Source organism: Arachis ipaensis, chromosome B4, assembly GCF_059453495.1.
Source record: "Arachis ipaensis isolate K30076 ecotype BB chromosome B4, ASM5945349v1, whole genome shotgun sequence".
Classification (NCBI taxonomy): Eukaryota; Viridiplantae; Streptophyta; class Magnoliopsida; order Fabales; family Fabaceae; genus Arachis; species Arachis ipaensis.
In genome coordinates, this window is record NC_142439.1 from 140,365,173 (window position 1) to 140,437,261 (window position 72,089).

The following is a 72,089-nucleotide window of genomic DNA, read 5'->3' on the forward strand; positions in this document are numbered from 1 at the left end:
TTTACTTCACGTTCTGGTATTCCTCCACGCGTTTTATTCATTCAAATCAAAGCAACAAACAAAAGCGAAAGAAGCAACCAAAACTAACTCATAACACAAACAACCAAGAATCGAAGACTTTCTGCTTTCCGTTATTCTTTTTCTGACGCTTTTCGTGGATAAGCACCGCCGCCGCACCATCACCGGAAGCTTAATCTCCGGTCACCACCCTCCGATTCGTGAATTCGCTTTTACCCGGAAATGAATCCCGAATAGTAGGTTCCTCTATTTGTCTCTTTGTTTTGCAATCAGATTCGATTTAAGAGAAGTTCGTGTCTTCTTTGGTTTTTCGATCCTTTCTTCGAAAGGGTGTTTTGGGTTTTAGCTTGATTCGTTCTTATGGGTTGGTGTCGGTGTGTTCGGATGTAACCCTAGATTGAATGGTTTTCACTTTTCATGAATTTTGATCCAATTGATTTTTTAAATAAATTGTTTTTGAAATTGAAAGAAACTGTTTTTCAATTACGGGATTTAGAGAGGAAGCCGTGATTTTGAGCTCCCGTGATTGATTTTGGAGCTTCTTCTGCGCGCACCCTGATCTTGTTCCTTGTTGATTTCAAACAATGATTTTGAGCATGTATTGTCCTATTTTTGTTGCTACGATTGTGATGATGACTCAAATACTCGATCTTCGAAATAATAATGTCCAATTGGATTTAAAAAATATTACCTGATTCATGATCTGAATCTTAGTTCAAAAGCAATTTTTCTATTGTTGTGGGAGTTAAACTCCCACAAAGTATGGGATTTGGATTTGGATTTTGGAGGTCTATGTGGCCTTGAGATCTACCATCTTGATCATCAAACCATAAGAAGATAGAAGGTGCTGGCTTCTACAAAAAGATTCTATGGATCTGTGAGAATTGATGTATGTATGTATATGAGGCTGATCCATTATGGAGCATGAAAGTTAATGATTTTGTGGTTATCTTATGCAGTGATTATCTGTTCAAGCTCCTTCTTATTGGAGACTCGGGTGTTGGAAAATCATGTCTTCTTCTGAGATTTGCCGTAAGCTTTCTGCTGATTTTTATGCTAGTTATTATTATTGACTACTACAAACTTCTATATCTAATAGTGTAGCGATGTTTCCTTTTTTTTTTCCTTCATATTCTTCTTATGTGCATTTTAACATGTTTTTCCACCTTTTTTCGAGAGTTAATTCTTTTATCAATATAAAAATAGTCCACTCGCTTAAGTATTCTGCTCTGGTTGAAATATTTGTGATTTTACTCATGTTAAAGGGTTCCTTAGAGTGTGGGGGAAATATATTGAATAATGGATTGGCGGATTAGTATTTTCTCATAGAATCATATTACTTTTCTCTCCCAATGTGTACCAATATATTCTATGTTTTGGAATGGTATCGGTGGCGGGTTTATCATTTGTGTCTTATTATATATTATACAATATATGAGAATGTACATTTGGTATATTTCAGTGCTTGTTGGTTGTTCTTGGCTCTTGTTGATTGTAAATTATTGCTTAACGTAGTAAGTTAGATCATTAACTTATGATAACTTTTATGTTACGGTACAGGATGATTCATACATTGAGAGCTACATAAGCACCATTGGAGTTGATTTTGTGAGTACCGCTTTGTGATTTTTTTAGGTTCGGACCAATTAAAGAGCTGTCTGTACTGATCATTTCAAGTTATTTTGTGTAGAAAATACGTACTGTTGAGCAGGATGGAAAAACCATTAAACTCCAAATTGTACGTAAAGTTCCTTGTTTTAATTCTTTTATATGCTAATATTATTTCATGTTTCTAGGCCTTACTTTGTTTTGTGATCTGATTTTATATACAGTGGGACACAGCTGGGCAAGAACGATTCAGGACAATTACCAGTAGCTACTATCGCGGGGCACATGGCATCATTGTGGGTGATGACTTTCTTAGCATAAACTTTTAAAACTAGATTTTTCCCATTTCCATCTTCAATGATTAGTTCGGCTTGCAGATTGTTTATGATGTGACAGACGAAGAGAGCTTCAACAATGTGAAGCAGTGGCTCAGCGAAATCGACCGTTACGCCAGTGATAATGTTAACAAACTTTTGGTTGGCAACAAGTGTGATCTGACATCAAACAGAGCTGTGTCATATGAAACAGCCAAAGTATAGATTTTTCATACCCTTCTGAATTTTTTTTCATTTTCATATTTTGTTAACAGTTTCAAGCCTGTTCATCCTCCCTTACCCCAATCCTTTTCTTTCTTTTTTCTTTAAAAGGCATTCGCAGATGAAATAGGCATTCCTTTCATGGAAACAAGTGCAAAAGATGCTACAAATGTTGAACAGGCATTCATGGCCATGTCTGCTTCCATCAAGACCAGGTACCCTTTTCCTTTTTATTTTAACCATAGATATCGAAGAAAATCACAGAACCATAGTTTATTTTGATGTAGCTGCTTCCAAAGAGTCAGTTTTGATATCTGGGAAAAGTCAATTACAGATGCCATTTTGTACTACTATTTCACTTCTTGACCTATTTAATGCCAATGCATTGACAATGTGAAACTATATTGCCATACAATCGACGCTTGCCGAGGTGGCAATATAACATTGGATGTCTATGTATAACCCTTTCTTTTCGAATAATCCATTGATTGATCTATCATCTATGACTACTTCGTACCTCATCGTCTTACGGCAACTTTTTCGTTTGAACGTAGAATGGCAAGCCAACCTGCAAACAATGCAAGGCCTCCAACAGTGCAGATCAGAGGACAGCCAGTTCAGCAGAGCAGTGGTTGCTGCTCATCCTAACTACAAAAAGGGGTTATTTAGATCCATTTCATTTTCTCTGCTTCTCACCCTCCATTGTATTGTTTGTAAGATTTTTTCCCTTTCTTTCTAATTTTTCTTAATAGTGGACCAATTTCAGAATTCGTTTGTGGTTTGGAATTGACCTAGATGATCCAATTCTTTAAATATACTTGAAAATGATATGGTTTGTGCAAAGTATTCTACTATTCATTAATGCTAAATCTATTACTGCTCATGTCTACTTCAATTCAAGTTTAAGGTTACAATCCATTTTATTTTTCTTATGATCCTCCTTGTTCCTTTAATGAGCCGAATGTGACTTAGCCATACAACAAAACAGAAGAAACAAAATGTTGTGCTAATACAAATAGTTGAACATGTGTTTACTGGATGACTTAAATGTGCCAGGTTAAACATGAATTACGAAATGGTATCTGTTTCAATCTTCAAATTATTTCATCATTATTATCACAACAATATTTTATATTGACAATGCTTCAAAATAGATTTCGAATTGTATCACTTTCTTAAATATTTTATTTTATTTCTAGTAAAATGTCAAAAGGCAGGGGTATTCGCCAAGAAAAATCTAGTTTGGTTGGCAACCAAGATTTCTATCATCGAGCATCGTGACTAATCTTATGCTGGTTTTATAAATTATAAGCACAATGCACCTCGATAGGTAGAACAACTGATCTGGGGTTTTAAAAATTTTCAATGTCCAAGATAAAGTTCGAACTCTTAACAATTAAGGGACGACGAGCATTTGAAAAATCTAGATGGCATAATTAAAATAGAACGAATTTTTTTCATCTGATTAAAATTTAAAAGTGAAGTAACTTTCAAGTTAAATTGGTTCAAATAAAACTAGTTTAAGTATGAAGTTGCCAAAAAATATCTTGAAATAATAGAAATTATTATACATGATACATGACAGAACATAAAAATATAAGAGCATTGTTTAATTCATATAGCCAACTTAGTAAGATAAACATTGTTTAATTCATAAGGACATTGTTTAATTTGGTTTTTAATGAACTTCGGATTGGGTTCTTAGAGAAGGATTTTCAATGTGAATTAAAAGAATATTGGGGTGTGATGGAGCAAAACCATGATGTCAAAGGTTTTATAATTTTGAAATATGATCTAGTTTTTTCTACAGAGAAAGAATTCTATGTCTAGGAACTAGGGTTTGACCAATGATGGGGATATAATACTTTGGGAAGTTCGTGATAATGTATTTCAGGACTCCGAATTTTGTTTCATTCCTTATTGTGACGCTCTTCGACCATGTGGGATTGGTGCCAAGAATGTGTTATTTTTAGAAGGGATATCCTCAGTCGAGAAAAAACATGATGTATGAACCACATGCAACTTGAGATTTGAATATAGATAACTTAGGTCATTGGAGGAACATTATTCATCTTTATATTGGTGTTTATAACGATATATTCCTATTTATCATCGTTATTCTTATAGCACTCCCTGGTTTATACATTTCCATTATCTTAATTAATAAAATCGAAACTTTATTTCAATCGCTCGGAATAAAAAACGTACTTAATCCTAATTTTCTTTTAGGTGACTTCTATCGAATTAACATTCAGAATCTGTTGATACGTATGCTTTAAGGGGAAAAAGTTGATATAATCATAAGTATCTTAAGATCAACTTTTTCGATCATAAGAATTTTTCTTGTAAAGACTAGGTGCCACTAAATTAAAGCAATCTTATATATATACTAAAACTATATAGGACCAGTAAAGCAACAAATCGTTACACGCGATATAATGAATGGTGGCGTAAATATTAGTAATACAAATTTTAAAAGAAAACGCTAGTTCAACCTCAAGTTATTATATAGTTAATTAAATCATCTCTAGGCCAAACCACGTGGTTTACATTAACATCGCTCAAATAACTTTTAAGTCGACTTATTGTACAAGTGAAGATCCTTAAAAAAGCATTAATGGTAAACAAAAAATATAATGCAAAACTGAGATGTCAATCTATAAAGAAAACGAAACTCAACATTTTATGTCTTACCCGCCACCATATACCCCCAAATGTCAAACACAGTAAAAAGTAGATGCATAAGGGTATAAAAGGACCGTATGAAGAACAAACCTAAATTTACATCTGAAGGCATAAAATTAAAAATGACCCTTCTAAATTAAGGAAATCCACCTACCATAAGGGGTTTTCTTTTTTTTTTTTTTCCTGATAAAGTTCAAATAAGAGAGAACCCAAAACTGAAAATAGGACAGAGATATGCTTGGAAGGGTTCTGGACAATTCTCAGTTGCCACCCAAAGTTGGGAAATGACCAGGGTCTTCAATGGAGGGAGCTTGTGCATTGTTGGAGTTGCCACGGTAGCTACCCTTTGGACCACGGGGGCGGGGGCCACGCCCACGATAGTAGACTTCCCCATCAGCTGGCTTCAGAAACTCGTTAATGCTTACAGCCTGAAAATATCAACAATGATAACGAAGGTTCATCCACCAAAACAATCCAAAAAATTTCAAACCAAACAAAGGGAAAATAAAATATATCGGAAGTAAAAAGGGAACCTTAAAGTAGACAATTATTTAATTACAAGGTTACAAAGTATAGTATCTATCAAAATAAAAATTCCTTTTAGTTAGTAAGACCTGTTATCAAAATCTCCTTCTCAAAACATTAACTACCCACGCGCTACTAAGAATTGATTCTCCCATCTTTTTTTCCAGTAATTATTTCCTAGACATCCTATCAAACACCAACATTAACAGAACCTTTCAAAAAATAAAAATTATATCAACACAACTTCATATTACCTATGTGAGACAACTATGGAAATATTTCATCATACCTTCTATCTAATCTTGTACAAACTTTACAAATAAAGTACCATATACAAATTCGTAACTAAGATGTACATGTTCAACATCACCGTGACTACAAATTTATCAGAGCTCATGGAGAAACATTAGAAAACTAAAAGAACGCCAAAAATAAAGCATGACAACCATATACTTAAGAAAAACCTGCAGAATTTAGAAATGAACAATAGACAAACAATTTTAACAAAACAACATTTTCGAAAATAAAGTGTGACAACCATATACTTAAGAAAAACCTGCAGAATTTAGAAATGAACAATAGACAAACAATATTAACGTAACAACATTTTCGTATTCAGAACTATAAAACATACTAACATAGAAATATTTAATGTGATTTGCATGATAAACTTCATGAGAACGTAGAATTAACAGAACAGTCAAAGAAACACGAGATCTGCACTAGAAGTATGTTTGGACTTTAGATAGTAAGAGTGTAGGTAAACTTTACCAAAATCAGTTTTATTTGTAAATTACTAAATTCGCACACAACTCATTTGGATGAAATTTACCCATACCTTTTATATCCTGCAACTAAACATACTCTAGGGGTAAAATGTCTAAAAGATACAGAACATGTCATCATCTTTCATGAGCCTAGGCTAGCCAGAAATTTTGAAAACTGAATCTAGACAATATATATGATCTACCATATAAAGCAAGTAATGTTGATATTTGAATATGAGATCTTTCAAGCAGGCACAAATATAAAGAAACATGGACAAACAAGTGCAACGAAGTCGCACCTTCTTGGATCTCTCCTCCCTCTCCAATGCTTCTTTGCGCCTATCCTTATCAGATCCCTATAAAGAAAGATGATTAAAGGACATTAGTAAGCAAAACCAACAGAAAATAATTGAAATAAGGATAGTTCACATGTATTTAATCTCACCAATTTAATGAAGATGTCATTGTTGTCTTTCTTGTTTGATAGGGGCTGCATGGATGCAAATTCTTTGATATCAACCTTTCTCTCCTCGGTCTTTACTGCTTGAAGGGCCTTTCTTTTCTCTTCCAGCACTTTCTGATACTCCTCCAGAGTCATCTCCTAATGGAAAAACGACAGCCTAATGGTTAATAAATTGCAAAAACACTAAAACAATTTAATAACAATATAATGTTATATTATCGACTCTATATACAGATATTAACACTGCAGTTTTTCGTTTCCATCCTATGGAGGTCATAGTAGACAGCAAATTGAAATGTAGCAGTTCATTCAATTTTTTCTGACATATGTATCGGAGGGAAGGACTAGGACAGAATAATTCATCATTAAAGCATGAAACAGATTGTCATCAATAAAGAAAATTCAGTAAGTTAGAAAATCACCTTATCCTCAGGCTCTTTTTGTTCAGCTTCTTCAGCAAGACTCTCCTTGTTTACATCAGCCACATCTTCACCAGCAGGCTTCTCCTCGCCCAAATTCTTTTCAGCTTCATTCACGACTTCATCAGTTACCCTAAATAAATTTCAGACCAGACCGAATGAAATTCATCCTACTGAATCCAATACAAGCATAATTAAGATTGAAGTTACAGAAGCAATGGATTGTAAGAAGAGAGCTTACTGAGCAATTTCATCAGACTGTGTTCCCCAGTTTCCTCGTCCAGCACCTTCACGCTTAAACTCATTTCTGTAAATAGAACAAGGGAAATTAATGCCGATAGAAACTTAGGTTCTGCATCAAAATCACCAGTTAATGACAGCATTACCCGCGTCCAGTCCCACTGCGGCGTTCATATGTTCTTCTTGGCCTTCCTTCTTCTCCAGCTTCCCCATTGCTGAACTCTCCCCGGCGACCACCACGGTAAGGGCCTCGCCCACCATAACCGCCTCGTCTATCTGAGGTCCTCCCACCATCTCCTTCCTCAAAACCACTTTGAGTAGCAGGGGCTCCAGAGGCTGGGAATGAGCCCTCATCATTTGAAAAGTCACGGTTAAAACCACGACCCCGTCCACCTCCACGCCCACCACCTCGTCCACCTCCACGGCCTCCGCGAGAAGCCTCATTTTTTGCCTCCCTCACTATTAAGACAGGAAAATAAATATAAATATCAATAGATGAGAACAAGATAATCATGCAAACAGGCATCAAGAGGAATCAAACATCACCAGACCACACATATATAACATGTTAACAATCCAATTGTAGCAACTTCTATCAAATTACAACTCTACAATGTTTGAAAGCAAAGCTTGAACAAAATCTACAATCACTTACAAATACTACCAATTCAACAAAGGAATTTGACTTCTAAAAAATTGGTACACACAAATTTGAGGCACAAAGAAATATGACTCTGTAGTATCATTATACGAAAACAACACCGGTACCATATATATGTAGCAAAGAGAAAGAACAAAACTAAAAATGTACCCCAAAAATGAAAGAAAGTACTAAAATGAGAATGATAAGAAAAACAAACATAACCCAAAACATTCCATGTTACAAATAAAACCCTAAAAAATCAACTAGATTTAATTAAAAACATAAATAAGCTATTTCAGTCTCACAAAAGAACACCATGCAAACAACTAACATTTCAATATTCACAATAACTACCAAAAGCCTCGATAACAATCACACATCAATAGTTCAATACCAAATGCATTTAAAAGAATATATTAAGAATATCATTCTAAAAATACTCCATCCACATCATCTCAAAAAAAAATCATGTACAACATAAAAGATAACAAAACTGAAACATGAATCAATCAAATTATAAAAAAAAAAAAGGGGTATGGGGAAAAAGGAAAATCAAAACTCACCAGCTTGACCAGGAGGAGTAGGCTTGGTAGGGAGCTGAGCTGGCTTATTTTGCTGCCCTCCTTTCTGCGGAGCCGCCGCCGCCCCTTTCTTGGGCGGAACGGCGGTGGCGGCAGCAGCAGCAGCCTTGAGCTGCTCGTTGGCGATGAGCTGAGAAGGATCCTCAGTATCATCTTTCAACAAATCAAAGGGGTTCATGGTAGTCATCTTTCAATTCCAAAACAAAAACCAAACACCAATAAGATGTTTTCTTTTCCCTCTTCCCTTTTTCCCCCAAACACGATAGAGAGGAACCACTAAACGCGTAACGATTCCATGAATAGAGAAATAGACTGAGATGGGAGTGTAGAGAAGAGAATGGAAAGAAAAAGGGTTCGGTGAATTTGGGAATGAAGAAAGAAAATAGGGTTGAAAAGGAAAAACCCTAGCCGCAAAAGGAGAGAGAAAGTGTTAGCGAGTGTGTGAGTGAGAGTTGTGAGAGTAAAGAGAGAAATGAGAAAGAGCGGAACCTAATCTTTAAACCTCTGATTCGGTCATTTGGCAATTTATTTTATTTTATTTTAATTATTAATTATAATTTATATTTCTGTATTTGTAAAAATAAATCAATTCAAATATATTCGTTGTTATTTGATTTTCATTTTCATTTTTATATTTTTTAAGATGTTGTAATTAAATAAATCAATGCTCTCCTATTTGCTTTCACCAAAAATAACTAAGAAGGTAGTCAAAAGTAAAAGCATTAGTTGTCAATTTCATGTGTTTTTACTTATTCTTTCACAGGATCTAAAAAGCAAAAATAAAATATAAATATCAAATAATTAGTTGGTAATTTGACAAGTTTCTATTATCATTTTCCAATGTTATTAGTTTTTGAAAAAAAAAATCAAAATATAAACACCCAGAGTTGGCCCACGAGGAAAAGGCCCATTAGGCTCAATAAGTTCCACTTGCAAGATGCAATTGAAGTAATACGGTTTCTGTTTTCTGGGTCTGGATCCTTTGTGGCCCACGGTCCTAACCAAAAAACATAGTTGCAATTGAAGTTAATCTTATGGTTTGGTAGCGTTTGGTTACTTAGGATTGTAGGACTAAGATTTAATATTGTGTTTGGTAATTTTTGTTTCTAAAATTTTAGTTCTTTCAGTAACTCTAAAAAATAAAGACACAGAAATTAAAATTTTGGAGATAGAAATTGAAACTTTAATAATATTTTTTTATCAAAAATATATTTATTTAACTTTTTAAATTTTAAATCTACTCTTTCTTAATCTCCATATTTATTTTTAATTTAAACATAATACTGAGACATAACTCAATTCAGTATATTTTACACCAAACATAATACAGAGACTTAATTTAATTTCTTAGTCTCTCAATTTCAATCTCTCTTCCAAACACAATTTTCATGTTCTGCATCCTTGATATTTTTTATTTTGCCTCTTATTTAATTTCTTTGAGTATACCAAATAGGTCTCTAAAAAATTTCGAGTCAGACGTTTTCGTCTCCAAAAAAATTTCATTACGTTGAGAATTTTGAATCTTACAAAAATAAGTCACACTTTTGAGGATCTATTTGTCCATGTGAACGATCTTGCACTTATTGAGAAAGGACACCGATGACCAAAGAAGAGAAAATGATGCAGAGAAAGTAATAACCAAAAATTGATTAAGATCTAAATGAGGAAAATGTGTTATTAGAGAGAGTAGTTATACAAAGGCACTTAGCTCCTATTTTATAGCTTAATAAAAACTGCACTAACACCCTCTAACTACCTATAACAGCCACTCTAACTGAATTCTTCTTCATAACAAAATTTTACTGACTTCACGTAATTTGTTACTTAAGTTGTTACTTAAGTTTTGACTTCTTCTCCCTTTAACACCCCCCTCAAGCTTAGTTGGGGCTTTGTTCCCAACATAAGCTTGGACTTAAACCATTCAAACAATTTACAAGACAGGGGTTTAGTCAATATATCTGCTATCTGATCTTGTGTAGGTATATTAACTACAAAATGTTGCTTTCTATTAACTAGCTCTCTCAAAAAATGTATATTAGTTTCAAGATGCTTGCAACAGCTATGCATAACTGGGTTCACAGCTAGGTGACAAGTACTCTTATTGTCACAGTAGATCGTTGGTGTCACTTGTTGTGGAACTTGCAACTCTTGAAGAAGCTGCTGTATAGATATGACTTCCGTTCGACCAGAGGCAACCGCTTAATATTCTGCCTCAGTACTCGACCTGCTAACTTTTGATTATTTTCCACACTTCTAAGCAATGAGGTTGCTTCCAAAGAACACCAAATAGCCACTGATCGACCTTCTATCATCTAAATCTGTCGCCCAATCTGCATCGGCAAAGGAAATAATTCTATAGTCAGTACATTTTTTAAACACTAATCCTTGATTAGGGGTACCTTGTAAGTATCTCAAGATTCTCTTGACAGCCTTCTATTGTTCAATTGTTGGCTGATGCATGAACTGTGAGCACTTAATTACTGCAAAAGCAATATCCGATCGTGTGATGGTCAAATATTGTAGTGCTCCAACAATTGATCAATACTTCTAAGGTTCGTCAAAACCTTCTAAATCATTCTTGTGCAATCTTAATGAAGACACCATTGGTGTTGGCATTGATTTTGCCTGGTTCATCCCTGCTCTAATTAATAGATCATGTACATATTTAGATTGTGTTAGTAATAGTTTATCCTTTGTCAAAAATTGAGCCTCTAACCCCAAAAAATAATTGAATTTGCCTAAATCTTTTAGAGAGGAAATTGAATTCAAAGAAGTAATTAAATCATCAATTTCATTTGGGTTAGAGCCTGTAATCACTATATCATCAACATAAATGATCATGTATATAACATAATTATGAGATCTTCGAATGAATAAAGCTATATCTAAGGTTGATTTAGAGAATCCAAATTGTTTTAGAGTGTGTGCTAGGGTTAAATACCATGCTCTAGGGGCTTGCTTAAGACCATAGAGGGCCTTGTGTAGCTTGCACACTCTTGTAGAATTCTGAGTTGTGTAGCCCGAAAGTTGCTGCATAAACAATTTATCTTCTAATTTGTCATTGAGAAAGACATTATCAAAGTCGAATTGTCTCATAACCCAGCCTTGTGTTAATGCTATTGTTATGATTATTCAAATTATGATAGGTCGTACAACAAAACTATAGACTTTCTCATAGTCAATTCCTTCAATTTGGTGAAATTCTTTGGCAACTAATCTATCTTTGTACCTAAGGATTTCACCATGTTGATTTTTCTTCACTGAAAAAACCCACTTACAACCCACCATTGTTGCATTTGGTGGTGGATCTATTAGTGTTCAAGTATTACACTTGTAGAGAGCCTTGATTTCATTGTCCATGGCCTCCTTCCAATGAGGGCATTGTAATGCCTGTTGAACTGTAGTTAGGGTTTCTTTTGTTAAATCAATATTGTAACTGTTTTTGCTAGAAAGTTTTTTGGTTTTGATACACCAGATTTCGATCTAGTGATCATTTGGTGGGTATTACACTCTTTTGTGGTTGGTGGTGGTAATTGTGGAATGGGGAGAAGGTTTGTTTCAATTCCAGATATTGGAATTGTCGTGGACTGGTGGTGTGTTTGCTGATTAGCAGCAGAAGCTTGTAGACGTATAGTATTTAAATCAAAAATCATAAGTGGTGTATTTTGACTACTAGAAGTAATATCAGCACTGGTTGTAGGGGTTGTAATATAAATGATATTGTTGGAATTAGTAGAAGTGCTCGATGAAGGCATTGTACTTCTTCTAAGACAGGAAAGTATGAACTTGTAGCATTGTCAATGACATGCTTGGAAGGAGCTGTTGCATTTGAAAGATTAGTACTAATAGTTGAAAACAAAGTGTGATAAGGGGAAAGAAACTCATTAAACACTAAATTTCTTGCAAGATAGATTCTGCCTTCTTTAGATAAACATTTGTAACCACTATGATTAGAATCATATCCTAAGAAAATACACATTTGAGATTTAAAATCAAAATTTCTTTTGTTATAAGGTATCAATAATGGATAGCAAGCACACCCAAAAATTTTAAAAGTAGAGTAATCTAGTTTGTTCTTAAATAGAACCTCAGAAGGACTTTTAGAGTCCAAAACTGGAGTAGGTAAGCGATTGATGACATAGACTGCAATAAGAAAGGCTGAATCCCAATGTTTAAGAGGCATTGAAGCAGTGGCCAAGAGAGATAAGCCACACTCTGTAATGTGCCTATATTTTCTCTCTATAGATCCTTGTTATTGGTGTATATATGGACATAACAATCTATGGAATATACCATTGTTAGAGAGAAATGTAGAAAAGGTTTTAGATAGAAATTCTTGGCCATGATCACTTTGCAAGGCCTTGATTCTACAACCTATTTGATTTTCAATGAAAAATTTATATTTTTGAAAAGCTTCCAGAGCCTAACTTTTGTTGAATAAGAGAAAAATGCAAGTATATTTACTAAATGCATCTAAAAAATTAATATAATATTTGTAGCCATGATGAGAAGGAAAGGGAGTTGGCCCCAAATGTCAACATATACTAATTCTAAGGGTTGTGTATAAACAGATTCTAATGTCTTAAATGGTAATTGATGCATTTTTGCAATGGTATAAAACTCACACACTTTATGATTTTCATCAATTGGTGAGGTCTGTATGCCACACTAGTGCATGACTTGAGCTACTGTCCTAAGAGAGCTATGGGCAAGTCTTTTATGCCAGAGCTCTAAGTCATCAATTTTCTTATTATAAGTATAATAAGCCACAGGATAATTTATAAAAGGTGTTAATGATGTTCCTATAGAAGAAGTAACAAAATTAGCATTAGATCCTAATGAATCATGTATAAAAAAGTGAGAATTAGGTGTAGTATAATTGGATAGAAAGATATAATCAAATGAACTCTTTACTGCATTATTATTCAAGAAAGAACCACTACTAGTGTCAATGTTACTATTGATAGAGGAATTATTACAATCAGTAGCATTAATAGGATCCTCATTACACAAACGTGATTTTTTGCGATCTTTTGTACTAACAAATTTACAATGTGAAACAGAATTAGACAAATTGCTTGTAGTAGGATTCAGATGAGATGTTGTTGGCACCACTAGATTATCAAACGAGTAAATGTCTCCTCTAGCTATTCTTTATAGGAGAATGTCCTTGGACACCTGATCACGAACCATACAAGATTTAGGCCAGAATTCAAAATAGACTTTATTATCCTCAGCGAATTTGGACACACTCAAAAGATTTTGTGTAATAGAAGGGACATGCAGTAAGTTATTTAATTTAAATGAAATATTTTGATATTTATCATAAAGAATTGTAGATCCATCATGTAAAAGAGGTACTCCCTGACCATTACCAACAAAGTTGCTCAGGGCCTTGTGATGAATCGGTGGAATTCAGAAAATTGGCATGTTCAGTAGTAATATGATGTGAAGCATCAGAATTTAGATACCATGCACTGTCATTCAGGGTGGAAGAGGTGGTCATGTATGCTCGAGGTTGATGAAAGGATGCTGGAGGAGGTGGTGGAAGTGAATTTGCATATGGAATTGCAGTCTGAGTAAATGTTGAAGATGATGGATTTCTGAAATTGAGCATCAAACCTGTGATAACAATTTTGCACTACATGACCCATCCTACCACATAATTGGCATTGGGGTCTTGAATTCATAAATCTAACACCCCCTCTCATAGATCTCCCAGCACGGCCCCTTCTTCCATTGCTGCCTCTTCCAAAGTTTGGTGGTGAAAATGGAGAAGCTTGAACTAAATTTGCTAAAACAATTCCTTGTTCAGGCTTCTTAAATCTCTCGAGCATATCTTCATAGGCAAGCAGAAATGATTTAGCTTCATGAATTGTGAAATTTGTCATTCGAGACATCAATGATGTGATGTAGCCTTGATATTCTTCAGTGAGACTATCTAAGATAGCTTGGATGTGATCATCTTCTTGAAATGAGTAACCTATAGCAATGAGAGAGTCTGCAATCTTGCGAATTGTAGAGAGATATTCAGCAATTGCTGTAGTTTTCTTGCAAGCTCTAAGCTGAGTCTTTAAACTTTGAATACGTGTTCTTGAAGAAATGGTAAAGATGTGATTAATCTTTTTCTACATTTCAGCAAAAGTAACGCAGTGTACCATCTTATTCTTGTATGTACTGTTTATGGAGGACACAGCCCAAGTCATGAGTGCAAGGTCATTTTGCCTCCATTCTTTGTATTTGGATGAGTCCTTTTGAATTGTTGATGTAGGTGTGGATTACGTTGTTACAGGGACCTCATCTTTTGTAGCAGAAGGGGTTGGAGTTTATTGTGTAGAATCTGTGCTTTTACTTTCTTCAACATACAATTGTAATTGATTCTTGCTGTGATGAGGTTTTTGACGGATCGAGATGATCCTCAAGCTCAAGCGTCTGAATTGTTAGAAGGATGTTGTGCCTCCATGTTGAGAAGTTATTTTCTTCAAATTTGTCTGCCAGAGAAACCAGTGCGTTCTTGAGATTTGTTGATGAAGTTGTAAGGGGTAGAGCCATAATCGTTTTCAACCGGTTTTTGATACCATGTGAACGATCTTGCATCTATTGAGAAAGGACACTGATGACCAAAGAAGAGAGAATGATGCAGAGAAATTAATGACCAAAAATTGATTAAGATCTAAATGAGGAAAATGTGTTATTAGAGAGTAGTTATCCAAAGGCACTTAGCTCCTATTTTATAGCTTAATAAAAACTGCACTAACACCCTCTAACTACCTCTAACAGCCACGCTAACTGAATTCTTCTCATAACAGAATTTTACTGACTTCACGTAATTTGTTACTTAAGTTTTGACTTCTTCTCCCTTAATAGTCCAAGTGAAAATAACAAGTCTAACTAAAGTATGAAGTTATATGTCTTACTTTTGTAAAATTCAGGAATCTCAACGTAATAAAATTTAATTAGAGACAAAAATGTCTGATGCAAAATTTCTTAGACTGCGTTTGTTTACAGGGATGGGACACTGAAATAGGGACACTGAGACACAAAATCGTATTTGGCAAATGAGACATGGACAGAGACATTGTGTCGAGAGACATTGAATTAGTGTATTTTGTGTCCATCCTGACAGGAATGACACAGAGACACTAATACGAGACACAACTTATTTTTCATTTTTTCTTTCATTATTCTTGTTAATTTTTCATAATTATACTTTTTATTATTATATTTTTTTCTCAAATTTTTTGAATGAAAATAAATTAGATTTTCATAATTTGTTCTACTTTATTACCAAAGAAAATACAAAAACACTAAATTTTGTATCTCTATTCTTTATGTCTTGTTTTTAGTGTCTTGTCTTATCCTGTTCTCGAAAACAAACGCAACCTTAAAGATCTATTTGAGTATTTACTCAATTTCTTTTAGTAAAAATAAAAGATTTATTATTTATACTATAAACAAAATAATTTTGTATCTAAACTAAATTCGTAAAAAGGAGAAAAACACAAATTCATTGTGCTGAGTTAATTTACATATATACTTTAAATCCTAAAGAAAGCCTTTGTTCAGATGTTTCCTATATGATTTGTGAGTTAGGTTTATTTTTCTCATCTACCGCTATTCTTATTTGTTAACTTCTAAATTATTTAGTCAGTTTTTGTAAAGGACACATAAACTAGTTAACAGTTAGTTATAAAGCTGTTAGAACTAGGGGATAAGTACTTTTTTGTTCCTAAGGTTTGGGGCGAAAATCAAATTTGTCCCCAGTTTTTTTTTGTTATTAAAATCATCCCCAACGCTCAGAAACGCTTTAAAATTATCCTCTCCTCCATTAAACAATTTTTTCGGACACTTTTGTCCTTTCAGTTGTTATTGGTAGTTGAAGCCTTTTAATGATTAAAAAAATTATTTTTTTATAACTGGTTGGAGAGGGTGCGATTAAATCAAAATCTCACCCCCAACCAACGTAATCGAGGGGCTGCTACGGTTGGAGAAGCTGGGTGGAGCCATGGCTTCCGAGAGCTCAAGGTCGTCTCGTAGTCGGTCATCTATGCAGAAGATGGAGCTTTTCTGTGGACATGGTGAGAGACCCGTGCTATGAACTTCGAGAACGAAGAATAACCCTGGGCAACGATTTTGGGGTTGCGTCTACTATGAGGTTCATTTTTTTTAATTTTTGTTCTTGATTGATGGTAATGTTTTACTTCTGGGTACTGACTCTGGTGGGATCTTGTAGATTAAAGAAGAGTGTGAGTTCTTTTGATGGACAGACCCAAAAGGTGAGAGTGAAGATCTGCAGGTTGCAAGGTTGAAGAGAAAAAATTTAGCCCTGAAAGCAAAAGTGAGGGACATTGAGTGAAAGTTGAAGGTAGCTGCAGTGTTGGGCACGGTTGGATGGATTGGTTTTTTTTTTTTTTGTTGTTGCAGATTTAGTTGAATCAGAAATAGGGGCTACCTTGTGTCATACCTCTGAAATATGCTTAATGAAATTAAGGGATAAAATAGGGCTCTTTTAAAGCGTGTTTGAATGAATATGAGTTTTGTAAATTGTTTTGTATTGTGTTAATGAGAATCTGCTGCTGTGAGTGGACAGAGTCTGTGTTAATGAGTTCGGTTTAGGGTGTTGGTGATTAGTTATGTAAGTGAGTTGCTGTATCTGTAATTTGAGAAGAAATTGGCAATGAAATTGGATCTGTTAGCCTGGAAGTGATATTGAAGAATTGTGTAAACAAACTTGCCTAAATGAACTGGCATCAGAGAGCACCACAAGCACATTTGACAGAACATAACTATATCAAATTCATTAATAAGCATAGCGGAAAAATAACAACATGTGAAAACTTCAGTCACCATCAAATTCACTTGTGCAAAATATTGTCCAGTTAAAGGGAAACAACAACAAAAGATGAAAACCTTTGAATCCACAAACCTAAAACAACTCCGTTGCTATCTAAGAAACAAGAAGCATAAACCCTATTACATAAGTTTCAGACAAAATAAAGAGTCACAAACATTGAATGTACTCAACTCAGCAATACATTAATAACATAACACATCTGAAATGATCATAATTCTCTAAAGTTTTCCCTAAGCTCTTGGTGGAAGTTTTGCCATGAGCCTCAACTTTCTTGGAGAGACATGAAGTTGAATGCTGTGACTGAATGAGACAGTCCTGGCTGGTTGGCTAGAGCTAGATGCATCCTTCTCCTTTGGTACAGGTGGGTGCTGTGTGGAGCTTCTGATGGGCTTCATCTTGGACCTTCGGTGGAGAGTACCGACTGGTAGTGTGTTCTTCTTAATGCGAGGTAAAATTGTACCATTAAAATTTTGAATTCTTTCTCTATTAACAACCCATCTGCTCATCAAATAAACCCTAATTTCTTCCAACATTGTAACTATAGGCTTTTCCCTAGACTCTACTATTGCACCATTAAAGCTTTCACACATATTGTTTACAAGAGTGTCGCATTTAGAATGAAAGCTAAACCTGGACCTGCTCCAAAATCTAGGTGAAATAGCATTCAGATGTCTATGAGCCTCCACATTGATCTGTCGGATGACTGCCATCTCTCTCTCCCATTCCTTCCAGTGTGTAGCCTTTGCACACCTCCACATCAATTGCTTCAAGTGTAGCCCAGGAAACTTCTTCCTGAAGTTGCTGTACAGATGGCGGACACAAAACCTGTGGTCTACACCTGGGATTACTTCATCGAAAGCAGGCAGCAGCCCCTAACAAAGGAGGTAAAAAGTTGTGTTATAACAATAATTGTTTGAATAGAAGTTAAATGATTCAATAAATAGATGTTAAATGATTCAATGACTGTTTACTTTCTGCTGATTAGACATGAATGTTGATCTACCAATTGTCTCAGCACCAAAATCATCAATCAACAGCAGGAGAAACCACTTCCAAGTGTCTTTAGTCTCTGACTCCACAATGGCATACGCAATTGGAAGCATTTGATAATTAGGGTCCCAACCTATCGTGGTCAATAGCTGCCCCCTTGAGGTGTCTTGAGAAAATAGCCATCTAACCTAATAAACCTCCTACATTGCAGAAGCTCTTCTAGCAAGCAGCTAGACACGCGTATATTCTTTGAAATATGCAGAAATTGTTCAATTCATCGTGCTGTTCTTCAACCTCGAAATTAGGGAACCTCTGTACCTTGAGCATCACTGATGACCCTGGATTAGCCCATAGCAGCTCCGAACAGTAATCAACGATCCTCTTATACAAGTTCCAGTAAGTTCCTTGTATCTCATCCAATGCAGCTTGTCTTGACCTAGCTTCCATTGATGTTGTCACAGTCAGATTCCACTTCCTTTGTGCCTTGTTCACTAGGTCCTTTATCTTGACTTTTAGGTTATGTTCCACCTTCTTCTTAAAGGCTCTACTCAGCCAAGCAGTATGCATTATTCCAACCCTATGTGACTGGCTACAAGTATGTTTAAGGTTCATCGACCTAAGCTGCCAAGTCTCTTCCTCACTCATTTTTGCTGCATATAACCAAAACAGACAACCCTCTTGACAAACAACCCTAATTCTAACCAAGTCAAGCTTGACATACCTGATCCCTCCTTCTTGTTTGCACCGCATACGCTGTTACAGTGTCTTTGAATTCCTCTCTTGAAGCATATACAGTTCCAACCTCCCATTTATAACTCGTCATGTCCTTAACATCTTTATGAGTTGGATACCGAGTAGCTTCATCGTTATCATCATCCTGTTTGTCCTCCTTATCTGAACCACCACCAACTTCATAATCCAAATCCACTTCATCACTATTGAAGCCTTCCTCATCACTGAAATCACCATTCACAACCCCTTTACCTTTATCAACCCGATCACCATCCGTAGCACCTCTCAGATCCTCAAACCCACTCTCATCATCATACTCCTCTTCACTATCTGTAAATTGAACATCATCTGCACTGTCAACCTCAAGATCAGACGAAATAAACTCCTCATCATCGCTGTCATCATCACTGTTTGATTCAACCCGTGCATTTTCAGCAGCCACATCTGGGTACAAGTTATCTTCTTCATTAACTTGCTCCACATTGGCACTTTCCACATGTTGACCCTGTTCACCCTCAAAAATCACCAACTAATTCCTATAATTTTCCTCTGATTGGCCCTATTCACCCTGTCCTCCAACATCAATATACCCTACTGCAGGAAATTCTTCAGCATCCTCAACCTTATGTACAACAAACAGCTCAACATGACTCCTTAGCTCCGCTATTCTACACATTTCATGTACATCTCTGTCACCCGCATATGACTTTAGATCCTTCTCTAACCATTCAGAACTTGGATCCTTATACCACATGGCTGAAACGTTTTTCTTTGTGTACCCAAACTGTCTCAACTTGGCATATGCCTCAAATACAGACCAACAATCACTCTCAACATCTTCGATCAATGTCTTTTGTCCTCCTATATACTGCAACATCTCATTGTCATATCCAAATCAACCCATGGTAGACACTCAGATTAAAGCTTCCCATCCCCTAAAACGAAAAAACAAAACTTTAAATCAAACCCTACCAGTTTCTAGAAACTAATGAAATCCATTACACATTATTAAGGTCATGCTCCACAAAACCAAAACCAATGGTGCATACATACCTGATTCGAGATGACAACAGCAGAACGAACTCCTGTCACACTCTTGCCAGCGCAATCCAAATGCAGTAACGCTACTCCTCAGGTGACGATGAACCTCTGTTAGGACATCATTGAAGGTGAAAGATCAATTTTCAAGTGTGTAATGTATATGAGACACTGAAGCTCTTTCGCGGGAATAAAAACGAAGCGTCAAAGACTTCAGGGACAAAAGTGTCCAAAAAATTTGTTTAATGGAGAGGGGGATGATTTTAAAGCGTTTCTGAGTGTTGGGGATGATTTTAATAATAAAAAAAAAGTCGGGAACAAATTTAATTTTCACCCCAAACCTTAAGAACGAAAAAAATATTTATCCCTAGAATTAATTAGTTAGTCAGTAGTCCAGATTCTTGAGGGTTGAAGTCAAGTTCTATCTTAAAAAATGAGTAGTAATACTAGTGTACAAGTGTGTTCAAATATCTAGTAGTGTAAAAATTGATTATGCTACCACCAATATAATCACTTCTTCTTCAAGTAATTACCCTTCTTCATTCTCTCTTACTTCACTCTCAATTTATCACTAATTTTAGAGCTTTACATAATATTAGAGACATTTTCTTGATTTAACACCATGTCTATCCCACTCACTGATTCACCATAAAAAAATACTCTTTCTCCAATTACTGAAAAAATTGGATGAGAAAATTTTACTGCATGACAACACCTTGCTCTCCTCACCTATTAGGTAAAAATGAATAAATATTTTTCATATTTAACATTATAAAATTTTTATTTGAGAAACAATAAATAGATTTTGACCGTTTCAACATTTCTAAATATTTTTAGATTAAAAGCTTTCATTAATATAGTATTATTGTGAATGAAAATTGATGGAAGTTTATCCAGATTTATTTATATTTTTTTTTTCTTTATTTTGACATGATATAATAACATATATAGACCGTGTAATTCTTTTGCATAATATGTGAAAAAAAGAAACAAAATTCTCTTTTTTTTTTAATTTGAAATCAATAAAAATGACTAAAAATTACAAGTGAGCAAGTTAAAGTTTGTAAAAAATTAAATAACATTATAAAATTAAATTTTATCTAGAATTAAGTATGTTTTAATCAAATTGAAAAACTCATGAAGCTATTTGATAAGTTGTCTAACTTACATAGCTAAAGTTCTAATAAAAAATTACAACTTGAATATAAGCTAGTTTAGTGTGTGTTTGAATTTCAGTTTATAAACGGGAGTTTGCATAAAATTGATTTTGCAAACTTGATTTTGATGAAAAGTAAGTTTGTGTTAAAGTGATTTATGTTTGGTAATCTTTGTATCAAAATGGATTATAGTAAAGTAAATATTGTTTAGATTACACTACTCAAAATTACTTTTAAATAAAAAATTATTAAAATAGACATCAACTTAAATAAATTTTTTATATTATTTTATCATTTTAATTTAGATATTTAAATAGATATTATTAATTAATTTTATAATAAAATTAATATTTACTTACTAAAATAAAAATAATATATAAAAATTAACAAAATATATTTTTATATCAAAAGCAAAAATAATATATAAAAATATACTTTATTATATTATATTACTTATAATTTTTTATTACTCTCGGTACTCTTTTATTTAATATTATTTTAAATTATAAATTTTAATTATTTATGACTTTATTCTTAGTTATAATTAGTTTTTTATTTATTTTGTTCTTTTTAATGGGATTAATAATTTATATTATAATAAAATTATAATAATAAATTAATATACAAGAATTATACTTACAAATTTTAATAGAGTCAAACAAAAAATATTTTTTTATATAAAATTAAAAGTAAAAATTTAATAAAAAATATAATTATATATTTAAAATATTTGAATACTAAAGAGACTACAAGCAAGGAAATAAATAAAGGGTAGAATTGATAAGAAAAAAATAAATTCAATCCTAACGTGATTTTCTAAACGTAAGAGCTACAATTTCTAGCTTCTTTTAAAACGCACGTTAAGAACGTAAAATTACGTCGACGTTTAGAGAAAAAAAAAATACCCAAACATAAAGAGGAAGCGTTCAATGCACTCAAACGTGCTTCTCTTATTTCTAACGCTAAACCAAACATAGTCTTAGGGTGTGTTTGGCAAACGCGTTATAAGTAGGGCTGGCAATTCATACCCTACCCGCGGGTACCCAATCCGGTCCAACCCGTTCGGATAGGGTAGGCTACCCGACCCGCTGCGGGTAGGGTAGGGTACGGTCCGGGTATGCCTGCGGGTAGGGTAGGGTACGGGTTTAGGGTGTACCCTACCCTACCCTACCCGCACCTCATATATAACACATATTTTATTAAAAAATAGGTATATAGTGAAGGAAGTGAGAGTTAAACCTACAACCTCCCTTATGTAATGACTTACGATAAGTGAACAACCACTAAACTAATTAGTTAATTTAGTAATTTAGAGCATTAATTTTTTATTTTTTATGTTATTAATATGTATAAAATTTGAAATAATTGAATTTTATATTTACTTTGAAAAAGTTTGATATTTCTACGGGTAGGGTAGAGTAGGGTAGGATTTAGAACTTTAGGATGCGGGTAGGGTTAGGGTTGAGAGATTCTCAACCCGCGGGTAGGGTAGGATAGAGTTTTAATAAAATTTTCAACTCGCGGGTAGGGTTAGGGTAGAGTCCAAACCCTACCCTACCCTACCCATTGCCATCCCTAGTTATAAGAGAAGAAGCACGTTTAGCCTTCTTGAAAGCTTCAATTTTTGGTTTGGCAAATTTTTGATTCATGAACGCAGAAGTGATTTTGCTTTCAAAACCATGGTTTACAAGAAGCTACAATTTTGAGCTTCTGCGTTTCACCAACGGGCTTCTAGCCATCAATACTCCATCTTTATTTACCTTTTACCAACTTTATCCTTTATACATGTTATTATATTATTTATGGAATTCTTATTATTTTTATTTATATGAACTCTCTTTTTTTATTATTTATTATTTTTATTTTTTATTAATTATTTATTTGATATTATACACTTTTATAATTGTAATTTTTTGTATTATTTTTATTATCTTTTTATAATATAATTTATTGATTCTATTAGATAAAGTAAATTAAATAAAAAATTAATTATAAATAATAATAATAATAATAAATTATAGCATACTAAAAAAGAGTACTAAAAGTACTAAAAATATACTATATAAAAAATATCATAAAAAATTTTTTTATTTATTTTAATTACTACCAAGATAAATATTTAATTTTTTTATTATTCTTAGTATTCTCTAAAATTTATATTTTGTTAGTTTTAATTAAAAATATATTTTGCCAATTTTTATATTATTTTTATTTTAGTGTATAAATATTAATTTTATTATAGAATTAATTAATAAGATCTATTCAATTATCTAAATTAAAATGATAAGATAATATATAAAAATTATTTAAGTTGCTGTCTATTTTAGTAATTTTTTAATCTAAAAGTGATTTTGAGTAGTATAATCCAAACAACATTTATTTTACTATAATTCATTTTGATGCAAAGATTGCCAAACATAAATTACTTTAACACAAACTTACTTTTCATCAAAATCAAGTTTGCAAAATTAATTTTATTCAAACTCCCGTTTGTAAACTATAATCCAAACACACACTTAGTTGTCATCTTTGACTTAGTCAAAAAATGAGTTGTTACATGATGATAAGATTAAATTAATATTTATCAACTTATCATACAACTTGATAAAGTTGTATAAGATGACAACTTGACAAGATCAAATTGATCAATTTGGTATTACGACAACTTGAACAAGTGGTGATTTGTTTGTTTCTCATATCACTGAGTTAAGACATTTGCTAATTAATGCCATATTTTGTATAGAATTAATAAGTGAAACTTAGAAAAAAATAGTAAAATTTTTTATACGTATAATTCTTTTGCATGAATTTTTATAATATATAAGAGAGTATTATAGACTTCAATATGTATTGTGAGAGATTGTAATTTTATCTTTTTGTCATATTATTTATACTATTGTCTAAATTTTTGTTTAATTCTATTATTTTTCATCCATAAATTTTAGTTGTGTTATTTTGTCCTTATTAACTGTGGTATCTAACATAATATAAAAACATCTTGTCATTAGCTTAAGAAATGGCTTTCTTATTATTCAACTATAAATGGCATAGCTCCAAAGATTCTTATATTTTTATTTTGAATTATACTTAGGTGTATGCCAATTAGTCATTAATATAAAATATATATTAAAAATAAATTAAATAGCACATATATTTATATGAAAATACATGTTTCTACCTTTATAAGAAAATGCGTTTTTTTTACACTAAAAATCGACAGTTATTTCTGCCGTTGATAATTTTTTATGGCTTATTGTCGATATTACTAAAAAAAATAAAAAATAAAATATTAAAATTGACAGCCAGGTCGTTGATATTTTTATAAAGCATTAATTTTTTTTATTATCGACGCACCTGAGGTCGAAAATACTTTTAATTTAAAATTGACGCACGTGGCGTCTATTTTTTATTTAAAATATCAATAATGATTGCCGTCGATAAATTTGAACGGTCTATATCACTTTCTAAAATGAAATAAATGGTATAGATTTAATAGATAAAATAGACGCTACAGGTGTTGCTTTTTATAAAATTAAAATCGACAAATATGCCGTCGATTTTTATCACTAAAAACACATATACCCGCGTCCAAAATTTAGAAACGTAATTCCCCTAAATTCCCTCGTTCTACCCCAAATTCACACCATTATTCGCTGCTGTCGTTGCTCCGTCACGGTTGCGCCGCTGTCACTCCTCCTGCTCACGCTGCCGTCGCGCTCTGTTGCTGTCGTGCCGCTGTCGCTCCTCACATTCGCGCCACCCTCGCTCCTCATGTTCGCGCCGCCATTGCTCCGCTGCTGCCGTGCCGCCGTTGTTCCTTCTCTCAGTTGCCACCGTCGCTCCTCCTTCTCCGCTCTCTCTTATGCGTCTTTTCTCTCTCAATCGAGCTCACAAAAATTAGGTATCTTTTTTAGTTATTGTTACTGAACTTCCAAATTCCATTGTCTTGTTTCTATTCCAAATTCTCCAAAATTTGTAATTATTTGTTCTTTCAAACATTTGGCATATATTTCTACATTCATTTCTCTATTATTATGTTCCCTCCATTCTTGCTTTTTTCAGATTAAATATTCTCCAACTTGATGCTTATTTGAACTGCTGTCTAATACTTGTATGTGATTAACTTAAGAGGAGCTGAACAGATGTAAGTTACTATTCGAACTTTGTACTCTATATTGAAGTGTTGCTGATCTTGGTGGTGTTCATGCTATTTGATATTTTTTTAGTTTCATTTAAGCCAAATCTTTTAATTAAAGTTCTATTCATGCTTGCTGGAGCGATGGTTCTCCTTCAACTTGTGCTAAGTCTAGCTCTGTAGAAATGCATTTTAGAAAAACAGCTTTCATGTTATTGTTGGTTGTTTGTAACATTTAGCATTGGATAGATAAGATTATAGATTAAAAATGTTATGTTTGTTGAGTTTAAAAATTTCAGCACATTGACTTGAATAATGTTAAAAATGCTAGATTAGTGATAGGAAAATCTAAAATAATATTAGTGTTTTTTTGTCTTCTAGTTTTTTCTTATAAAGTGACATTCAAAAAAGACAAAAAAAATCTGAAAAATAATTTTAAAATGAATAAATGAAGAAACCTGATGTAAGAGGTAAATTATTTGGAGTTTCAATTGACAAGATCAAATAATTTTCTCTTTATTCAAAAAACCTGAAAATTGTTGTGATTGGTTAAGGCTGAAATTGATGTATTCATTGTATTGTAACTAGCTGGTTTTGTGATCTTTTATTGAAAAAACCTGAAAATTGTTGTGATTGGTTAAGGCTGAAATTGATGTATTCATTGTATTGTAACTAGCTGGTTTTGTGATCTTTCTATCATTGTTTTTAAATATGTTAGAGAATTGTTAGGGAAGCTTGTGATGTCAGATTGATGGCTATTTTGGTAGGAATGATGAGCATGTGTGTAGTCTAAATTAGCTTCCTTTCATTGTGCTTCTCTTTTGGCCTTGTTTTGTCTTAGTTTTGGTGAGTCTTTTCTTTGTATGCCACTTTTGGTCTTGTGTTGTGTTGTGCTTTCTCTTTTAATAAATAGTATTCATAATTCATATAGTATAATATTATGTAAATGTGTCATAAGAATTAAGATACTGACATACAAATATTAAATATTATGATATATAATATATTTTACTTCTTTAATTTTATGTCTCTATTTATATTTGCTTCACAATGTTATGCCAAACATTTTAATATACTTTTTTGTTAGACAGAACCAAACATTTTTTTTTTCACAAAAAGTTAAAAGTTATTCTTAATATTTAATTTGTATCAATTTTATATTTTTAATATTTGAATATGTTTTAATTGGGACATTCTACTATACAGATTGAGATTGTATAGAGAGAGAATTAAATTTTTTTATAGTTATTTTTTATTATTTTATTAATATTCAAAATATAGGTCCTAATATTTTCAATCTCTCTTTTATCACAAAAAAAGAGAGATATATAAACTTACATCTTTACCATGTAATTCACCATTTTAATTTTATCCTATGGGTTAACTCATCAATTTATAATAATTCAATAAAAAGTAATTTTGAAACGCAAACCTAATACATCAGGGACAAAAATGATTATAAGTTCCTGAGACTCATTAATTTTTAACTATATTAACAAAGGTCATTTTTTTGTTTGGTTTATAATAATCTGCTTCTTGAAAAATAATGGATCAATTTAGTTATCAATTGAGCAGCTTGATTGAGTGTGTGAGGGTCATAAATCTTAGTAGTTCTGGATTACGTGTTTTTTCACCTCCTCTTTTTACTTTTTTAAGCTCTCAGAAAAGCACAGTTCCAGTCCCAGGCAGAAAATTTTTACCTATTCTACAGCGACCAGGACAACCACAAAATTCTCAAAAGGAGGATGATTCTGATAATGTTGAAGACTCGAATGATTATTTAGACAAATATGAATAGGTTATTTACTTTAATTTGAATATTTTGTATTATTGGTGGATTGCAATTTAAACAAATATAAGTCTAAGTTTAGTTATTTATTTTGTCTTGAGTCTTTATGTTAGAGGATTATTTATTATTTTGATAAGTTTGTAAACTTATTATCTAATATTTAGTATAAATTTTATTTTTATATTTAAAAGTTTATTTGTTTTGTTATCTAATATTCTGTATAAATTTTATTTCTATATTTAAAAGTTTATTTACACTAATTGTTTACTAATTTTCAAATAAAAAATAATTAAAAAATATGGCTATTAAAATCGACGATAGCATTGTTGCTTTTTAAATTTAAAATAGACAAAATATAGACAAAGAAGTTGTCGATATCTAAATAATTAAATCGACGGCAACCGTGTTGATTTTATTGAATCAAATATCGACAAAAACGACGTCGATTTTATATAATAATATCGACGGCAAGGTTGTTGATTTTATTAAGCAGGAAAACTTCTCAAGCTCATATTATAGACGAAAATATTGTCGATTTTATTGAATCAAATATCGACAGAAATGACGTCGATTTTAAATAATAATATCAACGGCAATATTGTCGATTTTAGTAAGAAGGTAAAATTTCCAAACTCATATTATAGATGAAAACGCTGTCGATTTTATAAAATTAGTATTGACGGCTACGCGAGCTGTCGATTTTATTAGAATTTTGAAAAACCAACAAGTTTAATAGCGATCATCTCTGCCGTCGACTTTTAATATTATCGATGACTTAACTGTCAATTTGGCCATCGATTTTAACGACGTTTCTTGTAGTATACTTTTAATATATATTTAACATTTTTGTTTTTTTTCTAATAGTACATAGCTGTTAAAGCAACAAAAATCAACAAAAAAAAACTAACAAGTTCAACAAATCCAAAATCTAAACCATCAAAGTAATCAAAAATCTATTTTTTTTATATATATATATAAATTAGACAATCTTTAATTCTAGAGATTAGAAATTTTTGCATGCACACAAATTAAAGTATTTTATCCACTATTTGGTCATTACCAAAGTTTAAATTTGGGTGGAGATTATTAAGAAGTACCATATTTTATCACACAACCAAAATTTTAGCTGCAAAAATCTACTTAGGTATTAGAATGTCTGGAAACCAATCTTTTTTAACTTTTTGGTCATTTGGAAACGAATTTTTTTAATGTTTTGGTGATTTCGAAATACATCTTAACGCCTAGTCCATTGTTTTGGGCATGAACTCCTAAACTACCTTTCTTTTTTCAATTTTTGGTGATTTGGAAACAAATCATTACCCCTAACCCATTGTTTTGGACAAGAACCCCTAAGTACCTTTCTTATTTTTGGTTTTCTGGTTCCCCATTTGTTTACCTGGGCCTAGTGGGCTTCAAGATACTGAAGCTCCTATAAGCTAAAAGTTTAGGGAAGTGCTAAGATAAACTACCAGAAACTCCTGACCAAAAATGACCTACCAGAAACAAAAATGAACTAAGTCCGACAAGCATAGTTTCATTTGTTGAAAACAAAAAACCGTGGACTGCATAGCATTATATTGTTGAAGAATGAAGACTCTATGACCAAAAAAAAAAAAAAAAAAAAAAAGAAGAATGAAGACTAGTCGATTTGTCCAACAAAAAAGACTAGACATATAGTGCATTGCGAGTATGTTGTATGATCTCTATGTTAAAAATAATTAGTGGTTTTTCCTATGTTAAAAATAAGTTTAATTAGTCTATTGGTCCTATAATTTTATTAAATTTTTAGTTAAGTCTTTATATTCTTTTTAATTGGATCTCTACACTACTTTTAATTTTATAATTACGTTATTTTCATGTTAAAAATATTAAAATTAACATAATATCGGTCAAAGATTTAATTAAGTTTTTAATTATAATCCTTTCAACTTGCGAAAAAATATTCAATTAACTCTAATATTTTTTACACTAAAAATGACTTAATTACAAAATTAAAGCAATGTAGAGATCTAATTGAAAAAAAAAATATAGAAACCTAATTAAAAATTTGGTGAAACTATAGAGACCAACAAAACAATTAAACCTTAAAAATACAACTCCTATAATGCAGTCCAGTCATATGTAAGATATATTACTATTTAGGTACATCTATTTATTAGCTTAACTTTTTTGTAAAAATAATTTTATGACAAAAATTTATAGTTTGGTTCTTGTTACATAAAAGAAATGATTTTAACATAAGACAAGATGTGTAATTATATTTGTACATTTGATCACCAAATATTGATTTATTCTCAAAATACAAAAAGAAAAGAAAAGACATATTATTGTATGGTATGGTAAAATAACGTGATTTGTTATGAACAGCGAGGACAAGACAACAAAACAAAGTTGTATGATTTGCTAAATCACTATAATGTTGGACCCATCCATCTCATATATTTTCACTAGACAACGCTATTTGGGATGTGGCCGTGTGGGATTGGCATCAGAATATTTGGCAATAAACAAAACGTGAATATATAAACCTAATTTGAAGTGAGTGAAATCAAATTCCATAGGATCGGAGAACACCAATTATAAGTAGAGAAAATGGAAATTACATGCACGCCATGTTTTGATTTTCATACATACTTATTTCGAGTGACCTCTCACTAAATGCAAAAGATTCTTAGTCACTAAAAAAAATCATTAATTAATAATTTAATAATTTTTTTTTACATAAACGTCAGTTCTATTTTAAATTATCATAAATTTATATAATAATATTGCATCTTTTTTTTAACCCATAAGTAGAATCGAGTATCCGTGGATTAAAAAACGGATAGAGTTAGGAACCCACGGCTAAGATAAGGTTGAGTTTATATAAAAATCTCAACCCACTGATAGGGTTAGGGTTGACTCCAAACCTTATCCTATCCTATCCATTACCACCCCTAATCCAGCATCATCATCATCATGGACTTTTTTATGATTGTCATGTTGCAACCGCATGTGCACAGAAGAAAAACTATATATGTATAGTTACATTCTATTACTGTCATTACTTTGTTGTAACGTTGCACATTTGCACATATATTAATAGTTTGGTGGCACATGCCTACTAAAGGTTAAACATTATATTCCCTGACATTTTTGTTCTATATATATAGGGCTGCGCTGTTTTCATTGAAGTTTTAATTTTTGTTTTTATGATGAATTATAAAGCAGAAAAAATAAATAAGAGGATATATATTTTTTTGGTGACTAATAAGAGGATATATATGCTAATTAAGTTTATATGCTCTGGGTTTTATGCTTTCAAGTAACAACATTAACATACATTTGACTAACAATTTAAGAAGTAAAAGAAGTTTTGATGGCAATCCTTGGGACAAGATGACAATACCTGCTAGATTAATTTATTTGGTTTTGAAAAATAAATTTTATGTAATTTAAAAAATAAAATTAATTTAAATTGGTAAATTAAATAAGAATAAATAATAAAGTTAATTCATTTCATATTCATAAAATGTTATCAACGAAAAAAATAATACATAATTAATTAAATGAATTGAGCATATTATAAGGTTTGTTAGAAATAAAATCCAATTCAAATCAAATTATAGTCATTTGATTGATTTTTTTTTATTTTGATGGATTGAACGAGGTTTAGATTAAAAATAGACTGCAATTAACGGTCAACCTACTAATTAATGTGAAAAAGTTGCATAATATAAAAAATGAATAACTATCAATTTACTACTCAAAAGATTTCGTCGATGATATAAAGGTACCTGAAAGATGTAATTAATAAAATAACCCTTTGAACGATTTAAAAATACGATAAAAATAATTAATAAATATTATATTTTTTAATAAGTGACAAAATTTTTTTGTATAATTAACAAACGACTTATGCATTTTATGTGAATATTTGTTGCAACATTTGAATAAATATTTAGAAGGTGTACAAAAAAATTCTAAACAAAAATTGTTAATCTCCAAATTTTTTTTTTTAAAGATATGTTCATTCACAATATTTTTTTTAAATTCACTTGAGAAAGATTAAAGAAAGAGAAACTAAAAGAAAAGAAATATATTACATAACGAAATCCTTGTACTAAAAAACCATACACTAATCAATTTGGATTAGTCAAATAATTAATTCATTTATCTGTTTAAATAAGTATCAGGAGCTTAAATTCCATCTTATATATGCAGTAACTTATTATTTAGTGACAAACTTTTAAATGGAACGAATTAGTCATTGATTTGTTAAACTAAAATATACCATAAAAAATTTAAAAAAAAAAAAATCATAAAACTATATTTCCTTTAGGATAAAAATATTAGCAAATCACTATTTACATAGATAATTTGTACCTCTAAGTTTGTTGAAAAAGCAGTTGTAATGACATATACAGTTGCTTGGGCCATGGCAGTGACAAAAATATGGAAATCCCATTTGAATGGATATTTTGGGATGAATGTGGCAACGGTTTTTCAATACTACATTTAGGTGTGTACTGTGTACGAATACTCTACTTTGAATTTGGCAACACGTACTTAAGATTCTTTGTTCTCTTTGCAACTTGCAAGTACACTACATACATATATCACTTTCAATTAATCATCATCAATTCATCATTGAATCAACTAGAAAATCTGCACTTTAAAATTTATATTTTATTAGATTTTAATTTTGAAAATATAATAGCAATTTATATTTGCAAATTGACAGCGGAATGAATACTTTGTTGTCATTACAAACACAATTTTTAAGGTAATTTTATTTTATTTGTCTTTAATAATGTAAAATCATTATTTCTTAACAATTAAAAAAACTAAAGGTCTTGTTAACAAGTGTCCTAAGAAAATTAGTAAAAAACAAAATTATAAAATTATAATTTTGTTTTTTTTTACTAAAATTGTTGAAAAATAAGTTTTTTTTTTATATTTTTAATATATTTTAACTAGTGTTGTTAGACCACTTTTTAGCTAAAATATAAGATATATAAATCAATTAATCAAAATTAATTGCATTTGATTATTGTTAAGTAACTAATGATAATGTCACACATGCAATCTGCCATCCACTAACACGATATTGTCTGCCTTGACACACAAGACTTCACAATTTTGCCTTTGACAATAGGGATGATAGTCGAAGCCCTCTACACTCACTCATCAAAACACGTCATGTTAAATAGAGATATTTACACCCTTATAAGGCATGCTTCGTTCCCCTCTCCAACCGATGTGAGACCTTACACAATCATAAATTCATGTAAAAATTCATATGAAAAGATATTCATCTCTAAAATCCTATTTATTTTTGTTAAAATCTATGTACATACAAAAATTAATTACTAATATATATATATATACTCGTGTGTTATATTTTATATAATTTGAATACTTTAACATGTATTATAAATGATTGATTTAGTAGTTAAGTTTTTATATACACATAATTATCACCGACGATTCTAGGTATATTATTGTGAGGGCAAGTTTTCTTACTACAATTTGGAAATTTTTTTAGTAATACATGATAATAATATTTATTTATTTCTATTATTAAATTATTAATATAAATTTGATCCAACAATAATTTTTTACTCAATTTTTGGTACTTAATAGTCAATTTAAAAATTTTATATTAGATGTTTATTAGAATGATTAATTCTCAAATTTAAATGAGATTTGTAATTTTTCTTAAAAATCGACTCAAAAGAATATTATTTTTTTTCTTTAAAATTAACTTTAGTTTTTTCATAGCAACTTCATTAATTTGAAAGAACTTTTTCAATTATGAATATCAATAAGAACCGACTTCTAATTATATTGGAAAGTGAATTTTTAAATAATTATTTAGTGATATACATAGAAAGAGAGAAATTTCGATTAAACGGTCAACAAAAAAATTACTTAATTTTTTAAAATATGAAGTCTAAAAAAATATAATTCTTAATTATATGTTATTATTTAAACTATTATTTTAATATTTTAATTTTTAAATTAGATATTTTAAAGTCTAATTGTATTTTATTTACAAATAAAATATAATTATAACAATAATCATGCTTTATGTATATAAAAAATAATTATTCATATAGTATACATATTAAAATACAAAAAAATATATTAAAAATAAGTTAAATAATATATATTTATATATAAATATAATATTTTTATAGTAAAAATTATTGTCATGTAATATAACTTTGCTTTTATGGTCAAAATTTTCTCGCACATAGTATAGTTTTTTTTACGGAAATAATTTTTTGGCAGCTATATTATCTTCCACCAATTAGATTTTTTTTCCTCTTTCTAATATTGAATTTTCTTTTTAAAAAAATAGTAGTATATATATGTGGTACGTATACAATTTGCTTATCATTGCACACCCATCCTTTTATTGGTGGCGACTGAGATCTAATGGTGAGAGTACGTTCTTAATTATTTATAGAATGATATGACCTACCAGTTTCTTCAATAATTCCAAGCTTTTGGATGGTTCCTGATCTCCATCATTAAGAACCTCTTAATGAGAAAAGGGGGTGGACCATAATATGTTGTATATAAAGTCCTCCTTTTTAATGCTATTTTCCCCAAGCTAGATATTTATCTCGCTACAATCCTGATAAACTTTTTTATCATATTCCAGTCAGGCTAATAATTAAGTATTCTCCCCATTTTTAAATTATATATATATATATATATATATATATATATATATATATATTAATCTAAAAAATAAAAGAAACATTTATTTTAAATTAGAGAGAATACCCGCATTATTAAAATGACCAATATAAAATATTTGTATTGGTAAACTAAAACTTTTAGAATTTTGTTAACTTGTTTTTTTAGGCACTTTTAAAAGGCAGTTGTTAAAATTGTGAAATTTGAAAATTATAGAGAAAATAATTTTTATGTATTATTGTATGTGTCGCTTTCTTAGCCTTCTGATGGATATAATTCATTTGTCTCCAATGGAAGTAGAGAAAATTAAAATATATATGAAATTTAGATATCTGTTATATATAAATTGTTTAAAAAAAAATAAATTAATAAATAAAAATATATAAATAATTATATATCTTATAAGTTTGTCTCTTAGGTAAAAGTTTCTTTTTTATTTTTGGATTTATGTAAATTTTGTATAAATATTTTTTTATTTGTTTTATGTTAAAAATGACCAAACTTTAAATTTGTTGGTCATAATAAAAACTTTAGTATCGTACCATTAACAAAAGATATCAAGTTCCATCCTTATTTAAATTCTAAGAAAAGACTCTTCCGTAAAAAAATATGTAAAATATATAACTATCATTTATCTTTACAAATGAACTTAAATTTGTAAAATTTGCAATTTTACAATAATATGGTTATAGAACTTTCAAGTTTAAAAATCATATAAAAATTAAGACCGATAAAATGAGTCAAACTTGTTGACTCAGAAAATTTACACGTTTAAACATAAAGATTTTTTTTTAAAAAAATCATACTTAGCTTCAAATTTTAGACTAAATTGATTGAGTCCGATTAACCTAAAAAAATATAGTGGGTTAAATGAGTTGGTCAGTAAGCTAAACAGCGTGACCTGTTTAATTTTTTTTGTATTTTTCAAAAAATTCAACACTTTTTTTAATATTTATTTAAGGTTTTTGTTCTAAAAATAGTTATTTTTTTGTCCAAATATTTTTAGCCCAAAACTATTTTTTTTATCCAATTATTTTTTCAAAAATAAAAATAAGGATAAAGTATATTTTTTTTTGAAGTTTGGCAAAAATTTTTAAAATACCTCAAGTTTTATTTTATTTTAATTTTATCTTAAAAGTTTTTGATTTGTATCAAATATATTCCCGACAACTAAATTTTTAAAAAATTTAAAACCAATTCAACAACTATGCATGACAATTATGTTTGATTTGCTTGTGTTGAACATTGTTCTTATGAAATTGTTGTTGGATTGTTCCTAATTTTTTTAAAAAATTAGCCGTCAGGAATATATTTGATGCAAATCGAAACCTTATGGGACAGAAAATTAAAACAAAATAAAACTTAGAAATATTTTAAAAATTTTACCAAATTTTAGGAACAAAAAATATACTTTACCCTAATAATAAATAAGTCTATCTATATAATCCGTCGAACTAATCATAAACGATCCAAATCTAAAAACTAATCCTCTTAAACAAATAAAAAATAAACAAAATAACTTGTATAAACTACAAACTTAGATAAATTATTAAACATAACCACTCGAACTGATTTAACAAGTAATTTCAGTAAAAATTTTAAAAACCTAATAAATTAAATCGATAATGTTAAAAAGAAAAAAAAAATCAAAACTTATCTTATTTAATATTTATTAATTAAAATAAATTTTGACTGCTTTTCAAGAATTCTTTTTAGTTACTAAAATTTCCAAATGTATATGTACGACTTTTATGCATAGTCAAACTTTTCTTCTTGTTGGCTTGGTTTATGTAAACTCTTCACTTATTGTTATTTTTATTATTAGATGAAAAAAAATAAAAATCGTAGATAAAAATATTTGCAATCCAAATGACCATATAAACAAACCTACGCATATTGGGAAATAAACCCACAATCATAAAAATATGGGATCCATTAAACTTTTTATTTTTCACCCTTTTTTTTTACTTTTTACAATCTTCCCTCTAATCTATCTACTAGATACTGGTGTCTACCAATCATAGATTCAAATATTCTTTTCCCTGTTAGAATTCGCAGATAATAAAGTTAGTGATTTTATGCTTCTGGATCGTGGACTGAGATTGTGATTGATATCTCAAAAGGTAAGAGACAAATAAAAAGACACTATAATTCTATAACTATATCAACAGTACGTCGTTATATCTGCCACAAAAAACAGTACTGGTAGAGAGAGACAGACAGACACAGAGAAATGATTGAGACAAAATTCATGAGAATTCATTACTATATTCAAAGTCCTAACCAAATTAATAACCTATAACATACAACATAATATTAATGGAAGATTTTCAAATGTACCGTAGTATCGGTGTATCAGTAATTTTTAATCATTGATCTTAATTATATATATATTATATATATTTTTTATAATTAAGATCAACAGTTAAAAATAACTGAAACACCGATACGACGGTATACTTAAAAATTTTCCAATATTAATTAGTATAAATTTTTTAATCATCCTTAAATTAAAAATTTTAATTATTTTTCATATTCATTTGTTTGGGTACTCTTATAATTAAATATAAGAAATATGATAAATCGTACAGCTATTAGGAATAATTTATGAAATGGATAAAATTGGTCTTATTATATATAAAGACATACTAAAAAAGGCAACTAACTACTCCAGGATTTAAATATTAATTATCCTCTTACCTATGTGTTTTTTTTCCTAGAAAAGGAATTGACAAGGCATTTTAATTATTTGAAATATGGATTATTATTTATTTGCTGTCATTTCCTATCATTAATATATAAAGTCAGATAACGTTACTCGTATAATTTATATCTGTGAACAGCTAGCGAAATAAATATAGTATGATGAAAACAAACCTATTAAATTTTCACTTTTGAAAAGAAAATATATCTTTGTTTATAGGAGACTTAAATAACTCTCAACCTTCACCAGTCATCAGTTCAGAACACTAGTCATCAGTGTTCTCCATGAGAGTGTGACAGAATATGTCCTCTCATAAATATTTCTAAAAGTTTTTGTATCAAAATATAACTTAGAAGACCCCAAAAGGTACTTAGTTATTAGGATAAAAAGCTTTAAATAGTTATATATGTTAACATTATTCCATTCTATTTTAAAACTATTTATAAAAATATTCAATTAAATTAATAATATTATTTTATTTTAAATATATTAAAAATGACGTATTCTCGTAATATAGGTTAACTAATTTTTGAACCTAAATTGATAAATGATTAGTTTTTTTAAAAAATACCATGCCAAATAATAACAAAAAAATCTTATGGTAAATCTAAGAGTAAATGTTTAATTCGCTGGTCCCTAACCATTTGAACGACGGACAAAACGTTTCTTGAAGATATGAAATTGATCTACCAAACTCCAACCACACACGAAGTTGTTTATAGCGGCCCTGCAATCAGATGGAAGAAGGTGAAGTGATGACATGTCAGTTTCTCCACCACGTGGACAGTGTATTCTTCTAAATTGAGACCAATCGATCCCTCCCAGTTTTAGAAACGGCGTCGTCAAGGCTGGATTGAATCTTCTCCAAATTAGGATTCGGGTCTTTATTGTAGCCACGTTTGGGATTACTATATGCAAGTTATGACGGGGAAAGATGGTGGTTACTACTCACGAAGCAAAACCGAAACGGGTGCCGATGCACAAAACAAGGGTTCGAGTGCGATGTTGGGCTCAACCGATAGCTTCCGGAAAGGTGTGAATAGTAGAAAGAAAAAATTTACAGCACCTATATGTAACTGTAGAATATATGCCATACTATTTGAGTCAAGCACCATAGACAATCTAAACAGACTCTTCTTCGGGTGCGCCTATTTTAAGGTAAAAACATATTTAAGTGGAACATTCTCCAGTTTTACATTCTCTTTCTTTCTTTTTCTTTCTTGTCTTAGCATGTTCATGTGTTGTTGCAGACCAGAACTCTCCACTGCAAATTCTTTACTTGAGTGGATGAATATGTGACATCTTTCCATATTAAAGATGTTACAAGTTCTAATAAATTGATGGACCAAGTTAAGAGATTGGAAGAGAAGTTGGAATTTATGGAGTTGCTGATGGCAAAGGATAGAGTAAGAATGAAATCTAAGAGCACTAAATGCAAGACTATTTCGACTTTGTTGGTTGGAATTGTAGTGGTACTGTCATTAAGGGTCTTATTTTAGTAGACTGTATGGTTGAAAAATTTGTTCTTAGTTTATAAGAACTAGGTTAGGATATCAAAACATGGGTTGTGTCATGGATATTTTTTGTTGACAAATGTGTGAGTTTATATGTAATATGTATGTTTTGCAACCTTGAGAATGAAAATGAGTGGTTATTTTTTGCTATATTCACTGCATGAATACTAGCAACTTCATTATGATAGGTGATCCAAGTTGACAAAAGCAACAAAAAAGTAATATGGTAACATTACTAGAGTACTTGTAACCAAATTAGTAATAGATAAGTGCATTTAAGGTACTCAAAATACATAAAATGAGTCAACCAAAATACATAACCAGAATAATCACTACAGAGGCGATGTCTAAGCGAATTTAGTACTGTTGCACAACATAAGTAAACTAAATCAAAATATAATTGAGCATTAAGTCTATTAACTTTAAGCCAAAACAAAACATGAAATCCCATGTACTACAAGAAAAACTTTCAAAAAGAGTATTTCATGGTAAAAAGGTTCATTAATCCTTCTTTAATAGAGTTATGCCTGGGGTTGGAATGAACTTAAGCAGTCTTGATGAGGTTCGGTTGCCAGCTACTGCTATATTATCTCCACTGAAATGGCTTCACCACTGATGTTAGGTTGTACACGAGAAGATTTTGGGCCTTGAGTAGGGTTTGCATTAGGTTGGAATTGTGGAATGGTGGTACTTGTTTGTTGTTGTGTTGCTGGTGAGGTTGAGGCCTAAATATCTTCTGCTTTGGCCTAAAACTTATGCCAGTGTTTGCCATTGCAACCTTAGGAGCTTCAAGTTGAACCATAGTGGGCTATTAACATAAAGACAACTAGAAGCTCAGTACAGATAAGTACACAATAGACTTTAAATATACAATAATAAAAATGGTTGTTGTTACCTCTGACTGTGGGACAGATTGTGAGACATTAATTTTCTCTGCCTCACCTATGGACCTCTTTGGCATATTTTTTTTGTTCTTCCTGACCTTTTTCTATATGAATGCAAAAGTGGGATTCAATACTGATCATGATAACGTACACAACACAATAATTAAATTCACACAAACATTATTATGTTATTGCAAACTAAAAGGATCCATTACCACTGAGCTGACCAAGGGTTCATTACTGACATCTGCAGTACCTATGTTAGCCTGACTTGAGCCTCCAACCTGAGTACAATTAAAAGACCATAAATGCCTATCCCTTATCTTTCAAGATAGAAAACACCCTAACCAATTTAAGTTTAGTACAGATAAATACATAACCATTACAAGTATAGTACAATTTGGTTCCTGAAATCACAAATATGTACCTGTTCTGTTTGTTCATTTGCATTTTGCACCCCTGTAACTGTCTGATCTGCCTCATTTTCATTATGCACAGCCAATTATAGGTTAGAAGCCTTTGATTTTTTTCCTCTTTGGTTGCCAATCAGGTCTTGAAGGTTCTCCCTTGCAAGTCTTGTAATAATGTCCCTTTTTTTTTCGCATTTGAAAACTCCTCCTAACTTTGTCACCATTAGATTGTGGTGGTGGGGGAGTTGTCTCTAACTTTCATTTTTTTGGACGTCCAGCCGGTCTTGTTATTCTAGGTGGATTAGGCTTTGGTTAACTTGCTTCTTTCCAAAACTCTTCAAGTTCACTGGTTTCACACACACATTATAGGTGGCCCTAACAACATCCATCGTTAACAGTGATTATTAGCGTCTTGTGCAACTGCACAGAGGAGCTGACTACTATAATAACCTTTCAAAAAATAACCATTTAGCCCTATCAGTGACCTACCACCAGCTTTGAACCTAGTCTTACATGCCTCTAGACATATATAAATCCTCTCAAACAAGGGTAGAGAATGTGGAAGGAGAACAACCTCCATATTGGTAGTGCTCCTAAGATTACTCCGATGTAGCTCTAGCATATAATCCCTCAACCTTTCATACTGGACCTTCTCGTTACTAAGTATAGTCTCCCTGGCAGTTTTAAGAGCTCTTGGTATCATTTTAGAATGTACTTGAACATTTAAATCCCGCTTCAGAGGTTCCATGGCCTCTCTTGGACTCAAACTGGATTGAGTTGCTAAGCGTTTAACCAATTTCTTAGTCACCCACACACTATCGACCAAATTACTCCTATAATCCTTCCCACAAGTATGCTCGTCATGGAATGTCTTAACCTTAAAGGACAATGTAGCAGAATTTTTAGCTACGTATATCAACCAAGGACATGTCTCTTTCGCACACCTAGCTCTGATCCTCTCTTTTTCATTTTTGATGGACATACAATCCCTGCCTTCCCACACAAAAGCATCCTTCAAAGCTATTTTGAATCTCTCCATTGTTGCAAATTGCATTCCTAGCTCAAACCTGACATTACCATATTCATTGTCCTTATTGAAATTAGGACCTATAACAATCTTTTCATCCTCTAATGAGACTGGGGTATGAAACTCTTCAGAGGCATAATCATAAATGATTTCCTCTTCAAACTCACTTCCAACATTTGGGTCTCTAACACCTGCTCGTACTAGGCCATTATTTAAGCCCATATCCTCACCAGCCACCACTGGAGCATGTACCCTAACTCTTGTACCAGGTTCGACTCCACTTGCACTTGACCCACTAAGTCCTGAACCATTATTTCCTGAATTCTTTGCAGTTGACCCACTTGTCCCTGCTCCACTCTCCATACCCTTTCTTAAAACATGTTCATTTCTCCTCTTTCCAACATACTTCTTTGAGGATTCTTGAGATGGCTTCTTTGGTGTAATAACTTTTTTCTTTCCCTTTCTAGTCTCGATGATTCTCAATCACTACTCTCACTCTTACAACTAGTGGAGGTGGCTTGTATACTTCATCATCTGCACTTTTATAACTATCATGTGAAGAAGAAGAAGAGTCTATCTCTATAATCACATGTTCTACAATCACAGGTTCTTCACTAACAGAATGCTCAAAAAACACATAAAATTCCTTTGGTTGATCATTGTTAAGGGTGCAGTCACACATGTCATTAATCTCCTTGTCACCCTTCAGAATGTGCAATCCAATATCCATGTTAGAACAATTATAGTCCAACCAATACATTGTCTTGTATTCCAGATACCCTAAGCTCTTACGTAGTTCTTTCAAGTCTTTTTTATTTACAATATCTACATCCATGGTAGAAAATCTTGTCACCTTTCCATCTATGTAACGTAAAATTTCACTTCCATCTCTAATAAATCTGCCATTATGATAAAACACAGGTACACCAAAAATAGACATATGCATCACATTAAAAAATGACATTATATACACTTCAAAATATCGACCAACATAAATTTTGGAATTTCAACCCAAAAAATTTAAATGCAATAAGGATAAAAAATTGAGTTTCCTGATCAAATATACTTGACTAAAACAAGTTTAAACTTTGCACATGTCCTACTTTGCCCTAATTTGCAGTGAATTAATTACAGAATATTTAACCCTAACAAAACTAATTTCTCAACTAGTACAAATTTTTCATCATAGCTTCCTATTACAGAATACAACCTATTTGATGTTCTTCACTCACGCTAAGTAAAACATGAAGAAAAAGGAAGAAGAACAAAAATGCCACTCACTGTGGCCGACTACTCTTGCAATGCAGTACCGTTGTCGCAAACTCATCATCTCTGGAAGCTTATTATTTCATACGTTAACTCGCAGGTCGTCAACGTCAGGTATAGTTTTTGGAAGGAATAAAGATGAAGGATTTGTCTGGGTTAGGGTAAAGCGTAAATGACAAAGGAGAATGGGAGTTTTATGAAAATTCAATCCAACCTTGACGACGCCGTTTTTAAACCTGGGAAGGGTTGATTGGTCTCAATTTGGAGGAATACAATATCCACGTGGCAGAAAAACTGACATGTCATCACTCCACCTTCTCTCATCCGATCGTAGGGTCCGCTATAAGTAGTTTCGTTTGTGGTTGGGGTCCAGTGAGCCAATTTCATATTTTCAAGGGAAGCTTTGTCCGTCGTTCAAATTGTTAGGGACCAAATTGAGTATTTACTCTAAATCTAACGATACTGAACGAATTTTTTGTAAAGGCAGTGCTTTTTGCCATATATCTCCTGACTTTTGACAAATTTGTATTTGTTTTTTTCAAACAATAATTTTATTTCATTTATAGTTTCCTAGTATAGTTTGAGTTATTATCATAACCTTTACTATATGAATAAGATATTGATGATATAACAATTCTTAGTTAGTTATACTATTATGTTAAGAGTTAGTTATGGTTAGGTGTGAGCTAAGCGTGTACGGTGTATTCTAAGTATTGAAAATATTTGGTAATTAAAATGAATTAGCCAAAAATAGTTAAAATTTGTCTTATTTAGTATTCATTAATTGTTGTGTAACAATTAATAAATGTTAAATAAGACAAATTCTATCTATTTTTTTTCTTCCTAACATTACTACATAAATATATATATTAGTTTACACTCTAACAATGTATCAAATGCAATGCACTAATATAGAGTTACATTTTTTTCTCTCTTAAGAAACCTGATTCTACTTTATTTCTGATTTTCTCTTCTGATTCTTCACGGTTTGTTGTTGTGTACTCTAATATAATTCATCTAAATATCTAACATGGTATCTAGAGCCTCTTTCTTTCCTTACTCTAACTCTTTTTAATAATCTTGCTCTTCTTGCTAATCTTCATAATTATGGAAATTTTTCTTATTGATTTCACCAACAAGAAATCATTTTCACCTATACCTTACAAATTTAATGAAAACAACTATTTTATATCAGTAATGTTAGGAAGACAAAAAAAAGGTTAAAATTTATTTTATTTATTATTTATTAATTGTTATAAAAATTAATAAGTACTAAATAAGACAAGTTTTAACTATTTTTGACTAATTTATTTTAGTTACCGCAAACATTTCCATTTTATATGGAGATATTAAGCTCTTCTCACCATCTAAAATATTGGCATGGAAGATCATCTTTCTGCTAAAAAAATTCTAGAACAATGTGACTGATACAATACTAATAAGGCATCATCAAAATATGAATCATTCAAGACATGAAAACTTCAAGACCTCACTTTATCAACCTGGATTGATGCATCAATGACTACTCCTTTCCAAAATAAGGTCATTGGCTCCATTTAGTTCTATGAAATTTGGAAAAAAATTGAAACTTATTTCACTGCTGTATCATCTGCTAGAGTCAAAATTCTCAAGTGTCAATTAAAAACTATTAAAAAAATAGGTTCTACATCGAATTACTTTGCTTCCTTATTTGTAATTGGTTATACTGTTTTTGAAGATGATCATCTTCAAGATATTCTTGATGAACTTTTTGAAGAGTACAATGTCTATATAGGATCAGTTATGTCCAAATTGGATACCTATCATATGTGCAGCATATATGAAAATATGCTAGAAAGATTCAAGAAGCTAGAAATACCTTTACATATTGTAAATCTTGCTCAATTTTCTATGTCATTCAATGATAAAAGAGGTGGCTTTGCTTGTTAGGGAGAGGTGGAAGAAACACAAGACGTGGTGGCAGATTTGTAATATCCTATCATATAGACCTTTACGCTTAATTCGTAAATCAATGGTGGTGAAGCATTACGACACTTAGAAGGGAGATACATACATAATTATAGAAGAATAATATTATAACTAGGAGCTTATGTAAACAATTAACAGCCGTGAATCACACCCGAACACATTAACGCAATAAACGTCGCATACAAAAGCATATTATATATATATATATATATATATATATATATATATATATATATATATATATATATATATATATATATATATATATATATAAAAGTTCAAGTAAAGATAGCTAATGGTCACTAGCCTCGACCAACAAAGAGAGGTCGACTAGAATATTATAATACTAGGAAGTTTTACAAAGTAGAAAACCTGTCTCTCCAAAGTAAAAGCCTCCAAGAGAAATATACAGAATATACAACAAAGTTTCAAAAGGGAGATAATTCTAAAATCAAAATAAAATTTCAAAAGTGATCCTCTATGCTTCGCCACCTGAAACTCCCGCACTATCGGCGAAGTGCGTTGCGTCCTGCATCTAAAAAATAACAAATTCACGACGGGTGAGAACCCGAAGGTTTCCAGTAGAGTAACAGTTCCAAATAAAAACTATATAAAAAAATATGAACCCCCTAGGCAATCCAAATCTTCAACTTCACAGGAATCCAAACCTAGGGTCTTAACTAATCCTTACAGGATTAATTTTGCTAAATTGAACGTACTCTGAACTACAGCCAATCCCATCCATTGCCAACAGTCATCATCTTTAATCCCAATCTCAAGTCTCATTAATAAAATCAAACACAAACAATAAACAGTACAAAGTAAATACAGTTAGAGAGCAATTACAACAAATAGTACATTTAATAGTTAACAAAATATCAATTAGGCAAACCAAAAAAGTTATGCAGACCCAAACAATTTCAAACAAATATAGTATGATGCATGCCTATTTTACTGGCCGTGAGCTCACGTGTTGGTTAAACTGTCAGACTCGACACATCTGGTAGCTAACCCGGACATAATTCTCTCTGCCGTGCATCCTTAGAAGGAACATAACACACACACGCACATGCGCGCGCACACACACATATATGATTAACAAGAAGGGAATCCTCAACCTTCCGGAAAGGAATCCTCAACCTTCCACCATCTCACTGAGGGCAATTCTATCCGAGATATAGTGCTCACATGATTAACAAGAAGGAAATCCTCAACCTTCTACCATTTCACTGAGGGCAGTGTGTACACACACACACATGATTAACAAGAAGGGAATCCTCAACTTTCTACCATTTCACTGAGAGCAGCAGGAATCCTCAACCTTCTACCATTTTACTGAGGGCAGTGTACACATACACACACATGATTGACAAGAAGGGAATCCTCAACTTTCTACTATTTCACTAAGGGCAGCAGGAATCCTCAACCTTCTACCATTTCACTGAGGGCAGCGTTCACACACACACACATGATTGACAAGAAGGAAATCCTTCTACCATTTTAGGAAATTCTTTTACCATTTCACTGAGAGCAACACTACAAACACACATGATTAACAAGAAAGAAATCTTTCTACCATTTCAGGAAATTCTTCTACCATTTCACTGAGAGCAGCGCTACACACATATGATTAATAAGAAGGAAATCCTCAACCTTCTACTATTTCAATGAGCACAGCGCTATACGGGATATAGTGCTCGTCATACTTCACAATTAGAGAGAGACTGTAATGCAACAGAAAGAGAATCCTCAACCTAACTCGTCCACACCACAGCCAGAAATTGAGTCGAAGAAAATCATCAATCTTCTATCCAATTTTTTGATGTAATAAGAAAGGAAATCCTCAACCCCGCTTGTCCACCGCAACAGGAGAGGGAATCCTCAACCTCAACTTGTTTATCCGTGAGCGGGACAAACCACCATCCTATAATATTAATCATAATCTCATTTCAATCATAATCACAATCAAATATAACTAAGATCAAAATCAAAAGTGCAATTATATATAATCATATTTCAATCAAACTTCATCATAATTATTCATTATGTTCACATTTATTATCACAAGGATAATTATCCTCAAACCGTGAGCGGGATAAAACTACCGTCATCACCACAATTGGAAATTGAACTGAAGGAAATCCTCAACCTTCTATCCGATTCTCCGATACAACAAGAGAGTGAATCCTCAACCTAACTTGTCCATCGCAACACAAGAGAGAAAATCCTCAACCTCAATATCTACCTGTGAGTGGGACAAAGCCACCGTCCTCACTGTGGGTGAGACGAACCACTATCCCACAACATCAATAACGCAAGCGGGACAAAACCCACATCCTTACCAATTCAGTTATCATAGTCACTAGCTAGCATATATCTCAATCATAGTTTTCATCATAAACCTCATATAAATCCTTATTTTTTTACATAAGCCTCTAATCAAATCGATTCAATCATAATCATAATATTAACCAATCATAACCCCCTCTGTTACTAAAATAACTACCATCATCAATTCATGAGGAGGACAAAGTCACTGTTCTCACTATAAGCTGGATGAACCACCATCTCCACAATATCAATTCATCAATATCATAAAACCAATTAACTTAAGATTTTACATAGCATTGCATATATTTATCCGAAACTAAAACCTATACCTTTGTTGACGACAGTTCCAACCTCTTGGATCCTTTTCCGACCAATTCAAAGTCCAATTAAAAATTATGTCCATTCAAAAAATTCTCTCTAAACTGTAAATTTCTCAACCGATAACTTCAACAATTTACTGCGATAATCAAAGCACATATTTATTATCAACTAATCCTATCCTCCATAGTCGATGCAAGCATTTAAAACTAGACCTTCCTTTCATTCAAGATTTGGTTAATAGCAAACAAATTTATATAATTTATATTCTCTCCAAAGATCAAATAGCTAACTCTCTAGCCAAACCCCTCTCTGTCTTGTCTTTTAACAAATTTAGGGACAAACTGAGGGTGCACGTACCTCAGTTTGAGAAAGGGGGGGACCTTTAATTAGTTACACTATTCTGTTAAGAGTTAGTTATGGTTACGTGTGAGCTAAAGTGTGTATCATAAGTATGTATATTAGTTTGCATCCTAACAATTAATGTATCAAATACAATAATGCACTAATATATAGAGTTACATTTCTTCTCTCTTAAGAAACCTGATTCTACATAATCTATTTCTGTATTCTTCTCTTCTGATTCTTCAAGACTTTGCTGTGCACCCTAATACGATTCATCTAAACATCTAACATAAGGTCCTTATACAAGTTGTTATTATTAGTATTATTTGCACTACTATAAGCTAAGGTTTTGAAATAAAAATCTAACATGTCCGTTATAAAACCATTTTCTTCTAATACGCTTTTTTAAGCAATAACCACTTTTTGTATTTGTGTAAATTTTTTCATGTCCATTTTTTATACTGAAATTTTTTTATTTTTTTGGATTAATGATTGAATTTTAAATTTTTAATTAAATTATCAAAATTTTGATATTATATTATAATTTTATTAAAAAAATTAAAATAACAAAAAATATATAACTAATTATATTTCTAACACATTATGGTGTGATAAAAAAAAATCTTATCTTGTCTGTAATAAAAATATCTTAATTGATAAAATCTACTTCTATCGTTAACAATTTGATGGGGTCACTCATTCATTTTAAATTTTCCTGTTTTTCTTCTATTACTCTTGGTTCTTAGCCGAACCAAGTAGAGAGTATGAGCCATTTATTGGCCATTAATTTTCACATCGCAAAAAAGCTGGAGGTTTTGCGAAGGTGTCAAGACACATATGGACAGGCCAGGTTACGTATGAGGATCTATCAAGTTTCCTAGATATAATAATAATAATTAAAAAAAAAAAACAATTAAAGGTGAAGAAATTTCCACACATACCATCACATACACACTCATAGTCTATAATTTCCTAGCTTCTTTTGAATATGATTTTTTATACCAAAACTAAGCACTTTTTGCTGACATCCACTTTATCGACAACTTTACTATATAATAATCTATTTAAGGTATTCTTGGGCACCCAAAAAACCAAGATAAAGAAAATGTTAAGAGAGATTGTGAGATTCCTTTTAATATGGTTATAAATTATTAAAAATAGTATCATTTCCCCCTTTTCTTTTAATCAATTATGAATTGTAGAATAATGACCTCATTTCTCACTCTATTTGTTGTTTGTAAATATTTGACGCAATATCTTTGTGGATTTTATAAGAGAATTTTACAAAAAATTTATGTATTCAAATAATTTTTTAAATAATAAATTTAAAAAATAATTATTTTTTTATATAAAATATATTAACAGTACTACATGACTAATATAATTTATTTTTTTATTATTAGTACTTAATTATTAACGTATTTTTATAAGCTAATATTAAAAAAAAGTCTAAATATATTAGTAGAATGCATATCCTAATTAAAATTATATCTAATAATATAAAATTATTTAATTTTTTTATTAATTAAATACTGATCAAATTTTAGTAAAAATATTGAGCTCATAGACCTTCTCAAATATAAAATCATTTACATTTATGTAACAAATATCTTAAATGTCTAGAGATAGAGACATAGAGTAGTATTTTTGTGTGATATAAATGTACGTACTTACACTAGCCACACCCAATCACTCATAAAAGGAACCCACACTATATGATTTTAATCATATGAGTGTACCTTTCCCCATTCCCCCAACACTTATATATATATATTTCCCACTTACCTTCTTCTATTCCACAACCAACACACAAACCAACTTTCGTTCTAAGTCCCTTCAATATTATTCTCCTCTTCTTTCACATAATGACACTCTTCACAACAATGACACCCTTAAACAACCACACTTCTCCAGTGCTACATCACCACCACAGTTCTCTCACAACCGCCACAAAAACAACAAGACCAATGTGCATAACCCTCATTCAACAAACACCAACCAAGAAACATTCATACTCATCACATGATGAAACTCTCAGGAAGATGGAGAGAATGATGAACTTGCCATCACCACCATTATCATCTTCGGAGAAAGTTGGTAAGAGATGGAAGGAATACCAAGGAATAAGAAACTGGGACGGTTTATTAGACCCATTGGACGATAACCTACGTGCTGAAATCCTACGGTACGGTCACTTCGTTGAAGCTGCATACAAATCCTTCGAGCTCGATCCTTCTTCTCCAAACTATGCCAATTGCAGGTTCCCAAAGACCACACTTTTCGAACGTTGCGGTTTGCCCAACACTGGTTACAAGGTGACCAAACACCTCCGTGCAACTTCGGGTATTCAGTTACCGAATTGGATCGACAAAGCACCGAGTTGGTTCGGAACACAATCGAGCTACGTTGGTTATGTTGCTGTTTGCGACAACAAAGAAGAGATCAAAAGGCTTGGAAGAAGAGACGTTGTTATTGCTTTTAGAGGAACAACAACGTGCTTGGAATGGCTCGAGAATTTGCGCGCCAATCTAACGCTTTTACCATGCAACATGATCGAAGAAAAACATCAACAAAATGTGGCTAATAACAATCGAAATACTGGACCAATGGTGGAAAGTGGGTTCTTGAGCCTCTACACAAGCAGCGTTAACTCATCACTCATGAGTTTGCAAGAGATGGTTAGAGAAGAAATTGGAAGGATTCTCCGAATTTACGACGATGGAGAGCCGTTAAGTTTGACCATCACCGGACACAGTTTGGGAGCGGCTCTAGCAACGCTCGCAGCTTATGATGCGAGAGCTGCATTTCCCAAACTGTGTTCGGCGACGGTTATCTCATTCGGCGGCCCTCGCGTCGGAAATCGGAGTTTCCGAACATCCCTTGACAAACAAGGAACAAAAGTACTGAGAATAGTGAACCGTGACGATGTTATAACTAAAGTTCCCGGGTTTGTTTTCGATGATGTGGAAAATTCAGGTGGTGATGTGGCAAATAACGGTGGGTTCCACGTGGCAGGGTTGCCAAGCTGGATTCAAAAAAGAGCAGAGGAAACACAATGGGTGTACTCTGAGGTCGGGGAAGAACTAAGACTTAGTAGTAAGAATTCTCCATACTTAAAGGGTGTCAATGTTGCCACGTGTCATAATTTGAACACATATCTTCACCTTGTTGATGGATTTGTGAGCTCCACGTGTCCCTTTAGATCCACGGCAAAGAGGTTCCTTCAGCGGCCATGACTCGTTATAATAATAGTTTAAAAAAAAAAAACTATAGAAGAGAAAAATAGAGAAAAAGAAAAACTAAAATTGAATTATTCATAAGATTGCCTTCATTCTTTTGGAATACATGATTCAATGATGTCTTCATGATTCTTGATTAGATATATACACTTTTGTCTTTTGCACTGTTTATCTACCAAACTCTTGAAAGTATTGATTGCACAAGACTCTCCATAGGTAGGTACCAGCATAGAGGATAATGTAATGCATTATTATTCATTAGATTGTATAGTTTAATTTTCTCACATAATTTTAGGATATTAATGTAAATTTTGTATATATGATGATAATGTATCTTAATTACTTTGTCCACTAATATCGAAAAGAGAAGTAGAACGAATATGTGTCTAACGAGATATTGCAAAAAAGAAAAAAAATGCTAAGCGAACCACTGAGGGTGTACAATTGATTTTTTTTTTATACAACTGATAAAAAAAAACTAATTAAATATCTGATGATAATTAAAATATCATAGTATAAAAGAAAGACAAGAATGAATAATTTGAAGTTAAAACTATATATAATAAAAGTGCATGGCTACATATGCTTCTGTGATTTTAATAATGGAATAAAAAAAGATATTTGTCAAAGTTATTTTTTCCACCGCAAGAAATATCAGAGTTGTGTTTCTCAAATAAATTGGCTGAAAAAAGAAAAAGCAAGTATAGGCAATAAATGAAATAGGGATCACAAAACCTGAGTTGTAATTGAACTAGAAATGGGTAACGAGAGAGGCCCCATTATTTACATGGCCCCAATTGGTTCATTTTTTGATAGATCTAAAATAAAAGAGAGTTCATTCATGAGTGCTTTAATTTCCACCATCGAGGTTCCGCAGTGTCCACATCAATTAAGTTTCTAACGAAAGCTACTTCCAATATATACATAGAAGATTATTTAACCGTGTAAGGAAAACAACTCTTATCTATATGGAAATGCAATGCCCCCAAAGAAAAACATTACCTTAAAATTTTACAACATTCGCCATTCTTCTATTCAGATACTTCCTAAGCCTAACACTTTTGTGATGTTGGATCGGATACTTGTATCATCATCATGATATTTTCAATTCATATCTATCAAATAATACCAATATCTTTTCTCTTCTTTTTTCATCTCATCTCATGCTATTGGCTTGGCCACCATCATCTAGTGACTAGTACGTCCCAATCATGTCCAAGTAGAAGAGGGACAATATTTTTGTGTTGCCATTGGATATGGCTTTCAATTTGGTACTAGGTCAGAAAGTTTGTGACCCAGTTGGTGTTTAGGATAATTCCCATTTCCCAACATTCAATAAGTCTCTCTTTTCATTTTATAGTATAGAAGATATCAAGATTCATTGAATTATGAATGTATCAAGTTTTCAAAGTAAAAATTTTTTATCAAGTGGAAAGAATATATTTTTTTATTTCTTTGATGAGTTATGTTATTTGAATGTAAGAAATTACTACTTTTTAGACAACCAATGAGAATTAAGAGTTAAAAAAAATATTTGTTAGTTGAAGTAAAAAAATTCATCTAAATTTATAAATAATTAACTACACATATTAGAGATATAACTATTTATATATATTTTTTTATTAGTTTAAAGTTTTTAAAAAAATAATTTTATGACATAATATTATAATTTTTATGAAAAAAATTTAAAATTTAATCTTTATTGAACAAAAAAATTAGTATAAGACAAAAAAAAATTATACAAAATATTTAAATAAATTTAAAAGAGATTCTTTACTTGAGAGTGCGTGTTAGAGTAAATATAAATATTCATCTGTTTTTTTTATTAACCTAAATTTATTGAACAAATAATTTGATGTGAACACAAATAATATATACTTTTCTTTCACTTTGTGCTTATCAAATCATCCGTTTTCCAAGGGAGTGCGCATGAACCATTAGCAATCATCAATGGGGTGTCTAAAACAAATCAAAGAATGGGTCAATTTTAATAATAAAGTCAAAATAACGATACATATGAATGGAATTGTAGCTTCTGCAATACATGTAAGTAACGGTAAGTCAATGCACATGATGATCACATACATTGCATTTATGAAAAAAATTGGAGTCAAAAAGTTGTTGAACATTTTAGTACAGTTACAAATGATAGCTATAGTTTTGATTTCACTTAATTTGTTAACAAATTGATGGATTAGTCGGTCTCCAATTTTGATCTTAAATAGTCAAAAACGTATCACATAGGTCAATATGGAAAAGTAGTTTATTATATCTGAGCCAAGAATAAATTCAACTATCAACTTTGGTATCATTTCAATGTATATTAGGCATCAACGACCTAGCTAGAACTATATGTTAAAGTAATCTTATATTGATTAAAAACAATAATAAAAAAAAGCTATGCATATATACATGAACAACAATGCTAGGGAACAAAGAGGGTACCAGCAAAAAATTAGTTAAATGTCTTTGGGTGAATCCAAAACCTCTATGTAGATGGTGCTTATGTTAGGCATTAGAATGTTTCTTCTACTAAGTATCAGAATGTTTCTTTTTCATGCTAAATGGATGTTCTTTTATATATTTTATAAATTTTTTTATATACTAAGAATCGAGATTGTTAGAAATTCCGTGATCTCTACCCCTATTTCTCCAACGTATCATTGAAAATTTTAATTTGGGGGTGAGAAGCAATTAATATCAAATATTATAAATTAATTAAGTTGTTTATTGTGACTGATCACCTCTTGGTTCCATATACTTTTCCATACACGTGACACGAATTATCCAATACTGCATCACATAATTAAGATTTATCATTCAACAATGTTGAACATGTATCTTTGATAGAGATAAGGACTCATTATACATTAGGATTAGTGAGATTACTTAGAAATCAAGAATTGTAATTAGTCCTTATCTCTGTCAATCTTCTATGGAGGCTGTAATTGTCAACATTGTTGCACGCTCAAATATGTATTCATATAAGTTGCTTATGTGAGTGAAATATGCTTATTATATTATGTTACTTCTTATACCAATGATTGACTACTTATTTATACAATTAATACCGAGATTATTACTTACTTTTCGTCAACAACTTAAAACGCTTTAAGTAAATTTTCTTTGAACAAACAAAGTTTTGAGTCTTTGATACTCTATATATATATTAAGGTTCGAACACATATACAAATGTTAGGCAATTTTGCACAAAAATGATGCATATATGTTGATTAAGTCTTGGCATCTTCTTGTTCTTTCTATCTTTGAATTCCTCTCTATCACTGTTCCTTTCTATGACGTGGTAATTAATTACTTCATAGAGCGTGAGTAATCATGAGGAAACTCCTTTTCTTTTTGTGATCGTTTAGTCCTACTCAGTCCTTAGAACATTTTCTTTTATAGATAATACTAGCAATAGTAAAATTTTCTAAGGTTGTGACTTAACGAAATTAGCATAAGATTCGTAATGAGTGGCCACTCTTAATTACTACACAACTCAAGTTATTGAGACTTTGACATTTGCTAGGTTGACATAGAATCAAGAAATTATTATTATTATTATTATTATTATTATTATTGATCCGTTACCCAATCCTTGGCCCACAACAACAATCTCGGAACCCAGCAGAGATAACTTCTCTAAGATAACCGCTCCACTCAAGCTGTCACTATCCCAATAAACTCGGATAGCAACCAGCATGGATTACGTCAAACCAATAACAAATTTGATACGAATAACAGATTAAATAACAAACAATCAAATATATATATACTAGCATGTAACTAGTCAAAAGGTACGCAATTCATTTTAGTCTTATTCTGAACTCTCTCACTCATACTTGAGTGTTGGAGTCCTTGAACTCTTTCACTCATACTTATTTGAGTGTTGGAGTCCTTTTTTAGGTACCCAACGCCGCCTCCCGAGAAGAAGATAACATTCTGCCCTTCCACTTCCAGGGAAAGCAGGTTCAAATATCCACAGAGCGAACTATACCTCGGAGTTCACTTTTACACAGGAACAATTATTATTATTATTATTATCATTATTATTATTATTATTATTATTATATGTATTTCAATATTTCGATTGTACAAGCGAAGTATTATTATATTATAAATTGGTGTTCTTACACCAAATATCATCATTGACTACGAAAATTGGACTCAACATTTTTAATTGGGCCAAAACCCTAGCTAGTGTGAGTTTACAAGTTGATATGAACTGATATTGACAATAGAAAAAGATTTTATATAGTAATATAATAAGATACTTATTATATTTATAAGACTTTTTGATAAATATATAAATTGAATTATTTTCGGTTTATTATTTCAAGCAATTCATCAACTTTTGAGATAAATTTGGAAGGAATCACGGTAAAAGGATCTTCCTCAAATTAAGGACGAGATTCTCTTCTAATTCACACAAAAAATTTGAAATTTCCTATAATATTAGAAAGATTTCGATGAACTACTATAATAAGGGTATGATTCACTCACCATCGCATAATCACCAAATTCATTATTAATTACATATATTACATATAATACAAACACTTCAACGGGTTAATTAGACCTAATTTGAAAATCAAAATCCCCAGAACTTGGAGACACTTCCCTGTGACAAAGAAACTCAACATAGTTTCGTATTTTGATATTGCAAATTCAAGTTCTACGAATAGAGAACCAGGTAACTCTAACCCTAATTTCTTTCTTAGAGATAATTTTATGATGGATGAGTTTATTATAAACCACACATTATCAACATAGGGCTAGTACGTCTTAGTGCATGTGCATGTAGAAATACATCTCTACTTTATGTTTTTTTTTTTAAGCACGACGATCCGTCTTCATAACTTGTTATGAATGGCACTGTTTATTATTAGGTAGGTCTCATGCATTACATGATACAATTTTTTGGCGGCTTTTCATGTGAAATGATAATATATAATATACTACTCTTTTTGCTATGATAGACATTTGATGGTTTGAATTTCCATGGCTCTTGTAAGGGCCAAAAATTGAAAAAGATAAAGAAAGAAAACGAAGACCTAATAATAACACAAATAAAACAAATGGGTCCCATTAGAAAGGAACAAAGTTGTATGATTGGCCAAATCACTCAAGAACCTTGGTCCCACCAACCCCCTAGCTAGACAAAGACAACAAAATTGGGTCCAAAAGAAAAAAAAGATTAATAGTGGTATGATTGGCTAAATTAATACTCAAGAAAAATTGGACCCATTATTATTCTTCATATATCTCTTCACTAGACAATGGTATTTGGGTGTGTTGGGTTTTCGCATGAGATGCGTTTTGTCAATAAGTAAAACGTGAAAAGGCCTAATTTGAAGTGAATGTGATATAGTATTATGTTTGAGCTACTATATGAGTTGAGGAAAGGGAAATTCCATGCAATTCATGTTTAAATCAATTGCTTTTGGTCATTTCAATTTACATTATTTTACCTTACATGTGCAATTGATTTTACTATTTACCTTCTAATTTGTCTCATGATAAATGAGGCAAACGTGGAGTAATGCATCTTTTCATGTTTTCTCCAAAGCTTTAATATTTATTATTTTGATGACTAAGTTACAACATTTTAGTATCTCAATAATTTAGTTTAAGGAAAGACATTATTGTTCGGTACAAAGTCTTATATAATTTTTGTCATATTTTACCTAGTCTAGAATCCTACTTGGCTACAAATAGAGAACATATTTTTCCTTGCTAGCTATAGAGATTTTATTTGGATAGTTTATATGCATACTTAATTTTTAATTAAAAGAGCAAAATCAAAAGTATAAACTTTCAAATTTTCATTTGCTGAATAATATATATATTTTTTATAATTTTCAAATTTGTAAAATTTGTTGAAAACTATTTAATTGCCCACTATGTTTGTATTAATCAAATGCTGTAAGTATTATTAATAATTATCAATTCTTTTGAATGTCTGTATTATTTAGTTATTCTCATAATTTCAAGAATGAGTTTGATTTCCGTTTTATTTTTTATTTTTAATATTTTTTGTTAAGAAAATAAAAATATAAAATTTTATTTTTTTGTTTTTACTTTTTTTTTTGTTCTTCACAATTTTAAAAATAGAAAACACTAAAAACAAAAACACCCTAAGAGTCCCAATTTAATTTGTTCGTGAGTCTTAATAGTAATAGATAACTTGTTTACAATGTTTGGTAATTTTTTATTTTATTTTCCGTCTTCTTTTAATTTCAGGTAGAAGTTAAGGGAACTCTAAACCTATCACCCGAAATCTAAAGATGGCCGACAAAGATACATATATGGTTTTCATTCTAACTTCAACAATTTTTTTTAGCAAACATTATATCTCTTTCAACTATTCATTTGGTTAGATTAAATCTAATTTTGATTATTGATTTGTGATCCTTTTTTTTTTTTTAATCTTGAAAGGAATGTATACTTAAAATCGATACTTCACCAGGGTGGCAGCAATCCTTGACTAAAGTTTTGACCAGCTTTCAAGCTCAGGGTAAAATCTTTCTCAGCGAATAATGCAATTGTTATTGCAAAATACTAAGAGTTTTAAATTTATGTTTCACTTCTATAATATATGATCTTAATATTAGTTATCATTCTCTATAACAAGTTGAGTATATTTGATGTACATGAATACATGATTATTGAGCTACCAAAATACAAATTATAGCATATTCAGAATGTTAATAATTTTTTTACCACATTAAAAATGTCTAAATTTTGGTCACTTTTCTTCAATAATGATAAGATTTGAATTGATTTTAAAATTAATTTTAGGTGTATATTTAAAATGCATTATATTGCGTATATATTGATTATTTAAAAATAGAATAATTGATCTTGATAATTGATATGATTGTTAATTAACCTTTAAAATTAAATCAATTGATGTCAAACTTTTCAAAATTTGAACTTGAGGTTCAATTCAAATAATACGAAGCAATTAAATAATAGATACATGAGATTTGAAAAATAAAATAAAATCATTTTTTTCTCATTTTAAACACATTTTTCTTTTTCTTATTTCGAATACATTTCTGGTCTCATTTTATTTTCCTCCCTGTTTTGCTAGGTTTAGCTTATGAGATAATTCCATCGTCTGGATTCATATATTTGAAAGGCAAAACAAACCCACAAATAATTCTGGCTAAGATTATGAGGGGTGGCCGCAACCATGCTACAATTCATTGGATAAATTATGGCCTTCCAAAAGATAATAATCAAATTAATCATTTTCAAGATTCATTTGGTTATGGGACTTATAACAATGGATTATTCTACCCAAATTCATATCACTCTTGGTATAATAATAACCTCCTTGATCAACAATTTCCACAAATTGGTTTCCCACAACGGCAACAAGCTCTTGAAAATGAACCTATTAGTGAGACGAGATCAAGTAGCTCATCATCATCAACTTGTTCTCTTCATCATCATAGTCCATGTCCGGTGCATTCGCGCCGCCACAACCATACTCCTTCACCGCTCCCAATTCGGCTGGTGGCCGCCGATGATCAAGCTACCAATAATAAAACTGGCCGCCCCAAACATTCCTCCATGAAGAAAATATTTAGCAAGATACACGTTTGGTGTTGCAAAATGTAATCATTTTAGAGGTGAAAATTCAGGTGTAGTTAATTTCACGTGAAGTTGATAGCTGATAGCCGTTAGATAAAAATTTAGTTAAATTAGTCAAATCATCTAACCGCCTTCAGTTATCAATTTCAAGTGAAATCGACTGCACTTGAATTTTCACCCATTTTAGATACTAATTAATTACTAAGTTGCATTGTCTTTTAAGTGTAGACACCCCTATTATTAGTTTGAAAATATTTGGTAATTAAAAAATATTAGTTAAAAATTGTCAACATTTATTATTTTTAATTTTATTTAATATAATATATTTTATAATAAATAAATATTAAATAAAATAAATTTAAATTGTTTAGACGGATTATTTTTGTCTCTCTAGCTAGCCCTACCGTGATAAATTATTGTCTACTTAAATCATATTATCGACAATATTGTTCAGTGCTTATCAGATGTATTTTAGTCTGGTGATGATCGAGCTTATACTTTGGTTGCTTATTATTGGTTATATAATTTTTGAGACGTCGTATATTCTTTTATATATAAATTAAGGGTTCAGTTCTTCATAACAACCTCAAATATCCGCCTCCCATCACCCCCATGACCCAAAAAATAAAAAATAACAAGAAAATAAACTAAAATGAAAGTTTAACTACTGTGGAGAATAATGGAATGAGGTAAAATAAACTGGATTTAAAGTTTGACTAAATTCATAAATCCGTATAGGATAGTATGTATCAGATAAAAGTGTAAATAAGTTAAAATATACGCATTAATTGATATATAAAAAATTTATCATTGCAATTTTTATGGGGATCTTGAATATATACCTGCTTTTTAAGATGCTAATTATTAAAATTGTAAAGGAAAAATGGGTGAAACTAAAATATTATTTTTATTTCAAATGTTGGAGGTGAATATTAAAATAAAAAAAAAGTTTGGTAACAAAAAATATTCGGCCATAATTAACTAAAATTTTTTATAATTTATTTTATTTATATAATTTAATAATAATTTAACTTTTATTTCATTCTCTTATTAATTTATTTATTATATCTTTATCAGTCCTACTTATTAATAATATTAATTATAATATTATATTTTTAATTATTAAGCTTTTTATAATCATTACTTAATATTCTTTTTTATAATTTGAAATTTATATTTAAGAATACAATAATAAAGACTAATAATGATAAAGAACAGTAATAATAATATGCATTAAATGACTTTAATTATAATTTTTTGTTTCTTTTTAATTCATTTTTATCATTAACGGAGTTAGCAAACGTGAAAACCTAGCTTGTGTAATAGGTTTATCTACTAGATGGATTTTGAAGGCCGTTTTCTCTCTCAGAGGTCAAAAATCACAACTCTAGTTCAATTACAAGTACAATTAAGATAGGTTAAGGAAATTTACTGACATTTCAATTCGACCTTAACACGGTACCTATGTCGAAAGAAGTTGAAGAATAATTTGAATAACAGACGGACTCACGCGATGTGATTGTTGCTAGTCAACCAATTTTCAAGAATATGAAAATCTAGCTTTGATGAGATATGGCAATAAATTGATTTAATTTTTTTTTGTGTGTTTTTATATGCATTTATAATTACAGCGTACTAACTAAGTTTATACACATAACATTCATAAGTTCATATACATAACATCCATAATTACATACAACTAATATATAAAAATTAAATTCATATTTATTAGATATTACATCTATACACATATCATTTTTTAGTTTTTGAATAAGTAACTATCAAGTTAACATAGATGTTTTTAAATTTTATTATAATTGAATTTGAAAAAATGTCAAATTCTAATATTAATTTATTCCATTGATAAATTTACTCATAACATCCATAAATTCATACACATAACATCCATAATTTCATATTAATAACATCCATAATTTTGTATTCATAATTTCATACATGATATCTATAATTAATAAATTTTTTTAGTTAATATTACCAAATTTTAAACAATGCGTCTTATTATATTCTTCAAATTATATCATATGTGTACTAATAGGTCATGATTTTAATTATTTTAATATTTTTATTTAATATTTATATGTTTACTTATTTATGAATTTAATACGAGGAGTTAATAATTATTTTTTAAAATTTATTTTTTAATTTTTGTTTATATTATATTTTTTATTTTTTAATAGTCTATACGTAAATTATGAGTTATATAATAAAAGTTATTAAAATTTTATAATTTAATCTCTATAATTTTTGCAGAAAAATTATATTTTAATGGGTAATAATGTAATTGAAGGAGGTTAAGAATTTGATTTGGAAAAAACTGAAATTAATTTTGAAAAGAAATTAATGACTCTAAATACCCAAAAAAAGAGTAGGTGATAAAAAGAATGAATGATAAAGAGGTATATATCACTTGTTTATCAAAAATAAAAATTTTTACATAATATTTCTATATTATAATTATTCTTTGTCTACTTAGCATCACCGAATAATAATCTGTTATGTTTCTTTTTATCCTATTTATATCTTAAACGTTTTAAGAGTGACTTAATTAATGTTATGCTCACATAATCCCATAAAAATTATTAACGAAGGATATCATATCTTTTTAGACTCTAATTTTTCTGTTATTTAGTAAAGAATAGCCTGATTTTATCTAAACATAGAAACTTGATCATGATATAAAGGGAAAGAGAATGATATAATATCTTCAATATTTTTTGACTCAATTTTCTTTTATTTTTCTGTTTTTAAAGTTATTATACTTTAAATCTCTTTTAATTCCAAATTTATTTGCAGTAATATAGTATCGTCAGAGTTTACTACATGTAACATTTAACTTTGTGTGTCAATTTCAAAATGTTTGGGATCCAAATAAGATGAAATAATCATATAGAACAAACAATCACTCCAAATATTTGAAGCAAAAAGTAATATTTTGTCAAGAAAAATTGATTGTCTTCGATGTGCTAGCAGGTGTTTTCTTTGGGAACTATTTTGATTTAGTCAATTAATAATTACACAAATTACTATCATCAAAGCCGTCTTAGCTCAGCGGTAGAGCGCGTGGCTTTTAACCACGTGGTCGTGGGTTCGATCCCCACAGACGGCGTTTTTCATATTTCTGCTTTTTTTTTTTTGTGGAATCCCTCTAAGCCCAAATGAGAGAACCATAAAGCCCAAGAATGCGTTTTTGGTCCAATATCAGTAAGAGAACGATAATTGGCAAGTATTTCTTTTAAAAGAAAACGTCTGGCCCAATATGATCAGGCTTCTCGCAGAAGTTTGTAACTCTTATTAGAATGATTTATTTTCTGACAAAAACAAAAAGAATGATTTATTAGGAAACAAAAAAAAAAATTCAAAAGGGGAGAATGATTTATTTCTTTATTCATTTATTATAGCAAAAATCTTTAGGAATACCAGAAAAAAGAATATGAAAAATAGTATTTCAAGGGAGAAAAGGCTCTATTAAAATTGCATCTAATGACCTTTGAAGTTTATATATATCAATATTTTTATTATTCCATATTTTTTTGAAAAAAAATGTGGTTTACTCTTTTTTACAAATTATTTTGTTCTAATTTTTAGAATAATAAAACATTTTTTAAAAACATTGTAAATAGCTATCAATTTGATTTTTAAATATGATATATCGAAATTAATACATAATTTTGTCTAAATGGATAGTCATTTTAAAATCTCAATTCTCACCCATCATACTTCTTCATCAACTTCAACTTTTGAACTCTTCACGTGTGTGAGTACCTTCAAATTTCACAATATTTTTTCTTTGATTTCATTTTAGAGGAACAGGTAGAAACCTACAATGTGAAAGAACTCTTTCACTAATTAAACTTCTTTGAGTCATTCTTAATTAGAGATGGTGGCAAGCTTAAAAAGTATACGTACATGCATGAGAATTTATAATTGGTCAAAGTACATTACTACAATCACAAAAATCTTAGAAACAGTTTGAACTATACTATAGGCCATATATATGCATATGTAGTTTTAGTTTTAGTTTTTGTTAGGCAAAGTGTTTTTTTTTTTTTTTTTCTTTATGAGATTGAGTAGAGTTTTTGATCTATTCTCCATTTTTTTGTGTTTTTCTTATTTTATTTTTGTCAGTCGAGTACTTTTCAATCATTAAAAAAAATTGTGTTTATATATATGTAAGGTATATCATCATTAGTGTATATAAAATAACTTAAAATTTTGGGCTAGCTAAATAATTTCATCACATTATATTAGAATTTTTTTTCACCAAAATATTTAAATAAGGTCCAAACAAAGGGAGTGATAGAATTGTTAGAGATATAGTTATTTATATATTTTTTGCTATTAATTTAAATTTTTAGGAGAAGTAATATCAGAATATAATATCATCAGAGTTTATAGCTATTACCGAAAAATTTAGAATTCGATCATTTATTCTTCAAAAAAAAAAATTAGCATAAAAAAATAAAAAAATAAAAGAGAATCTATGCAAAAATTTAAGTAAACTAAAAAAAATTGTATTTAAAAGAATGTTAGAAATATAACATTTATGTATTTTTTTTTTTTGAAAGAAATGGTATCATGATAAAAATAAAAAATACATATCATATATAAACTACCTAAAGACTTTATTTTTAAAAGATATGAGAATTATAATAAGTCAAATAATCTAACCATTTTATTTTTAACTAATTATCTTCACATAAAAAGATGTTAATGTGAATAGCCACAGTTGTACATAAGAAAGAGTAATGCTAGAGGATCAATATAGCTTATTATTTTTAGTCATCAGTTAACTATCAAAATTTAAAAACATATGCTAAAAATATATTGTTGAATTACTAAATTAAAAGAATTTAGTTAATGATTAAAAATATAATAAAAAAATAAATTCTATTAATATTTTTGTGTAGAAAATAATTCTTTAGGTAAGCCAACCGCCACTCTAGCTAGGCACGCACGCACTATAGCTGAAGGCCGAAAGTATGCTTCCCAAATTGACACAAACAATATTGAGAGCTTGATATCACAAAATAAATGCTAAACACGTTATTTAATTAACTTTTCTCTCAAAACTTTAATTACCTTCAAGTTTCATTACATGCCATTCGCAAAATCATAACATACCTAACATGTATATAGATATACATCACACTTTGTATATCCTATTCGATTATGACAAAGTAGAGACTAGAGAGCATGCATGCATGGACGGTGAGCTTTCTGATCTTAGCTTTCTGCCGCAAAAACGTGATTATTATTGTTTTTAAAGAAAGTTGAACGGACGGTGGAGTTATAATAAGCAAGACCATATATAATTGAGTTTAATTTAATTTGAGCTTTGACCAAGGTGTTCACATTATTATTTGTAATAGTTCAGTATTATATTTGAATAAAAACATGTATTTGCTTTTCAATGCATGCCATGCATGCATCAATTAATTTATAAACTATAGTCCTTGCTCCCTACCAAGAGGCCTGTATGTAGTAACATATATATATATGGAAGTTAATATATACAATGAACCTTGTTCAAAGTCAAGAAGTCAAGCATTCAAAGTTTTGTTCAACAATTTTAGAGGGAAAATATATGTGTAGATGTATCCTTTATGGTGATCGTTGCGTAGGAGACAAGTACCAAGCTGTCTAAGCAATTTTAGTTCCAAAAATGTTACTGCACACTAAAATTAGTCACTAAAATCACCAACCAATATATTTGTGTATAAATACATATGTAGCTTAATTTATTTTTAATGTGTATATATTTATGTTTCAATATATATTATATATTGATAACTGACTTTAATAGCTGATTTTGGTTTACATATAACAAAATCATAATTGTTTTAGTTCTCATCTGTTATGCTTGTTTGGATTTAATTGGTTATATTAGATAGCTTTTGGATGCGATACTTAATTTGTCTCTCTCTCTTCTTTTTTTTTCACTAGTTAAAAAAAACCTAAAAAATAAGCTATGACAAGAATGAATGGTGTTTTTATTTAACTAAATTTTTCTCACGCCTGTTTTGATTTTCTAGTTCATGTTGGAAGAAACCATTACTGGTAATCAAATTATTCATAAAATTTCTTACTTAATATATTTTAAATAATGTGTCATATTTTTTCTTCCTATTCACTTAATAAGATTATAAGAAAAGTGGTTTTACGACAATATTTTTTACCTTTGTCCCATTCTATTGACATATATATATATATATATAAATAATTATATTTTTAATATATTTTTTTGTGTAGAAAACTTTTTTTGTTTGTGTAAATTTTTGTATAAATTTTTTTTTGAAATCAATAAAGATCAAACTCTAAATCGATAATTAGGTCATAAAAATTTGATATCATACTATAAAATTATTTTTTTGAAAAATTTAAACTAATAGAAGATGATACATAAATATTTATATATCTAACATCGTTTTGGTACACACCAAAAAAAATACTAGAAATAAAATAATTATTTAAAATTAAAAAGCTATAAATTTATTCTCTAGTCTCTGTTACTTAAAAAAGCACAATAAATTTGCATCTTTATGATATTTAGATTATTCGCACATGTCTCAACCAAAATAGGAGAATAAGTATTTGACAATTTCTTTTAAAATTGCCGTAAAAAAAAACTAAATACAATTTACAGATCATAATTTTTATCAATCACGCTAAATACACCTCAAAATCTCACCAAACAAGACATACAAATATTGCCTACACACAAATTAATACAAACTATTCATTCACATATCACTTATAATTTTATTAAATATAATCTTTCATCTGAGTAGTAGCGCTCCATGAGTCCATGACCCTTTTAGTGTCTCCTTGTGATTATTGGCACCATACAATAATACTCATCGAATGCTTTCTAGATTTTCCTTTAGTCATTATTCTAACTTTACATTCTTGAAAAATTGAGTTAGATTTCTTGTTTTGTTCCTAATGGATCTTTCTTCTTATTTTGTGCCTATGTCTCACAAAATCCAATTCATCCTTCTTTTATATTTTATCCGTTACTCATGAACAATGTAAACAATAGAACCAAAAAAAAATGTAAAAATGATTAAAAAAATACATAACCCTACTAGGCAATAACTTTTGTTTTCCAAAATGCGGTGAGCGTGGATCGAACACGCGACCTTCAGATCTTCAGTCTGACGCTCTCCCAACTGAGCTATCCCCGCAATATATTATTAATCTTATTTAGATTATTCTTAACATTGATGCGACCAATTTTTTATGCATCATGGTTGCTTCTCAAGTGATGGTGTAATTTCTCTCGGGTACTGATAGGAAATGTAGGATATAGAATAACATATTAACCTTTTTAATAACAACATGAAGCCAGCAAGTGTAAACAATAAGTTTTTTTGTGATTATTTATTTTCTAACAGAAGTGTTTAATAAAAGTCTAAAATCCTACAAAAACAATTTCCCATTCAACTTGTCATTCAACAAATTGATAAATTTGTCTTGCAACTGTACAACTATGCAAAGAATTTTTTATCTTTAATAAATTATTGAATAAGATGAACAAATAAAAGAAGTTTATATAAAATAACAAAAAATTTGTTTAACCAATCAAAATATCTAACCAATTTGTTATAACTTATTTTATATTTATACAATCTCTTTTTTTCTATTCCTCTGTGAAAATTGTGAAACTGCCCTGCTCTTTTACACTGGCAATTATCAAGAGAATTCTGCAATCTTTTAAGGTTCTATACTTTCTCAATTCTGCACAGTTCTTTTAAATTTCTGTATGCTCACAATTAGTACATGGTACGCATGCGGATGTTTTTTTCCATGCAAATGAGATATTTATTTTTAATGTAAATAGAAGGTTTGTTTTTCATATAAATATGATGTTTGTTCTTAATGGAAGGTTGATGATGGCGGAAGATAGCAACACTGAGAATAGGAGTTTGGATTAGAAGGGAATGTAACTAGAGTTAAAAGGGAAAGAATGGTTAAAATTTTTTATGATAGAGTTAAAAGGGTTTTTTTTAAAACTTGAATTGAGGTAATTTTTATTTTTAATTTTTAATGGGTTAAAAAATCAGCTTATTATTTATGTTGTTCAAATTTTTTATTGTCTAACAAATAGAATTTTTTTAAGAAATTAGAGTTATCCTGGATCATGAGATTAAATTGTGATACTATGCTCACAAGAGAGGAAACAATAGCTTAATTACCATGTTAGAGTTTGAGAGAAATTAAGTATTGTATGAAACTACTCTACATAAGTTGAAAAGAAAAAAGATAAAATTTATTCAAGATCCTTTAACTCTACTTAGAGGGAAACTAAATAATATTTGACATATCAGCTAACTTTCCATCACCCATACTATATCATTCTCTTTTATATTTATAATAACGAAAAGTATAGGTAAATAATGAAAATACTAAATAATGTGAATAATTGATATATTAAATGTTCAATTCAATAGATATACAGATGATTATGTTTATTATTTTTAATTAGATGGTTATTTCTTTTGATTCGATTTATTCATGTACGGTTAACAATGGTTGGATGTTCAATTTATTAGATGTACATATGGTTATTTTAATTTTAAGGTTTAGAAGGTAATTTGCGGATATAATATTTTTTTTACTTTATTGGGTCAATTCTAAAACCCATTGTTCATATTGTTTACAAAAGTAATTGTCTATCTAGCAAAACCCTTACAATAATCATAACCTTATTATTCCATTCTAATTCATTATTTAACGACTTATGGTTAAAAATATATTATTTTTATTTTAAATATTTTATTTTATTTTATTTTAATCTTTCGATTGAAATTATTTTTTTAATTTTTAAATGCCCATCTTTTATTATCATTTTTTAGGTAAGAATAACTATCGTAATTGCTCTGAATGAAATAAATAATAATAGTTATAGTGAGAATAAAATTGGCAAAAGAATAAAAAATAAAAGATAATAATAAAAAAGACAAAATATTAGAAAAAATAAAATATTTTAAATATTAAAACAAAATTAAAATTAATTTAAAGTTCAAACGTTATAGAATTAAAATATTATTTTATTCTTTTATTAGTTTGGACAATTATTTATTTTTCTATCGATTTTAACAGTTATTCTTTTAATTTCTACTTGTGTATCTATACATGAATGCAAAGTTTCATAAGTTCACATCACACTTATTGAATTCCATTGTAACTTCAGCATCTAACGTTTCGGATTTTGGTTGATAAACGAATTAAGGAACACATTAATACGTTGAACATGAAAATTCAGGGACAATGGTAACCCGAATATCATTAAATTGTAGTAGTGTCTAGTGTGTGAAGAAAGACTGAGATCAAACCCACTTTTGAGGACCACAAAAATGCGTCCAAAATTCAAATATTGTCTTCCTTTTAAGTTTGAATATTTGAGGCCCATAAAGCTGCATTTGGCTTTTATGTTCGTCAAACATTTGGCTTATATCACTACTAAAAAACATCAAATCATTTGCGATTTTGCTGGGAATGACTAAAGTATCGTTTTTGTTCTCAACGTTTGGAGTAAATTTTATTTGTATCTCTAACATTTAAATCGTTCTATTTATATTCCTAACGTTTATAAAAGTGATTCAATGTTATTTTGCCGTCAATTACACATTATAAGCGCTTTAGTTTGAGTTTTAAAAATTTTTTCTTGAAGTTAGAATACAAATATCTGGGATAGAATTCGATGATCTACTCCGAGAAATACCTCATCAAATATTGAAACTAATTCCTACAACATTTACATAATTCACTTTTTTTAGGGATATATTGAATCTAAACACAAATAGTGGGTATAATATTAAAATCGAACACATCCAAGTATCTAATTGAGAATGAATACATCCAAGTAAGAATAATTGAAAAATATAATCTGATTTGTTAATATAATTGATAGTAGGATAATATTAAATCACTTTTATAAACGTTAATGATACAAATAGGATGATTTAAACGTTAGGAACACAAATAGAACTTACCCCAAAGATTGGAGACTGTCCTATAAATACCCTTTTATATTGTATCATTATAGACAACTTGAGTAGACAATTTGAATAGACAACTTGATTACACTGAATAATACACTCTTCAGATTACTCTCTCAGTCTCTTATTTCTAACATGATATCATAGCAAGAAAACTCAGATAAAGTACCATGTTCTGCAAAAAAAGGCTAAGAGTTGGTGAGGTGAAGTGAAAAAGTATCAAATGAATGACAAAAAGTAAGGAAAAATGACATAGAAAAAAAATATAAAAACCACGGTTGATTTCACCGCAAGGAAAACAACCTAGGCTCTGATACTATGTTAGAAACAAGAGACTAAACTGGAAGAAAGATTTGTGTATTATTGAGTGTAATCAAGTTGTCTATTTAAATTTTCTACTCAAGTTATCTAGAATGATACAATATAAAAGGATATTTATAAGTACTAAGAGAATCATAATAATAAATATTCAGATATACTAAATAATACTAATTGATCCTAATTATATTCTAATAGAGACAAAAACGATACTTTACTCTTCTACGAATTTACCAATTTCATAGATAATTTTATTTCCGGTTTTTGCTGAGACTTCAAATTCACAGCGCATAAGCTCATGGATTTGCTGCAAATTTTTTTATTTTCGCAGCTAATTCCATGAATTAGGTAATTTTGTCAAAATTTATAGGAAATTTAGTTGCAATCTTTTTTGCAGGTACAGGTGTCAACAAATCAGCAGCAAAAGTGGTAGATAATCTTTTCAACAAAATTTATAAATAACAAAATTCACAACCAAAAAAATCGCAAGTAATTTTTGTAGCGAATTTCATAAATAATAAGTAATCCGTAGCAAAATTCGTAGGTTAAAATATGATTCAAATATCAATTCACAAAAAATTTCATGGTTAAGAATTAATTGAAAAAATACCAATGAATTATAACTCAAATGACATAGTTTCTCAACATTCACCTAAGAGGTTGCGAATTTGAATTTTTCTATCTTTGATAAAAAAAAAATTAATTAAAAAATTAGTTAAAATGTTTTCGCACTAAAAATTCTCAGCTAATATATATCAACAACAAAATTTGCAATAGATTAGTCCTTGTAGCAATGGTGTAATTATAACAGTTTGTAAGATTTATAGAAGTATTAACTAAATAATTGTGAAATTCTATTTTAAAATCATAAAATATATATGCATCTTCATTAACAAGGTTTATAATATATTACATATAAATAAGTCATGATAACTACAATATAACAACTCCTTCAGTCAAAACTATAATATAAGCTCTAAGTTGGTTCCAGAACATTATATGAATACTATAGAAGTTCCCAAATGTCCAGCATCAAAGCCCTTCATCAACTCCAATTTTCTTCTAGTTCCTGCAAACTGAAAACGTACACTGTTCACTTCTTCATCCATTTTTTGTTGTTCTTATTAAAGCCTAAAAGCCCAAAAAACACTAACCCAAACACAATATATATATATATATATATATATATATATATATAAAATAAATGGTGGATACTCGTTTGCTAAAAAAAATGGTGGAAACTCCAAATAATAGTGTAATAATCGGAATTTTTTATTTTAATAAATAAATTAATTATAATAATTATCGAAATAAATAATTTAAAAAATATTTACCGAAATAAATATCCCTCTCTTATCTCGTTTACATTGTAAACGAGATAATTTTGCATGTATCTCATTTACCGTGTAAACGAGATAAGACAGGTGGACGCGAAACGTATATATCTCGTTTATACTATAAACGAGATAAATATCTCGTTTACATTGTAAACGAGATACATGTATTTTTTAAAAAAATTTTTTAAAAATAATAAAAAATATTAATACTATCAATAATCCAAATTTAATAATATTAATATTTTTTATTATTTAATTTTTTTTAAAAAATATATGTATCTCGTTTACAGTATAAACGAAATAAAAGAATAATATTTATTTCGATAAATATTTTTTAAATTATTTATTTTGATAATAATTAAATTTATTTAATTTATAAAAATAAAAAACTGTAATAATCGTCTTTATATAAAAATATTTTTTTTATTATTAAATATTGATTTGTAGAATTTAATTTCAACAAGTTATAAAATTGTTATCTTTATCTAACATCATCATTATTTTTTTTATTGTTATTTTTTATGGCTAAATATATATTTTTATGAGAAGATATTATTCACATTTTCATTATAGGAAGTACCATAATAAATAGTATTATGTATGAAAAAACAGGTACAATGTTTAATAAAACATAAAAAATAAATAAAAAATAGAAGGTTGTTATACATATAAATTTTGTTGGTATATAAATTTATATAAGTTGGTCTAAACCTAACAAAAATAATTCTCAATCTACGCGCTTCCCGCCAATGAGCTTTAGCTCACATGGTATATCTCCTCCTGACAAAAAAAAATATTTCTTTTAATGCTGCATTTTTTTCTTCTTCTTTTTTATATTTTTTTTAGTTAAATGAATGTAAATTCATCATTTTTCAAATAACTTTTCAGTGTTATGTGTTTCTTCTTCTTTGTTTGATTTTTTTTTATTTTTATTCTTGTTAAAAGAGAAAAACAAGAAGAAACTTGAGAAGGTAAAACAAAAAGAAAAAGATGAATAAGAAAAAAAGAAGATGGTAATGATGATGAAAATAAAAAGAAGAAGAAATAGCAGAAGATGAGTAGGAAGAAGATGAAGAGTTTTGAATTATGCAGAACTTATCAGTATAAAAACACCGAAAATTCTTCAACAATACACTTAAATATATTCGTGTTATATCGAAAATTATTGCAAATACAGAAAAATGTTTCCTCTAATGATGTATTTTTTTCTTCTTCTTTTTTTCTTTTTTTCTTTCTTTCTTTTAGTTGAATAAATGTAAGTTCATCCCCTTTCAAATAATTTTGTAGCATTATGTGTTTTTCTTCTTTTTTATTTAATTTTTTTTTGTTTTTATTCTTGTTAAGAGAGTAAAACAAGAAGAAACTTTAGAAGATAAAACAAAAAGAAAAAATGAATAAGAAAAAAAAAGATAATAATGATGATGAAAAAAAGAACAAGAAGAAATAGCAGAAGATGAGGAGGAAAAAGATGAAAAGTTTTGAATTATACAGAATTTATCGGTACAAAAAACCGAAAATTCTTAAACAATACACTTAAATATATTTGTGTTACATCAAAATTTGCTGCAAATACAGAAAAATATTTTCTCTAATGCTGCATTTTTTCTTCTTTTTTCCTTATTTCTTTCTTTCTTCTGGTTGAAAGAATATAAGTTCGTTCTCTTCCAAATAATTTTGTAGCATTATGTATTTCTTCTTCTTCTTTATTTGATTTTTTTTTGTTTTTATTCTTATTAAGAGAGTAAAACAAAAAAAAAAATTGAGAAGATAAAACAAGAAAAAAAAAAGATGAATAAAAAAAAGAAGATGATAATGATGATGATGAAAAAGAAGAAGAAGAAGCAACAGAATATGAGGAGGAGGGAGAAGAAGAGTTTTAGATTATGCAGAACTTATCAGCACACATACATCGAAAATTCTTAAATAATACACTTAAATATCTTCGTGTTACACTGAAATTTGCTGCAAATACATAAAAATATTTTCTTTGATGCAGAACTTTTACATTACATTCAATTCAAACCATCAACGATGAACAATAATTTCACAAACAAAAACAATATTATTCACCTACAGAATCGTAAATTACTAACGAAAACATTTCACACCTCAACCACTTGATTGGATTTAAAACAATAATCAATTTCGTTTTGGTTCATTTGACAATTTGAACTTGAATTATTCATTATCCTCGACAACAAGATAACTGTTCAAAACTAATTTTAGAGTTTGATTTCAAAAACGCATAGAACTTAGAGATGGAAGAAAACGTAGATCGAAAACGTTGAGAAAATTCGAAAATAATAACAAAATTCTTTCGAAAAAGGCAGTTATATATTCGTGTGTTGATTGAAAAGTTGGTTAGATAGTGGCGCGTAAGGTGAACTATGTTAAAGAGACTTATATGAACTTGTATAAAATAATGACTTATATGTAGAGAATATTTGTAAAAATAATTTAATTAAATAGTGTTCAACATTCAAAAGATATTTATTAAAAAAATATAAAAAAAATATTCTGTTAAAATAAAGTCAAGAACTATCTTTTAATTATAAGATCTTTAAAAGAAAAAAAATAGTATAATAGTAGAAAATAATCACCGACACTTATGACCGTGTAAGAATTAAGAGTCAATTGACTGTGTTTTACGCGAATCTGTTGGGTGTGATTCATATTGTATGTATTTTCTTCCATGACAGTGGGCTTATATATCTTTGTAAGGAAAAGTCTTTGGATAATTGATAACGACACTCATCAAGTGCTAAGTTATTGGTGGCTGAAAATTTTGACGTTTATTTCTTTTGATCTCGCACCACACTACAACCAACTCCAACACTATATATTTGGAGAACCAAGCTTAGGACACAATTTGATTCGATATTAATATTATTCTTCTCCTTAATTTACCTAACGAGATTTTGTTTTAATCAAACG

At 30.0% G+C, this 72,089-nt stretch overlaps 3 protein-coding genes, 2 non-coding genes and 1 pseudogene across 5 annotated transcripts in view; 3 read left to right on the forward strand and 3 right to left on the reverse strand.

Moving 5' to 3' along the window:
- LOC107635257 (ras-related protein RABD2a) overlaps positions 1–3,045 on the forward strand; it is a 3,074-nt gene extending 29 nt beyond the window's left edge. Inside the window, exons 1-8 of the mRNA XM_016338674.3 lie at positions 1–254; positions 978–1,050; positions 1,579–1,626; positions 1,709–1,756; positions 1,851–1,922; positions 2,004–2,159; positions 2,274–2,377; positions 2,717–3,045. The exon at positions 1–254 is cut by the window's left edge and continues 29 nt beyond it. Of these exons, the coding sequence (XP_016194160.1) occupies positions 241–254; positions 978–1,050; positions 1,579–1,626; positions 1,709–1,756; positions 1,851–1,922; positions 2,004–2,159; positions 2,274–2,377; positions 2,717–2,810 (609 nt within the window). The 5' untranslated portion in view covers positions 1–240 and the 3' untranslated portion in view covers positions 2,811–3,045. The remainder of the gene's footprint in view (positions 255–977; positions 1,051–1,578; positions 1,627–1,708; positions 1,757–1,850; positions 1,923–2,003; positions 2,160–2,273; positions 2,378–2,716) is intronic.
- A 1,751-nt stretch (positions 3,046–4,796) lies between these two features.
- On the reverse strand, positions 4,797–9,007 carry LOC107635258 (RGG repeats nuclear RNA binding protein A). Its single transcript, XM_088483369.1, has 7 exons — positions 8,468–9,007; positions 7,408–7,720; positions 7,263–7,328; positions 7,025–7,154; positions 6,585–6,740; positions 6,439–6,495; positions 4,797–5,275 (listed from the first exon to the last, which is right to left on the reverse strand). The coding sequence occupies exons 1-7, from the start codon at positions 8,670–8,672 to the stop codon at positions 5,108–5,110; spliced, it is 1,095 nt and encodes a 364-aa protein (XP_088339495.1). The 5' UTR covers positions 8,673–9,007; the 3' UTR covers positions 4,797–5,107.
- Positions 9,008–39,773: 30,766 nt separating this feature from the next.
- On the reverse strand, positions 39,774–40,772 carry LOC148569464 (uncharacterized). The gene has a single exon (XM_088485062.1). The coding sequence runs from the start codon at positions 40,770–40,772 to the stop codon at positions 39,774–39,776; it is 999 nt and encodes a 332-aa protein (XP_088341188.1).
- Positions 40,773–48,604: 7,832 nt separating this feature from the next.
- LOC107637224 (phospholipase A(1) DAD1, chloroplastic pseudogene) lies at positions 48,605–49,873 on the forward strand (annotated as a pseudogene).
- A 10,660-nt stretch (positions 49,874–60,533) lies between these two features.
- On the forward strand, positions 60,534–60,605 carry TRNAK-UUU (transfer RNA lysine (anticodon UUU)). Its single transcript has one exon. It is a non-coding gene; the product is annotated as a tRNA-Lys (tRNA).
- Positions 60,606–64,610: 4,005 nt separating this feature from the next.
- TRNAF-GAA (transfer RNA phenylalanine (anticodon GAA)) lies at positions 64,611–64,683 on the reverse strand. Its single transcript has one exon. It is a non-coding gene; the product is annotated as a tRNA-Phe (tRNA).
- Positions 64,684–72,089: the final 7,406 nt, after the last annotated feature.

Excerpts from the sequence above, each read along its gene's own strand:
- LOC148569464 (XM_088485062.1), bottom strand. The coding sequence starts at position 40,772 with ATGGAGAGTGGAGCAGGGACAAGTGGGTCAACTGCAAAGAATTCAGGA.
- LOC107635258 (XM_088483369.1), bottom strand. The coding sequence starts at position 8,672 with ATGACTACCATGAACCCCTTTGATTTGTTGAAAGATGATACTGAGGAT. Across the intron at positions 7,155-7,262 it reads CAGTCTGATGAAATTGCTCA|GGTAACTGATGAAGTCGTGA; the intron begins GTAAGCTCTCTT and ends AAATTTATTTAG. Across the intron at positions 6,741-7,024 it reads AAAAAGAGCCTGAGGATAAG|GAGATGACTCTGGAGGAGTA; the intron begins GTGATTTTCTAA and ends TTTTTCCATTAG.